The sequence below is a fragment of the Haliotis rubra genome, unplaced genomic scaffold (assembly GCF_003918875.1).
Source record: "Haliotis rubra isolate DU_JTF1 unplaced genomic scaffold, ASM391887v1 Scf45, whole genome shotgun sequence".
NCBI classification, from domain to species: Eukaryota; Metazoa; Mollusca; class Gastropoda; order Lepetellida; family Haliotidae; genus Haliotis; species Haliotis rubra.
The window spans coordinates 198,254-254,016 of record NW_025767135.1 but is presented as its reverse complement, the minus strand read 5'-3'; the positions used below and the strand labels follow the sequence as shown (position 1 = coordinate 254,016).

The window sequence follows — 55,763 nt, the reverse complement described above, 5'->3', positions numbered from 1 at the left end:
TCTCACATAGATATGCTCTGTGTTCTGCGATTGTGTGTGTGTGTCTACATGTGTGTGTGTGTCTACATGTGTGTGGGCGTATGTGCTCATTTACGCCGCACTCCTCAGTATCACAGCTTTAAGATGGCACCTGTCCTTGATCGAGTCTGGAGCAGGCAATCGAGTGGCTCATATTTTGAGCAACGATTCACCCCTATCGAGGTACGTTAACAAGCCACCAAGTCGACGACCCTGACCATCCAATCCACCGAGTCACCTCTAACCATAAGTACTGGCTAAGGACCAGGAATACCCACGATTTTACCTTTTGAGTGATTAAGAGAGCATTCGGCATTATGCCAGCCATATCATGACGGACCCTTCACACAGAATCGAACCCGGGTTGTCGATGCGAGTAACCACCGCTTACACTACTAAGCTAACCCGACGCCCCATTCATGCCTATATATGGGCACATATATGCGCAAGATTCAAAGATGCATATATAACTAAGAGTTACCGTCTTTGTGTTTTTTTGTTTTTGTTTTTTTTTCTTTGGGTAATAGGTTTTTTTAAATTACTCGCCTGTTTTTAACTTAAAAGTGTTTATTCACGTTTTCGTTTGTTTTCAAAAGGTTATTATGGTCCCATGTGCTGTAAACTGCTGACATGTTTTTCATTTTCATGTTACACTTATGTTCAGCCAGCAATTGTACATAAGGAACGGTTTGTTAAAAAAAAAGTTAAAGGAAAAACAAAATACCTTTCAACAGTGTAATTTTTGTAGTAGGCATTTCTGTTTTCTCAACAGTGCGAATGAGGGACAAGTGTTTTTTCGAGTATTTTCAGGGCTTAGTTGTTATTTTTTACTAAATCCCACGCCCCAAGGATTAGAAATGGTCTTTTCCTAAGCGATTTAGGACAATATAAAAAATGGGCAGTTGGACGAGGTTTGATCACATTCTCACTTGCAGGATACCGTGAAGCGCCTAACTGAGAGGACAAGTATGGAAGCCATTAAGCATGTCATACCCCTGCACTGCTGTCAGAGTGTAGTTTGACATCTACTATGGCCTCGCGATGACCGGACAAGATTGACGCGTCGGAAGAAACAGCAGCGAAAATGAATTATTAAAAGTTTATTCTCACGCCAAATGCATTTTAATAGCCCCATTTCAGAATCCCGTGAGCAAGGACAACGTCATCCGTCCCTTGACGCTGTAGGGGAGGTTCAACACAAATATACATTCGCTGTGGCAAGGAAAGCGATCCGAGGTAGTAGGCAACCCTGCCGCACCCCTGCCGAACACCTTACCAAGCATATCATATCGCCATTGCGGCCTTCTTCACACTTGGAACAAAATGCCTGATATGTTTTGACAAGTTGCTTGTAACTCTAGACCTAGCGGATTAGGCTACCACTCGGGGCCTTTTTGTGGAAGGAATCTTTCTCAAATACGGTCTGCTGGTCTGTGCAACTTTTAACAGGATTAACCTGTCAACGGCATCCGTGGAAAACACGTCCCCGTTACCCCCACGCTCCCGTCTCCGAGATATGGTTTCCTGTTGGGGTGGATCAGAGCATATATGATTTCTAAGACCCCGCTCTATTTCACAAATTAACACTCTTCATTTTACTTTTCACTAATTCGCTGCGCCGTGGGTTTGAAACTCAAGAGCCTGTAAAAACATATAAGCCCCCAATCTCATACCGGTCGAACTGTTTTGCCGTCTCGGCTTTCACGTGTAGTATGTTATGGCTAGGATTATGGGGGCCTATGATTAATGTTCAGCCATCAAACATTCAGTTGAAACGTTCACGTGAATTTCATACGAGGAGGAGTACGGATGATCTATGGGCTGCTGAACTGAACAAAATGAACTCTTGTTTTGAAATAAAGTAAATCAATGCTACACGTGACAAATTCCAAATTATACATCTATATAATTCTACATCATTCAAAAAAAGCAGGGAATATTCCATTTTTCGAGCATGCCACTAGCCAATGCCAATGCATATGAGAAAAAGTAATATATATCCATACAGATGAAACATTTCCAAAGGAATGGGATAAATTGTCACATTTTCCCTTAATTTCTCTTCATCATCTGTTTCCTCCTTGGCTTCATCATTTGCATTTTATCAATCTTGTAAATCCAATATCCCCTACTTTTTTTTTAATGGTATATATGATTGTACAACGTACTGGTCTTTTGACACGCAATATTTTATCATTTTTGGCCAGAAAAGAATAGAATATATTGTCCAGGCCATTCGTTAGGATCCACGCAGGGAGTCTATTAAACTAATACTAATATCTAGTCTCTGAAAATAACACATTTTTACAGAAGAAGTCGGTTCTTAAATTATATTCATGAAATATAATAAAAAGGAGCCCAGATACTTTCATCATCTTCTGAAATGGTTGTAATCTAGACTTGCACATATTCTAGACTTGCACGGGCTGCATTCGGTATTTTGTTTCTGTGTCTTTATGACAGACTAGGACTCTATAGTCTGTATGTTTTCAGTTTTAATCTAGAGTAAATGAGCAGGGAAGCCCCGCGGGGACCTACTTATCGTGTTTATACATTCCATTCTGCTCTTACCATCCATGTCAAGTAGACATATTGCATTATCAAGATCAAGATAGTTTATTGTCGTCCGGCCCGTATACATAATATCACGATGACAGTCAAAGTATGGGCGATGCAAACAGTTAAAAGCATCATAACATTTGGATTTTATCATTTATATCGTAGACATATGAAGAACACCTTTTCATATCTTGTAGTAAATATTCAGATGTACGACATTCCTTATTTAACTGCCTTTCTCCTCAAACTGATTACTTGCAAAGCCATACCACCACAGAAACATTTAGCCTCCTGTTTACAAATAATGAACCAGATAGAATAGAAACAATCTGCTATACATATATACATTTTGAAACAAATCTAGAAGATCTCTAGATAATCCTAGGCCATTATACACATTTGTATTAGTATATGTGAATTTGTTACTCTGACGTATTATATATCTCGTCTATGTAGTTCATAGAATATTGTCACTGTTTCTACATAGAACGTTTGCACAATAAAATATCTTGTATCTTGTATCATTGAGTAATTTAATTACTCAATTACTCTATTGCATTATCGACAAGAGCAAGTTATATGTTAACCAGTTCCTCGGAGCAATTTGTCATCACAGTAATTATCTAACCCTGGCATACGAGGAATTCCGCCAGGTGGAGCTGTAGCAGCAGGGAGGGGTCGCAGGGTTGCTGAAGTTGACGTGCATGTTTCAGGTAATGAAGCAAATTCCTCCTCCCTCCACTCGCCTGGTATTCTACTTTCCTGATGGGGTGAGCGACAGAGGAGGCGAGACAGCTCCCCGTCCTGTCACAGCCACGCCATAACTCAACGGGGCTGTCAAAACGTTGAAAGATAGGAAAGCGAGGCTGCATCCGGGAGGGGTCACGGCCGTCCGGAGGGAGAGATCGGGGGTTCGGAAAAGGGCAGTCTTGGAGGTCTGTCTCCCTCACCCAGGACAATATATTGAAAATAGGAGTTCACCTACTCAAACAGTGTTTGCTCTTAACCCCGAAAAGCTGCAGGCCCTAATTAATAAGAACCCAGAACCATGAAAAGATGTGCAGAATATGTAGGCCCTATATTTTAGCTACAATATAAGTAATTCCCAGCAAACAAACATGTGACAACAAACAAACTGAGTTAAAGAGTTTACTTCTATTCTAGTGACTGACTAGTCTTCATTTACTACAAGGGACGGTGGGGTAGCCTAGTGGTTAAAGCGTTGGCTCGTCACGCTGAAGACCCGTGTTCGAATCCCCACATGGGCACAATGTGTGAAGCCCATTTCTGGTGTCCCCCGCCGTGATGTTGCTGGAATATTGCTAAAAGCGGCGTAAAACCAAACTCAGTCAGTCAGTCATTTACTACAAAATAACAGAAACCCCAGAAATTACTGTAACATATATTATGATTAGGTGCCTGACTCAGAGGGTGTGGGTTCGAATCCAGAATGGGATGTGTATTCATAGAAATTACTGAATGGTATTTTCTGAAAAATAATACTTCTGCAGAAAACAAAAGCTGTGGGTCCGAATGGTTTTCAGTCGGCTTCGGGCCTAAGGACCGACGTTAATTTCGAACGCTGTACTCAAGTCAAGAAGGATTGGACTAGAATGATTTGGCTCTGTAATTATATTTTCAAACAAGATAACGTATTCATAGTTTGCAGTAATATCAGTCTGGTGTCTTGGAACAGAGACCATATAATAGATATTGTCTATTATATGGTCTCTGCTTGAAAGGAGCGGCAGAGGGGTTAGATCGGTCTGTCTCCCAGACCCTGAAGAATATAGTATTAATACATCCAGCTTAAGTCTAGAATGATTATTCAAGTCCAACATTCCTCTGCCTGGGCTCCATTTGGGGGTTATTTTCTATTAGGTAGAAATATATTTTTACTGTATTTCTGGGAATAAATTTCAGTCATTTAAATTGAAAAAGAGACCCAGTGAGTAGGTAGATTCAGGGAAAATCTAGACTTGCTTCATTTAGGGCTTTAGCATTGCAGGGAGGGCTAGGCAGAAGGGAAAATAATGTGGTTCAGGGACTGTGAGACAGACTAGTGTTCTGGAGGTTGAAGGGCCTGCAAGTGAGTGCTCGTGAACAGGGATTATGACAGTCGTGAGGATGTCTGTAGAATTGACTGAGGGATTGCCCACCTGTGTTGTGTGTGACTGTGCTGGATGGCAGCAGACGCGGCCAGTATTCCATTAGGTTCTGCTAGCAAAATGTTCTGCAGATGGAGAACGCGCAGGTGATGGGGGTGGTCACTCTCGCTATTCCAGTTCTGGGGATGGTTTAGTCTGATGATGGTCGGCCTCATCACATTCTGGTATTATGGCTGTTCGAACCCCCATCTGCGACATTCCAGTGGCTCGTTCTCGCTCCGCAGCTTATAAGCTGGGCATTTTCATGGGTGCCATGGGCGACTGTGTTTTATACTGTTGGCGCATAACATGCTCGTGGGAGTCAACAAAATCACGGTTTTCATAATATTCGACCCACAGCATTGTAAAGGATATCTGTGAGGGTTTTTTTCAACATATACACAATGTTCGTGACTTGTAAGTCACAATCATAAACCCTCTCAAAATATTCACTGCGGGTCCTTTTTTTTAATTTTTAAAATGATCCTAAAGCACAGGGTGTATACTTTCTTTTGTACGTCAGTTTAGTTTAGGAAATAAGGCTAATTACATTTGTTGAAAATGAAGTAATCATCATTGACCCTTGCATCCATCGAGGATGTACCAACCAACCAAATTCAAATATTTACTCATTCGAGGACTTGTCTTCGGTCTCAGTGGGTACATGAGTCAATCATGTTTTTTTCACTTGAAAAGAAAACTAAACTGAAACATTTTTACCCATGTATACTTTGAGGCCTACATACATGGATCAGTCATTTCTAACTATTTATTTTGTTGTATTTTCGGTTCAGCTCCACATTCATGTAATTGAGCCAAGCAGTCTCCCTTTACCTAGCTAGTATGTGTAAAGTAGACGAGGGGAACATATGTAGGCATTGTAAATGCTCGCCATTGTAGGCATTGTTTCTGTAACGAGAACGCACACATGATGCAGTTGGCAGCGCACCGCTGTGAAATACGAGGGCAGTTGGTCATATTTCCCTGTGTGAGATGGCTATACAACTAGTAAATCATCAACTACCGCACTATTTTGACTAATCACTGACTTGTATGTGAATACATACCACGGCTGCATGCCGGGCCGCAAACTCATGGAGAGGGTGTGATAATGACGATACAATGAACACGCTTAGCGCTATAGGGCTATGTAGATATGCTTGTTCCTCGCACAATATCAGTCGTTTTTGTCCTACGTGCATGCACGTGTGATCTATGCATGTCAACGCGCTCCTTCGTCCTGTATGCATGCACGTGTGGACAAGAACATGTCCGGACACTGTTGTATTTTACATGTGCGTTACAAGCATATTATTAGGATCGTTCGACCTACGTTAACAAATAAATACGTTCGTTCGTATTTGCAGATCATTAGTACAAACGACGTACAGAATGCCTTATACAGAGCAGGTCATGGCGTCCCACATGCGGAATGTCCTAAAACAGAACAGGGATGTGTTATCTTGCGTGTTGAATAATCTCAGCGGGGAACGGATTATGTCCTACATGTAGAATGTCCCACCACAGAACATATTGTGGTGTCCTACATGGAGAATGTCCTACCACAGAACAGCTCATGTCGTCCTATATGCAGAATGTCCTACCACAGAACGGGTCACTTCTACATGTAGAATGGCCTACCACAGAACTGGTCATGTCGTCCTATATGTAGAATTAATGTCCTACTACAGAATGGGCCATGTGCTACATGGAGAATGTCCTACTACAGAACGGGTCACTTCTACATGTAGAATGTCCTACTACAGAACGGGTCACTTCTACATGTAGAATGTCCTTCAACAGAACGGGCCATGTGCTACATGTAGAATGTCCTACCACAGAACATATTATGGTGTCCTACATGTAGAATGTCCTACTACAGAACGGGTCATGTCATACATGTAGAATGCCCTACTATACCGAACGGGTCACTTCTACATGTAGAATGTCCTACCACAGAACGAGTAATGTGCTACATGGAGAATGTCCTACCACAGAACAGCTCATGTCGTCCTATATGTAGAATGCCCTACCACAGAACGGGTCATGTCGTCCTATATATGTAGAATGTCCTACTACAGAACAGCTCATGTCCTACATGTAGAATGTCGTTCATACATGTAGAATGTCCTACCACAGAACAGCTCATGTCGTCCTATATGTAGAATGTCCTACTACAGAACGGGTCATGTAATACATGTAGAATGCCCTACTATACCGAACGGGTCACTTCTACATGTAGAATGTCCTACCACAGAACAGTATGTGTGCTACATGTAGAATGTCCTACCACAGAACAGGGGTCATGTGCTACATGTAGAATGTCCTACCACAGAACAGCTCATGTCGTCCTATATATGTAGAATGTCCTACTACAGAACGGGTCATGTGCTACATGTAGAATGTCCTTCTACAGAACGGTCACTTCTCATGTCATGTCCTACATGTAGAATACTACCGAACGGGTCACTTCTACATGTAGAATGTCCTACCACAGAACGGGTCATGTGCTACATGTAGAATGTCCTACCACAGAACAGCTCATGTCGTCCTATATGTAGAATGTCCTACTACAGAACGGGTCATGTCGTCCTACATGTAGAATGTCCTACCACAGAACAGCTCATGTCGTCCTACATGTAGAATGTCCTACCACAGAACATGTCGGGTCATGTCCTACATGTAGAATGTCCCACAGAACGGGTCATGTGTGCTACATGAAGAATGTCCTACCACAGAACAGAACATGTCGTCCTATATGTAGAATGTCCTACATGTAGAGAATGTCCTACCACAGAACAGCTCATGTCGTCCTATATATGTAGAATGTCCTACCACAGAACAGCTCATGTCGTCCTATACATGTAGAATGTCCTACCACAGAACGGGTCATGTCGTCCTACATGTAGAATGTCCTACCACAGAACGTGGTACATGTAGAATGTCCTGCACAGAACATACATGTAGAAATGTCCTACCACAGAACAGCTCATGTCGTCCTACATGTAGAATGTCCTACCACAGAACAGCTCATGGGTACATGTAGAATGTCCTACTACAGAACGGGTCATGTGCTACATGTAGAATGTCCTACAACAGAACGGGTACAGCTACATGTAGAATGTCCTGTCCACAGAACATATGTGGTGTCCTACATGTAATGTCCTACACCACAGAATGTCCTACCATGGAACAGCTCATGTCGTCCTATATGTAGAATGTCCTACCACAGAACGGGTCACTGTCTACATGGAGAATGTCAACAGAACGGGTCATGTCGTCCATGTAGAATGTACAGAATGTCCTACATGTAGAATGTCCTACACAGAACACATCCTTCAACAGAACAGCTCATGTTGTCCTATATATGTAGAATGTCCTACCACAGAACAGCTCATGTCGTCCCTACATGTAGAATGTCCTACCACAGAACGGGTCTTCTACCAACAGAACGGGTCATGTCGTCCTACTACATGTAGAATGTCCTACTACAGAACAGGAAGAATGTCAGGGTCACTTCTACATGTAGAATGTCCTACCACAGAACGGGTCATGTGCTACATGTAGAATGTCCTACCACAGAACTCATGTCATTGACAGAACATGTGTAATGTCCTACCACAGGAACAGCTCATGTCGTCCTATATGTAGAATGTCCTACCACAGAACGGGTCACTGTGCTACATGTAGAATGTCCTACCACAGAACAGCTCATGGTCATGAATGTCCTATACATGTAGAATGTCCTACCACAGAACAGCTCATGTCGTCCTACATGTAGAATGTCCTACCACAGAACGGGTCATGTTCTACATGTAGAATGTCCTACCACAGAACAGCTCATGTCGTCCTATATATAGAATGTCCTACTACAGAATGTCCTACCACAGAACAGCTCATGTTGTCTATATGTAGAATGTCACTACGGGTCATCTATGTAGAATGTCCTACCACAGAACAGCTCATGTCGTCATGTGTCCTACATGTAGAATGTCCTACCACAGAACAGCTCATGTCGTCCTACATGTAGAATGTCCTACCACAGAACAGCTCATGTGTCCTACATGTAGAATGTCCCTATACATACATGTAGAATGTCCTACCACAGAACAGCTCATGTCGTCTCCTATATGTAGAATGTCCTACTACAGAACGGGTCACTTCTACATGTAGAATGTCCTACCACAGAACAGCTCATGTCGTCCTACATGTAGAATGTCCTACCACAGAACAGCTCATTGTACATGTAGAATGTGCTACATGTAGAATGTCCTACCACAGAACAGCTCATGTCGTCCTATATATGTAGAATGTCCTACCACAGAACGGGTCATCTGCTACATGTAGAATGTCCTACCACAGAACAGCTCATGTCGTCCTACATGTAGAATGTCCTACCACAGAACGGGTATGTGCTACATATACATGTGGGAAATGTCACTTCAACATGTAGAATGTCCTACCACAGAACGAGTAATGTGCTACATGTAGAATGTCCTACCACAGAACAGCTCATGTCGTCCTATATGTAGAATGTCCTACTACAGAACGGGTCACTTCTACATGTAGAATGTCCTACCACAGAACGAGTAATGTGCTACATGGGAATGTCCTACCACAGAACAGCTCATGTCGTCCTATATATGTAGAGTGTCCTACAGAACGGGGCACTTCTACATGTAGTATGTCCTACTACAAAACTGGTCGTGTGCTACATGTAGAATGTCTTACTATACCGAACGGGGTCACTTCTACATGTAGAATGTCCTACTAAAGCCCATTTCTGGTGTCCCCCGCCGTGATGTTGCTGGAATATTGCTATAAGCGGCGTAAAACCAAACTCATGCAGTCAGTCAGTCCTACTACAGAACGGGTCACTTCTACATGTAGAATGTTCTACCAAAGAACGGGTTTTTTCCTCCATGTAGAAAGTCCTACCAAAGAACGGGTCGTGCCCATATGTAGAATGTCCGAGAACAGACGAGGCAATGCTTGCCCATAGAAAGTCCATGCACGACAGGCTCTATCGTTCTATGGGAGAATGTCCATGTACATAACTAAATACGTATTAAGTGTACTTCCTGCATTTTCCCTCCCATTGCATTTGTCGACCATGCAAGCCTTCGTCGGATGGAGAGATCGAAGCACAGAAGGAAGGATATATGGATGAATGAATAAGATATATGACGGTGCCTTGATATGGCTTACAAACTCCCCGTTTCTTTCCCTTTGCGCGCATGTGCTAGAATAACATTTCACGCTACATATATCAAACAGATTTTACGTTAAATCAATGGTTATCGTCCGAGTCATGGAGAAAAATGAAGTAGATAATCTTGAAACTGTATACTAGGAAAGAGGAAACATTCCCACTTTTACAGAAAAAACAAACGCTCTTAACAAATTGTGAGCCATTTCTTCCTCCGAACTCGTAACTTTAGACTATAGTGCTCTCTGGAGACGTGTAACACTAGAGACGCTGCGTGGAGCTTTTTCACTTCCTCGGGATTGTAGAAAATTGAAGACGTATGTTTTTCCGAACGGCAGCTTCCAAATCTTTGAACTTTCAAAGCCAGTGCTCCGTCTTACGTACCTGTGGCGGACCGTGAAATTTGTTTTTAAACATCACTTATTTTCTGAGGCTTGCATTCTGAATTACACAGTATAATTTATTATCACACATATGTGTTGCTTTGTAGTTGATAGTCCTGTTTTCGGTATATCTGTTCATATTTTCCTTGTGCCAAAATATAATCTATGTAGATGTGAAGGGCTTTGACGTGGTAAAGCTGACATTTGCTGGTTTATATTTTCCAGGTTTTGGTATTTGCTATTGTTTTTGAAAAGCTTCCCGTGTATGAATCCCTGGTAGGCAGGATGGTGTTAATGAGTGAGTGAGTGAGTTGGGTTTTACGCAGTTTTAGCAATATACCAGTAATATCACGGCGGGGGACACCAGAAATGGGTTTCACACATTGTACCCATGTTGGGAATCGAACCCGGGTCTTCGGCGTGACAAGCTTGTACTGTTAACCATGGCATATAACGGTACACAGCTACGTCCGTTGGAAATATTACGATGAACTGATGTTAGGCGCGATACCTGAGATTAAACCTTTAATCTTGTTACGTAATTTCCCAACAGCAATAATCATGGACAACGCATCGTTCCCAATTATTCTACTTGCGGGGAGAGAAGGTTTTCACGTTATCCTCTGCACACTGCAACCTCGTGTATCCGGACAATGCCCTGATCGATAAAACCGTACGAATCAGTTAATGTCTGGTCTAATGAATCTTGGATGCAATACCTTTTTATTAACCCTTTAATCATTTAATGCTGTAATCATCGACATGGTGACAGGATTAACGAGGTGAAATGGGGCTTAACGTCGTATAATATTTCGCTCATATGACGACGTGCATGCGTGTGTATGTGTATGTGTGGCTGCTTGTACTGGCCCAGACTTAAGCTGGTTTTATAGTGCTAGCCCACTGAGATACCATGCCGCAGTTAAGCATGAATACCCCACTCAGACACATTATACTGACTCCAAGCCGACCAGTCCTTGTTGTACCCATGTAATGCCAAGCGCCAGGCAGGGAACAACAAGTACCATATTTTAACGTCTTTTGGTATGACGCGGCCGGTGATCGAACCCGCGACCTTCCGCTCTCCGGGCGGAATAGGATTAACGAAAGGTTTTCTGTATTTGCCGGAACTCGATTCTCATCATATTTGTGAATGCATAAATATTTCCACTTCACCTCATGTTCGAGATAACGACTTACACCTGTCTCTCATAGCAACAGTTGGGGGAAATGTATATTTTCGACAAACGAGACCGACAGTTGTTTGCAAACAATAAGATGCACTCATTTTTTTATACAGTAATTGAAACAAGAAGCTATCCTACATCCATGACAACTGCTGTTGCAGTTCTTTACGCTGTCGCGCATGTCGCTGTCACAAGAATATGTCAGAGAATGATACAAGGAGCATGTGTAGAGCATTGCGGGGTCTCTAGCTGCTGTAACCGTGACCGTATAATATTCACGCGTTCGGTTTTAAATTAAATTTAGAGCTATTATAATTCCGTTTTACTACCTCTAATTTCCAAACACGGTAAGTTTATCTCCTAACTATGTAACCCTTATGTAGCGTCCGGTAATGACGATTTCATTCCAAAGTGGAGTGAACACACAGGGACATTATGGCTGATGTTGAGCATTTTACCTTACCCATCCTATCTTGTGCACTATATATGTTATCTTGATAAACCCAATATCATAATAAAATGAGTAATGATGTTTTGGAGGGTGTCATTTTCTGAAAGCAGTGGGAAACGTAAATACCTCATTAGACCAGTATCTGGTCACTGAAATAAATGTTAAATCAAAATGGTGTGTTTTTATTCTTTTTCTTTCCTTTTCTTTCTTTTCTTGGAAAGGCGCTTTTGCGGTTTCTTTCCCCGAATCTATGCGAAGATACGGGACTCAATTGGCCTTCAGCAACCCATCCATCAGAGACGATTAACACGGTGTCAGGTCAGGCTCTATGACATGCTTAATGCACATCATCGCATCCCAACTGCATCTGTCGATGCTCATGGTGGTTATCACTGGATTGTCTGGTCAGGAGACGATTATTTACAGACCGCCGTCACAGATCTGTTAAAAATTGCTGTGTGGGCGGTTCATCAGCGAAAACCAAAGATGTCTAGCTATTAGGCTGTCACTCGGATTATGTAATCTTTCAGACCCTCGAGCATATTTTCAATAAAGTATGTCCCCAACCCCATTTCATCCCCTTCCCCTTATTGGCACAGGCAGCCTACGCTTATCCCCTTTCAGATCTTGGAATCTGAGAGACTTGAGGATTCCATTAAGGCAAGCTGAGTGATTTTTACTTCATCTTATAGACAACCTTATTTCAGGAACTATACCCGTTAGTCAAGGTATATTTTTAATTTCATGCTCTGAATGATAAACATCATTATTTCTGCCATATATTTAAACATTCCCCATAGTTATTTCCATTAGTGTATGCATCAGACAGGTCCGAACATCAAAGAAGGGCTCCTCGGGGCTGTGGTATCGCGGCAACCATGGTGCCAGTACGCCCGTACGCCCCTCTCAGTACACCTGCGCCATTACGTCATCGGAAGTATTCAATGGTAGTACAACGACCATGTCGGTGGAGGCTGTAGCATCGCTCACCCCGCCCCCAATGAGGCGAGACGAAAGATGCTGCTACAGCACTCGACTCCGACAAGAAATCTACAAAGAAGAGGTGTGTGATGGTAATCTATGACTTGACACAACAGGAAGAAGCAAACTAGAGCCGGCAGGGGGCGCGCATCACAGCCGCGCTGGCAAGAAACAATATACAAAAGGCAGGTTAGTCCTTTCTTGATGGACCTGAAAACGTTGCACACCCACGTCAATGTGATTTGTGACGGGGGCTGTCGAATCGTGCGAAAAGGAATGAAATGTTTACAGTACATGGGAGGAATCTGTACAGTTATAACGAATTTTGAAGAATTTTTAAAAATCGCAACCGTAAGATCGTCTTTGTTCACTGTGATAAAGACACCTACACCCTGAAATAAAATGTTACAGGTAAAAAGTTGTCAGGTTGTTTTTTTTAAATATGAAAAGGAACCCAGACTCTTTTTTCACAGTAACCTAGACTAACAACTAATCTCTGAAAATTAACATATTTTACAGATAAAAGAGTTCATAATAAAAAATAATAAGATATAATGAAAAGGAGCCCTAAGACTTTCTTCATTTTTAGAAACTGTGGAAATCTAGACTTGCCACATAATCTAGACTTGCCACATAATCTAGACTTGCAACATAATCAAGACTTGCATGGGCTTTCTTGGATATATTTGTTTCAGGGTCTGTATGACAGACTATCAGTAACCTAGACTTGCCAACTGTTATAGACTTGCATGGGCTGTATGGAAGATTATCAGTAATGAAATAGCCACGTGAATGCCACGTGAATGCCAGCATGTTATGCATTCATTTTACAACTTCTATTTTGTTTTGTTTTTTTTTATTTTTTAAATTAATCTGCAATTCGTGTATCAGATGAACTAACACTCTGCATTATCATGTACTGTGAACCCTACTTTACTAAAATTGCATTTGAACTATCGAATACACCGTGACACCCGTTTGATTCGAACCCGATAGCCCAGAAACTCTGCTTCCCGAACGATGACTGGTTGGTGCATAGGCATGTGAACAAGGGGACATAACTATGTGTCCATGATCCGTTAATCCGGACATTTGATAACCTAGGCGATTTTGAGGTACGATGCGGATAAACGGGTCTCCAATAAAAAAAACTGAGACGTGAAGTATACTGTATGTGAGGTTTTTCAGTTATAAAGAGACAACATAGCGTTATGACGTATCATCCCTATAGATGAAGTACAGTACACATTGACGTATCCGATATGTTGACTTATCCAACTAAAATGATATGCAAGAGCATATACAAGTAAAGGGATTTCAATGTACAGGGTGTGTGAAATAACAGAGTAGTATAAACCACACATCTTAATAACAAACATATATACGCTATACAGTAAACTACGGTTTTAACGAACTCGAAGAGACGACTAATGTTTGTTCGCTATAACAGGTATTTCGACTAAAGTGGCAAGTGGCCGAGTCCGAAAATGACGTGCCTTATATCCGTCAGTTCATTGTAAGAAAGTTCGTCATAAAGGTGGTTTACTGTATGTGTTTGTGTCCAGAAAGTTACCAGAAAGTAACGCTCAAAAAATATTTTCTGTCCGAAAGTGGACTTCAAGTAGGTACAGAAACGCCCTTGTACATTTCTTCTGCAATTTTTATGCCTGGTTTTGCAAACGTATAATGTCGGGTGGGTGGGATGCGAATGCAAGACCACCTTCGTAGAGGCGATTACATACTGTCTGAGTAGAAACGTTCATGGACATTGCAATTCCGTATGTCATTGCTGAATGCGGCGCAAGCCACGACGTGATGACGTCAGGAGGAACAAGTCTTCTCGCTGTGTGGTTGAACGCTATCGACCACCTGCATGTTGGTAGGTAGCTGATGCGAACGTATTTTATCGATTCCATGTCTTGCTGGTCACATTTTGTCTGACATCAGAGACGTTTGCAACGTGAAATGTTTTGTTGACACAATTACAAATCTGGTTATGCATCTGCCTAATTCTTCGGTCGGCAAGCAAGGGTTTTGACGCTTAGGGGGCATAGTCCATTCACTTGTTGCAATCCTCAGATGCAAATATTGACAGCAGCTGTCTCACAAGTATGTGTAACGATACATCCAAACTCCACCTCTGATCCTTACCAAATTTTGAGTACCGGAAGTATATTTCAGTCATATCACAGTGTGTCAGATGTGGGGAGAAAGTGATGGTCTTTTAATACGTGTCAAATGTTTTCTATTTGAGTACGGGTATAGCTGTCTAACCAAGAATCTAAATCACAGTAAATGTGGACTCAGATCATAGGAAAATAACTAGGTATACCTCGTTGTATGAGCCGACCGGGCCATCCGCGCCCCTGGCTTTCCTATGAGAATAACCCGTGAAGATCCGAGTTAGAATTGATCTTCAGTAACCCATTCTTGTTGTAAGAGTCGACTAACGGGATCGGGTTGTCAGGCTCGCTGACTTGGTTGACACATATCATCGTATCACGATTGCGTAGATCGATGCCTATGCTGTTGATCAGTGGATTGTCTGATCCAGACTCGATTGTTTACAGACCGCCGCCATATAGCTGGAATATTGCTGAGTGTGGCGTAAAACTAAATTCACTCACTCCTATGAACGTATCGACAGCAAGCGTGTAATTACTAAGTTTTCAATGTTGAGTCCCGCTAAATACGTAAAAGTAACTACAGGCGGTTACCTAGCCTTGCTCCAAGGCTCTAGTCAATGCTAAGCCCATGGATGTATAGTAATTCTATCCTTTAAAGAGGCAAGTCTAGATAAGCGGACAGTAAAGACGCCAGCCTGTTAGAGGGACATTTATATTTTTAGACATGATCATTTAAACTATTAATTTTTACCTTAGAGACTTGTGCAAGTCTAGTGGTTACCTTAATTTGAAATTAGTATTTGTTTATGTAACAAATACGACTTCTTATTTGATTTGTATTTTATAAGTTGATGGGTGACAATAAAGGTACGACATCTTCTTAGACTAACGCTTAGTCCCTGAATATATATAATTTTGATATAAACAAACAATTCCTTATTAATTGAAACGGAGTCCCAATGAGAAGAGAGATTCCGAACCCGAGGAAATGTACACTTGCTTCGTTTAGGGTTTTACCACTGCAGAAAGGGCAAGGCGGAAGGGGACATAATGCGGTTCGGGAAGACTAACAACTCCAGTCTGTTTGCAGTGAAAACGTACCGATGAATTTCACGTTATACAAAAACGTAAATAAAAAAAAGTGAAATTAGAAGTACGAATCATCATGATATTACCTTGCCAATTGAACATTTAAATCTCAGAATTTTATTCAACTTAGGATAAAAAGTTGTTTAACAAACGATCATAGTTTCAAATCGCTATTGTTGGTTTGTATTACAAGGGGGTATGCACATTAAATGAAACACCGAGAAGAAGTAGGGTTGGTCTAAGTTAACGCTCATCACGTACTGCACGTGCATTTGTATCACTGTTCCAATTACTGCGTTTACTCCCTTGTAATACAAACCAATAATAGCGATTTGAATCTATGATCGTCTGTTAAACAACTTGTATCCTATGTTGAATAAAATTCTGAAATTTATATGTTTAATTGGCAAGGTAAAATTATGAGGATTCGCAATCTTAATTTCACTTTATTTGATTTACTTTTTTTGTTTAAAGTGAAATTCATCGGTACGTTTTCACTGCAAACAGACTATACGTATACTTCTCTTATATTATGTTGTGATGTGACAATTGTCAAGCGTTAGAGTACTTCATAAGTGTGTTTGCGTTTTTGAGTGACACTTCGACCACCTCCGTGGTGTAGTGGTTAGAGCGTCCGCCCGGAGAGCGGAAGGTCGCGGGTTCGATCCCCGATCGCGTCATACCAAAAGACGTTAAAATATGGTACTTGTTGGTCCCTGCCTGGCGCTCGGCATTAATGGGTACAACAAGGACTGGTCGGCTCGGAGTCAGTATAATGTGTCTGAGTGGGGTATTCCTGCTTCACTGGGCATGGTATCTCAGTGGGCTAGCACTATAAAACCAGCTTAAGTCTGGGCTAGTACAAGCAGCCGCACATACACACGCATGCACGTCGTCATATGAGCGAAATATTCTCAAGTACGACGTAAAACCCAATTTCACCTCACCTCACCTTGAGTGACACTTCAATGCGCTACTGTTATGATTCTGTTAACTTGAATCACAACAAAGCGAATATCCACAACAAATATCGCAGTCTCGCAGGTAATCGCGAAGGGTAACGTTGATTTGCAAAATGCGTGTAAGATTCGATATTTTACTGCCGCTTGATTCACATTCGAAAGTCTGAATTATAACTTCGAAAATTAACTTGAACGGGTATCAGCGTTATACAATGAGTTAAGTGGCCTACTATTGATGTAATAAACTGTTGTTGATGACCGCATATGTATTTATGCAAAAGGAGCATTTTCAAAATGCTTTTCCACTTCATACACAAGTTAGCGCGCGCAAAGGAGCTGAGAACTTATGTACTTTTAAGTGATCTCCCTTTGAAAAATCAAGTAAACTGGTTCCATTGTTGGTTCGCGCCGCACATTTAGCGACCAACAGGATCTCAGTCAAAGCACCAAGCTCCCTTACAGAGCCTGACAGCTTCCATGCAAACTTGGTACCCTTCTCTTAATACTACTAGATGACGTCGCGCACAGAAAGTCGGAAACCAGCTTACGGACTATCGCTGTGAGGAGCTTAGAAAAAGCATGGTGGACTTGGCATAGAACAAGGTGTTCATTTTATCTTTTAAAGTCGTACTGTAGAAAAGCATGCCTTCTGAAATTGCATGAGCAAATATGTATGGCTTTTTTTAGATCCCCAACATATTTCCAGGCTGATCTTCGAAACATGTTAAGCGTGTGTTGACAGTAAACATTTGACTTTGAGAGTTGCAAATACCAATGACAACAACAAAGTACAAAATGCTGAAGATAGATCTGCTGGTAGATAATGTTTTGCGGAGTATTTATTGATCACCTGGTGATTATTATGTCCTATCGTGGTATGAGATTTTGAGTATTTGCTTTTTCATTTAGTAGGATAGATCTGTGGTAAACAAATGTCATATGTATCATATATCCCATGATCGAATGTTATGCTATAATCTATACTGAGTTGACCAACAAGTTTTCCGCTTTCATTTGGATTGTGATACTCTGAGAATAAAGTTCTAGTACCAGATTTGTTTAGACAAAGCGCTTGACTATATGCATGTAAATATTCTTGGGCTGTTTATTGCAAGTATAATACGTATTTTCAAAATAATTACCATTGCAAAAGTATCTTCCTACACTGTAGATTTCCTGTCATTTTATAGCCTAACTTATTGAGTACATTTTAAGGGAACTTATGTAGGGTATGTTAATGTGAAGTTTGTGATTATAAGCATAAGTGTGATATCATTTCATTAGTAATGTCTCTGTTGATACTCTGGATAGTGTACAGGGCTCATTTGTCACAACTTGATCATTGTATTGACATTAGTTTGATCCATCTTTACAACCCTATCTCCACCTGGTGCTCAGCATTAACAAAACTCCTAAATTGGTAGGCCCAGTCTATTCTTTGTCTTGGGTATAAATGTTGAACTTGCGCCACAAAACTGTCATTAGTCCAGACTAGTTCAAGCAGAAACACACACATGCTAGGTAAGAGCAATATGTTTTTAAAGATACACCCCATTTCATCACATTTCAATGTTGTGTTTCAGTAAACATGTCCAGTGTGTTACAACGGGTGTTGCAGCAGGTGGCTGTCCAGGCTACCGTACCATCCGGAAGTCTTGCTTTCAGGTGGGTAGGACGAACCATCACTTGACATAACTATAATTTATGTTTAATAATTAGTGCATTTATGATGCGCTAAACTCCATTCACTCGGTGAATGCTCATAGCGCTACCATTAGTACCAATCAAGTGCAGCACATTATTACCCTGGATAACACAAGCTGCCTGTGAGGTGCTAGAGGGTTAATAGTCACATCACTTATCCCACCGGGTACACATTTTCTGCTGAGTGAAGAGGTAGTTTTGAACAAACTCACTTGCCTAAGGTGAGACCACATGTATCACATGTGCTCCCTAAGGACCCTTGAAATAGTATTTTGGGGTCCCCTAGTTCTGTTAATCAAGGTAAACTCAGATAAATTATTAGATTTTCACACTGACTGTTCAAAGCATCTGTTACTGTTGACAATGTGATTTACAAGAAGAATGAATATCTTGTGGGACTTTATGGCATATTTGTTCATTAGGACTTAAGTAGGGCAACACAAATATCTGTTTTTGAGGACAAGAATAGTATGTGAGGTGGTGTATTAGGTACTGAAGTGGACTGAAATGAAAACCTCATGATCGTAAGAGTGAGGATGTTTGAAGACTTCTTTCTTTCAAGTATTGAGTGATGACTGATATTAATTGTGGAGCCTGTTCCAAAATGATACGTCCTAAGAAGCCTTGGCTTGTTGTAAAAGGCAACAACCTCATAGGTATTCCAGGTTAAAAGTGGTTCTCAGCAACTCATGCTGGTCATGGGGCGGTGGGGTAGCCTAGTCGTTAAAGCGTTCGCTCGTCACACCGAAGACCTGGGTTTGATTCCCCACATGGGTACAATATGTGAAGGCCATTTCTGGTGTCCCCGGCCGTGATATTGCTGGAATATTGCTAAAAGCAACGTTAAACTAACACCATACCCGCTCACTTATGCTGGTCATCATGAATTGGGTGGTCAGACTTGGTTGATCACGTCATTTGATCCCAATATTGTGGATTGATGCTTGTGTTTAATATCTGTGTCACAATCTGTGGTACAACAAATGTGCTATAGTGTATTTTGATAAACTTTTGTCGCTTAGAACATAAAAAAGACAGTCTACTGTTGATTATTCGTTATATGGGTTAATTCCTTTGTGCACTGTCTAACTTAGAAGTTTAGAATAGGACCTGTGACGAAAAAGCAGGGCAGATGGTTTGCTTCAAATTGTGTGTAACTGGAAGTGGAAGTCATGGGAAAATGTGTTTTTAATGAAAGAAAGACAATTTGTGCAAAGACCTTAAAAAGTGTTAATCAGTGTAGTATTCTGTTGATGTCATACTATCAAAATCACGAAAATAATGGTCACTTCCTAACAGTTCGCACCAGTGAAGGTCCAGGTTAGAATATTGATCTTCAGTAACCAATGCTTGTTCTAAGAGGCGACTAGCAGGATTGGGTGGTCAGACTTGCTGACTTGGTTGACACATGTCATCGGTTCCCAATTGCGCAGATCAATGCTCATGTTGTTGATCACTGGATTGTCTGGTCCAGACTTGATTATTTACAGACCGCTGCCATATAGCTGGAATATTCCTGAGTGCGGCGTAAAACTAAACTCACTCACTCACTACCAACAGTTCGAGGCACCATATATGTTTCTATGGAAACACCTGATATTTGCATGTATGTGGAAGATACTGACTGCAATATGTATGTGTTACAGCACTACAGCCTGTCTGCATGAGATTCGGAAGATGGCTCGGATGAGAGTAGTAGACAACAGCACTCTGGGCAAGGCGGCACTGGCCTCGGGGAAACCACCCCGTGTCATTCACGTGTACAACAAAAAGGAGGTTGCAACCCTTGGAGACAAAGTTCTTCTGGCCATCAAAGGACAAAAGAGACGTGCTTATGTTGTGGGTGTTAAACAGAAACAGAGAGCTAACGTTCCCAGATTTGACACTAATAATGTTGTGCTTATAGAGGACAATGGTGCCCCAATTGGAACCAGGATAGCGGTACCAGTCCCCTCTATGTTGAGGGGGAAGTCGGGGGATTTTACAAAGATCCTCTCCATAGCTACAAGATTTGTTTAGATTCATGTCAGTAATGATGATAGTGTAGCATGCGTGAGTGAATGATAATAAAGATGACAGATGAATTAGAATATTTTGTTCTTTAACATATTTTCTATATTAACGTTTCTTATCAACATTACACCAAATGAAAACCTTATTTACTTGGGCTTGTTCTAGAAGGGTAAGTAATTCAGTTAAAGCAAAGCAAGGAGAGCTAAACAGGATTTTATGCAACAGATTTTTGTTTAATGAGAAAAACAACACAAGAACACAGTGAATGACAATGAATGTATTTCCTGATATAGTGATAAGGGTACATTAGCACCGAACAGCTGGAGCATTCTGGTAGTGTCGTCTTAAAGCAACATTGCAGTATATAATTACACCCCTAATTTAAATTGAATAGATCATGACATTATATTGACACTTTATAGATTTAACATTTTTAAAAATCGTATCATGTTTTCTAGTTTTCAGTCATTAAAATAATTATTAAAATTGTAAATTATGTTTTCTAGTCTTGAGAAATAAAAGTGTCTACAGTACCAGTAATATTTTTTCACAGCAATGACCATGATGACAAGTAAACAAACATAAGAGAATTCCATATTGCTGAAGTCCCTCCAGGTCCATAGTGTGAGCACAATCATGAGTAACAACACCTGTACAAGGTGTATTCAGCTGTCCAGTAATGTCTGCACACGGCTAATGCTTTTCATGAGGAACTCGGGTCCACATATCGTCTCTTTTATCACATCAGCAACACTCTCTTTTCTGAAAGTAACAGTAGAGTTGGTTTAGGAACAGAATGGTGCATTATTTCATCCACAGATTGCTGAACTAACGTTATTGTTCCTATGACAACATCTACAGATTCCTGAACTCACGTTGACAACATTTACAGATGTCTGAACTCACGTTACCGTTCTGATGACAACATCCACATATTCCTGAAGACACGTTACCGTTCTGATGACAACATTTACAGATTTCTGAACTCACGTTATCGTTCTGATGACAACATTTACACATTTCTGAACTCACGATACCGTTCTGATGACAACATCCACATATTCCTGAACACACGTTATCGTTCTGATGACAACATCTACAGATTTCTTAACTCACGTTATTGTTTCTATGACAACATTTACAGATTTCTGAACTCTTGTTATCTTTTCCTATGACAACATCTACAGATTTCTGAACACACGTTATTGTCCTGATGACAACATCTACAGATTTCTGAACTCACGTTATTGTTCCTATGACAACATTCACAGAACTGTCCACTGCCTTACAGGTGCTTGGCTCCACAACGAAGGTGATCACCACCTTCCGTACCTCCCGCCGCGTGTTCAGGAGCGACACACTCACACTGAAAGGAGGAGGATGCAGTATCAACCAGTGACATATAGTAACAAGCACAATTATAACCATATTGTACATTAACCCAACATGAATTAACACAAGCATTCTGTGTGAAAAAATCAATGGACAAGTCTAACCTTTGTGTTTTATCATTTTATTTTAGTGTTACCTCATGGTAGGGTTAAAGAGAATGCATTTGAATCAAGGGGTCCTTTTAATGTTGAAAAATTCCAATGATTCAAATACTACTATTATCAGCAGATGTAATGGAAACTGTCATAATGGATCCAGGGTTGGTGTAGGTTCACAGAGAGCCTTGCAGTTTACTGAACAGAAATTTAGCTACATACTAGGGTTAAAGACTATTGGCCTAAGTGTGAATACTGAAGACATTCTTAGCTTTGTCATACTGCCTGCTTTGTACGGTAGAGGTAATACTATGGGGCTAGATTTACTGCCAGCTGTTCCTGCACCTGTTCCTGCCAGCTGTGACCACCAACAGAGTATCAGCATCATGAACATACCAGTAGTCATGAACGGCCACTTTGTGCTTCAGGTCAGCATAACTGATCTGGGATGCTAGGTTTCTGGCCTCTGCTGTCAGTCTTGAGATCTCATTCAGCATCTGTAGGCAGAAAGGTCACATTACAGCACAAGGTTATTGAAGGTGCATATGCATATAATCACTGAACTTTCTAGTTTGTTCCACACCAGCTTGACCCACCTGTGGTAGTTGGTCCCTGTTGGAGTAGCGGTCCCGGAGTCTCACACAGTCCACACCACCTACGACCAGACGACTTGCAAGATGGGACCATGGTGGTGAAGCATCTGTAGTGACAATTGTGGAGAAGGAGCGTCATTGTATAGCATGCTATTGACGTACTGATGTACTAAATTATAAATTCACAACCACAAAAATTGGAAATTTGTTTTACCAAGGTTTAAACAGAAAAAACAGCAGAAATTACAAATTCAAACATTTCATGAATCAGTGTAGCAATATTTAGTTGATACATGGCAGGGTAAGATAAGGGACCGTCCATAATTTATGGCTAGGTGGAGTAATGATGGTTTTTAAACAGTCCCTAAGAAAGTTTTTTTAAAGTCACGCACAGACTAACTAGTTAGGATTTTAAAAAAACAATGAGTTATGTGTATTATTTTGAGTAACTAAAGCCAAGTGTTTTGATGAGTGGTGGTACCAGCTAGATGTGTCTTGAGGACGACAGAGTCAACTGTCTTGTGTTGCACCAGGTCATAGGTGACAGACATTTCTACTCCACCATACAGGAACAGGAACACATCTCGGGCAGGACTAAGCTCCTTCACCCTCCACTCCAGCACCCTGCAACATTGGAGGAATACCAGCTACTCTAGACCCTTTGTAAAGATAAACAAGAAGACATGGTCATCAATATCACCCGCCACACTGTTCTGTTCCTATTTTGTTCATGTTTTTTTCCACTACGACATTCATGTCCTAAAAACACATACCACATTTGGTTTCCCTAGCTATAATGGTTACTGAGAAAATCTGTTCCAAGTGGGGATAACGTGCACTATGCCAAGAAACGCATGACAAGGGCCATAACTCTGTAAAGAATCGTAACACGATTTCCGTTTTCAACCTCCATCAAAGCATTTGTGAAAATACATACCACATTTGGTTTCATTCTCTATAACAGGTTCTGAGAAAATGTGTCCCTATTGGGATAATGTACGCTAAGTCAAGAAACGCATGACAAGGGCCATAACTCTGTAACAAATTGTAACATTGTTTCCGTTTTCGAACTCCATCAAGGCATTCATGACCTTAAAACACTTACCAAATTTGGTTTCCCTATCTACAACAGTCTCTGACAAAATCTGTCCCCATTGGGGATACTGTGCACTAAGTCAAGAAACGCATGATAAGGGCCATAACATATCTAGAAAATCTGTCCCCATCAACTCAGACAGATCGACGGACAGAGCTCAAACCAATATTCCCCTTTTTGGGAACAAGTATGTGAAGCTTCAGTTTCATGTCTAGTGTATTTTTTAAGAAAGGGGCATCTTACTTTCAGTCAGGTGAGCTAAAAGTATGAAAAGTGAAACTGAAAGCACATAAATTTGTGAAATTTTGCTATAAATTTTAAATTCAGGTGAAACAGTTTCATTAATGTTTTACTGTTTAGCAAACTTTCCATGGAAGCTAAGCTAATATACTGAGGGAAACAAATAAGGGAACACCACTTCATGGCAGAGTTCCTTTACTTATTCTCAGATTTCCTCCCACAGCGCTATTCGGAGCTGGTGATGAAAACTGGAAAATATTAAAAGAATGCTTGAATTTTCCTGTGTTCCCTTATTTGTTTCTCTCTGTATACTATGAGACTGACCTGTGGAGTGCACCGAGCCTGTTCTGCAGCACTTCCACTTCTCCCAGTCCGTCACCAGTGTGTGTGCCCTCCAGCATCTGCAGCTCCTGTCTCTGACCCTCTGCCTCCAGGTCCGACTGTCTCTGCATCAACTCACTACGCTGCCTGCGATACATGACACACAACACTGTTTCACTGGCTGAGAAACACACATCTTTGAGTGGGTGAGTTTAGTTCTACGCCACACTCAGCAATATTCCAGCTTTATTACCCACGTGGTCAACGATGGGTAGTTGCATATTAATCTCAGACGTCACACGAGTGTCGTATCATCGCTGACCTGTGTGGTAACGACTTGACCTGAAATTTAACGATTTGATTGATAACCGATGACCTCTCAATTAGGTCACATTCTGACGTAACTATTTTTTTCATTCATAACAAACACGTGAATTCATTCATTCTACAACTTAAATGCATTGTGGGAATGTAAACATTGCTAACGCTGCCCGTGTCGCTGTTTAATTGTGAGTCGAACTGAGACATTATATCCGCCGAAATAACATAAACGCAATGTTTCCACCAGTGATGTTAGCCGTAATGAAGCAACTGGAAACCAAGAAACGAGGTGCAACGGAGTAGTTTACTGTAGGAGGCTGTAACGAGGCGCATGACAACTGACATGCATCGTGACGCCGGTTACCATGGCAGTGACGCCATTAGTGTGACGCCATGCAAATATTGTACTACAGTACAAAACTCTTCCCGCGAACCTCTTTATGAAACCCGGTTTCGGTTTGAAACCAAAACATAACAAAAATACGCTTATTTTGTCAATTTAAATGCATGTAAGACGTGGGTAATAAATAAAATATTATTACTCGGTTCATTATACCGAATTATACGAGCTTGCGGACCTTCCTATGTTATCTGAGATACCATAGGAAGGACACTCGCTTCAGATAATTCGTATGTAATGAGACCTCGCGGTAGTATTCTCTATATATGGCACTGGTCTCTAAATAATTTAGTCTTGACCCAGACAGTCCGGTGATCAACAGCATGAGCATCGATCTACACAAATGGGATACAACAACATGTGTCAACCAAGTCAGCGAGCCTGACCACCCAATCCCGTTAGTCGCCTCTTACGGCACACATGGGTTACTGAAGATCAATTCTAACCCAGATTTTCACGGGCACACACAACTTTGAAATCATAACTCAAATACTTTATCAAAGAGTTATTACAGTTGTGGCTCAAAGATCCCATCATGAAACAGGCACCAGGAACATTTTCGGTTTCCTCTTTCATCAGACAAGCCAATTCTTGTCAGGTCATTTGTATGCTGCCCCTCCCTCTAAACTCAAAGCCTGAACAATTTCACCTCTTCCATTGTCCATAAAGTTTACATCTGTGGCAACACAGTAACATAGTTTTAAATCAGGTAGTTATAACCAGAAAATACAGCAAATCTCTACCTCAATGCTTGTGCCTTCTCCTCTTCGCTCTTCCTTAACTCTGAAAATAACAAGTATATGTATACTGCTGTCTAATTGCCACAATAACAACCAATATCTTTGGAAACTGAAACAAGATCCAAGATTGTTTATACCAGAGTCTTACAAGGACTTTACCAAATATTTGAAAAATCAGATGTCTTATCATACTGAAGGTGAAGGTATATTGTATCACCTTGTGTCTTGATGAGCAGGTGCTCCTTGAGGCGGGCCACTTCCTCAGCCTCTGCCTCTGTGACAGTAGGCTCCTCCCCCAGGTCTTCCAGCTGACTGTCTATGTCAGCCAGCACTGCAACATGCAATGTGAAACATACAATGTGAAACAGCACCTGAATCCTACAATGTGAAACATACCATGTAAATCCTACCAAGTGAAACATACCACCTATATCCCACAATGTGAAACATGCCATGTAAATCCTACCATGTGAAACATACCAACTAAGTCCCACAATGTGAAACATACCATGTAAATCCTACCATGTGAAACATACCATGTGAAACATACCATGTAAATCCTACCATGTGAAACATACTTTTAGAAGCCAACAATGTAAAATGTACTATGTAATTCCCTAAAAGTGAAACACTGTGTACATCCCATACCATGTGAATCCCACAATGTGAAACACACCATGTGAATCCCACAATGTGAAACATACCATGTGATCCTACATAGTGATACACACTATGAGATGCTCACAATATGAATTCTAAAAGAACTGTACTTGAACTATATTAGTTCAGGGCAAAACTTTATCACACTACACATGGGGGTAGAGCAACTTTAATTCTTAAACACGAGAGGTACATAATATAATTAAAAGAGCACATTACACAATGAATACTAAAGAAGTAAAATATCACACTAACTGCAGAAATACAAATTCAAAACCTTTCACATTTAATTTATCAGTAATAAAGGCAACTCTAAACAAGAGTCATCAGAAGATGACATATCCCCCCAGCCCCCACATCTTTGAAAGAACAAATCATCTGACAGTTACTTAAAGTCCAGCTTGATTTTAATCTTTGAAGTGCAAATCGTTTCCATGGAAATCATGAAAACATAAATGAAAAATTCTGCAAATAGCAAAAGGCACCACTTCAAGATCTGCCTCACATATCTGCCAAGTTTTACTGAAAGATATTAAGAAGTTTTGAGTTGTGTGCCCGAAACTAAACCTACCCTCCCTTTGAGACTAAGTCCAAATCGTTTCCATGGGAACTGAAAATAACAATGACAAAAATCTGCAAATAACAAAATGCACCACTTTGGGATCTGCCTCACATATCTGCCAAGTTTTGCTGAAAGATATTAAGAAGTTTTCTGTGCTCGGAAACAAAGCCCACCCCTCCCTTTAAGACTAAGTCCAAAACGTTTCCATGGAAACCGAGAAAAATATAAAATGACAAAAATCTGTAAATAGCAAAAGGTACCACCTTAAGTTCTGTTTGATTTACCTACAAATTTTTGTTGAAAAATATCAAACGGTCTTGGAGTTATGCTCGAAACAAAATGATTACGGAGCGGACAGGACGAGGTAACGATTATATCCCCGCATTACATGCGGGGATAAAAATATTGACATTGATCATCAATGTGTCAGGCTCTGTAAACGTAAACATTCAAAAATAGCAAGCTTCTTTCCAGTGTCATTGGTAGCAGCTACTTCAGTAAATCTAAAACTGCCAAGCAAATTCCAACATACAATGCATTTATATCATCTCCAGGGAGCGTGACAACCATAACTAAGACAATCAACACATCCGATGTTTTATGTCAAAAGCATCACTGAGTCAATGCACTGTGTAATCATGAAATATACATGTGTTGAATCAGAACAAAGACACAAACAGTGGTAAGTACTCACGGTTGTCTATTGATGATAGGTCGGAGATGACTCTCTCTGCCCGAGTCACCACCTCATTTACCCCAATACAAAGTCTCTCCTTCTCCTCCTGCAACAACACGTAACAGACCCATGAAGACCCTTGAAGATCTTCAGTAACCCATGCTTGTCGTAAGAGGTGACTAACGGGATCGGGTAGTCAGGCTCACTGACTTGGTTGACACATGTCATCGGTTCCCAATTGCGCAGGTCGATGCTCATGCTGTTGATCACTGGATTGTCTGGTCCAGACTCAATTAGTTACAGACCGGTCATACAGCTGGAATACTGCTGAGTGCGCCGTAAAACTCACTCACTCATTCATAACAATCAACACACAACAAAAGTGCCTATGTATCTTGTTTGGTTGTATATCTATCATTTATGACAGTGGTTTATCCCAGACAATCCATTGAGCAGTGATCCATGCAAATGGGACACAATGACATACAAATCTGACCACCCAATCCCCTTGCTTCTCATGACAAGCATGGTTTGCTGAAGACAAATTCGGGTCCCGATCTTCAAAGGGAAAAGAATCTCTGGTTAAAGATATGAGTGTTTTGACCAGCCATTGAAATCATCCATCATGACATATATAGATATGACATATTTTCTTGAGAGTCTCAGGCACAAGCTTAAGAGACATGCTTGAGCATAACTCTTAGTCAATGAGATATTGAAAACAAAGCATAACATCTTCTGACTGAAGTATATCATCATGAAGGGAATGAACCCTGAGGTGATACAGACACTGTTCAGAGATGTCAACACCCCTACCTAGAGGCAATGCTCTTACCTTGAGGTTGTGCAGACACTGTTCAGAGATGTCAACACCCCTACCTAGAGGCAATGCTCTTACCTTGAGGTTGTGCAGACACTGTTCAGAGATGTCAACACCCCTACCTAGAGGCAATGCTCTTACCTTGAGGTTGTGCAGACACTGTTCAGAGATGTCAACACCCCTACCTAGAGGCAATACTCTTACCTTGAGGTTGTGCAGACACTGTTCAGAGATGTCAACACCCCTACCTAGAGGCAATGCTCTTACCTTGAGGTTGTGCAGACACTGTTTTGAGATGGCAACACCCCTACCTAGAGGCAATGCTCTTACCTTGAGGTTGTGCAGACACTGTTTTGAGATGGCAACACCCCTACCTAGAGGCAATGCTCTTACCTTGAGGTTGTGCAGACACTGTTCAGAGATGTCAACACCCCTACCTAGAGGCAATGCTCTTACCTTGAGGTTGTGCAGACACTGTTCAGAGATGGCAACACCCCTACCTAGAGGCAATGCTCTTACCTTGAGGTTGTGCAGACACTGTTCAGAGATGTCAACACCCCTACCTAGAGGCAATGCTCTTACCTTGAGGTTGTGCAGACACTGTTTGAGATGGCAACACCCCTACCTAGAGGAATGCTCTTACCTTGAGGTTGTGCAGACACTGTTTTGAGATGGCAACACCCCTACCTAGAGGCAATGCTCTTACCTTGAGGTTGTGCAGACACTGTTCAGAGATGTCAACACCCCTACCTAGAGGCAATGCTCTTACCTTGAGGTGATACAGACACTGTTCAGAGATGGCAACACCCCTACCTAGAGGCAATACTCTTACCTTGAGGTTGTGCAGACACTGTTTTGAGATGGCAACACCCCTACCTAGAGGCAATGCTCTTACCTTGAGGTGATACAGACACTGTTTTGAGATGGCAACACCCCTACCTAGAGGCAATGCTCTTACCTTGAGGTTGTGCAGACACTGTTTTGAGATGTCAACACCCCTACCTAGAGGCAATGCTCTTACCTTGAGGTGGTGCAGACACTGTTTTGAGATGGCAACACCCCTACCTAGAGGCAATGCTCTTACCTTGAGGTGATACAGACACTGTTTTGAGATGGCAACACGCTCCTTCTTCATCTTGGCCTTAGCTGAGCGCTGACATGCCTTGTAGCAGGAGTGGACCTCTTCCTATAACAGGGACCAACATTTCAAGTCTACAATCAGTCATATAACACAGGCATCAAGGCAGACACCAAGGGCTTTACCAATTGTACTCCTGAAAGAAACAGATTTGATAAAGAGATACAGAATGGATATTGATCTTAAGTGAATCACATTTTAATTCACAAGGCTTATAATCAAACAGAACTAAACCATTACCTTAGTTATCTGTGAGTTTCTCAGCTGACTGAAGAGCGTTGGTTCCTTCTCGGACACAATACACTGTTGTTCTTCAACCTCTTCTTCATCCCTGTTACAGAAATTCTGATATCAGTGAAACAGTGCTCAGTCGGTAGAAATTCACTATCAGTAGTGAGTAAGTGAGTTGGGTTTTACACCGCTTTTAGCAATATCACAGCAGGGCACACCAGAAATGGGCTTCACACATTGTACCCATGGGGAATCGAACCCGGGCCTTTGGCGTGACAAGCAAATGCTCTAACCACTTGGCTACCCCTACCAGCCCATATCCCAATCAGAAAGGTCACACTCTGTGCAGAACTGAAGCATTACTATTCTTTTCCAGAATTTTCTGTGACAATTTATTGCAAGGCTACCCCTGTCTCCACTCCATTCTCTCTGAATGGTTGGTCACTCAGTGCCCTGTGTCATCAGCATGGGGTACATCCTCAATAATATCCAGGGTATACGTTCTGATAAATCTCCACTAGTACCCTGGATACATCTGCAGCCGGTTTGATAATTGTATTACCTACCTTTGCTGGCTCTGCCTTCTCACAGTAGCCAATCAGATAAGCCGTTACAACCGAGCTTGCCGGTGGCAACATGGATAGCGGCCGCAGCCGCGAAGGTTTGTTTGTGGTGCGACTCAGATATAGGGACAAATCCTACAGACAAATTGACAGGTCTGAAACCAAATATATGCAAGAACTCCTTCTTCTTTCAGGGTACCTCTGCAACAATCATTGTGTTGTCAAAATCAACAGACTCCGAATTGCAAGGCAAGAAATGAAAGAAGCCTTGTGAATGGTATGCTCAACTTCTCAGCGTAGACATCTGGATAAATAGCCAGCAAAGGGAGGTAATAATATTATTGGGCTGAGCAGTAGATGCATCTAAGGTATAGTGGAGATTTATCGGGAACGTATACTCTGGATATTATCGAGGATGCAAGGGGTACTGTATTTACTCTTATCCCCTGAATGCAGATGCTGACCTTTCAATCTGTTGCTGAAGCCTCTCGTACATGTCGTCCTTCACCTGTGTCTCGGTGGCGGTCAGTGTCTGGAGACAAAGCACCTCCTGCAGACTGTCAGCTTGCAGTGCCTACAGGGAGACACACATAAGATTAGATAATCAGGGTGTTTGATGTGCTGATGTCACAAAAAGTGTCCAAATGTCTGTTTCGCCTAAATTAGAGCAAGAGAAATATATGAATTTGGAGATCTCCTCAATTCCGAAGTATACACATATGAATATAATATCTTTATCATCTTTGATACACATTCATAAAATAGCTTGCTGTGTAGATGAAGTATTGTATTTTCTACACAAAGTGCTGAGCAGTTAGTTGGTTCAACATGGTGTCTCAGCAAACCGAGATTCAAAGCAAACGTTTCTTGCATGCCCAAGGGTGAGTGAGTGGGTGAATTTAGTTTTACGCTGCTTTTAACAATATTCCAGCAATATCACGGCAGGGGACACCAGAAATGGGCTTCACACATTGTACCCATGTGGGATCGAACCTAGGTCTTCGGCGAGATGAGGCAAAACTTTAACCACTAGGCTACCCCGCCACCCCAATGCCCAAGGGACACAACTCCACACAGTGAATCGCGGTGTCTTACATCTGTGCCCTCAGTACTTCTGTTATTATTTGTTGTCAAACAAAGTTAAACAATTTTGCTGTTTGAACTTTTATTATATCTTTAACTCCCTCATCCTTAACCCTATAGATGACAAATACACTAAAATGTCTACTTGATATGCTGGATTAAAAAAGAAAAACTATAGATATTTCGTAAAATCCATATTCTTATTAAACCATTAAATTTTTAACCACTTAGATAAGCAATCTATATTTGAAACACTTTCTTTAGCATTCAAACAACACTTTCACAATAAAGTAAACGTTAACAAATGTACCACGTACATCCTGCATGTAACTTCCCCACCAGATACATACCGGTAATATATTGATGCTGCTCCTTCTGCTACACTTAGGCTTGAACTGGGATATCCCAGTCCTCTCACAGAAGGTTCCAAAGTCCCAGGGCCCATCATTCTCATCATACTGCAAAAGACAAACAAAAGACTAATGTGATGGAACCATCACCACAGGGTACTATCTTGTGGTTGGTTGGTTGGTTGACGCCACACTCAGCAACTGCCAATATTCCAGCTATACGACAGCAGTCTGTAAATAATCAAGTCTAGACCAGACAATCCAGAGATCAACAGCATGAGCATCGATCTACGCAATTGGGAACCGATGGCATGTGTCAACCAAGTCAGCAAACCTGACCACCTGATCCCGTTAGTCGACCCTAACGACAAGCACGTGTTACTGAAGATCAATTCTAACCCGGATCTTGAGCAAAGTACACTTACTCTGTGGATTCTACTCTATAACACTGGGAATACCATTCAATAAGGAACCACTGCACTGCAATCTTCAATTCATCTGCTACAAACACGACAGGATGCATATATCCCGATACAGGTGTTGACAAATTGCTGCACATCATAAGGTTTCTGATTTGACAGTTTGGATGTATCACTCATCATTCAGTTTATGCATAGCTGTTGACCAAATATTTTGAAAATACAATGAACCCACAATTAGAGCTAGCATTGGGATCCAAGATCTTGACCCTGCATTACGTAATTGTTTGTAGTGAATGAATTGTAATCATGACAACGGGACAAGTAATGTTTTGTTATGAATAGTAGCTTATATCGTAGGAACCATGGAAAACAAAGCTATTTTTTCCAAACTTTGTTCTCATTGGTTTCATAAAACTTAGACAACATTATATTATGGTGCACATCACAACCTTGACTACAGAGTGTTGTCTGTGTCCACATATCCATTCTTGATTATCTAGTACATTTCTTGTCCATCCACCACAATAGTTTCAGTCAGAAAGTGACCTCTTCACATAAAGCTCTCTTACTGCCATACAACCAGAATTTCTCAATCTAATTCCAAACTTGTCTGAAAGAGCACTAAAAAAGCTTAATGTATCAGAAGACTCTCATAAATGATCTTTCATTATTGTCAGTCTGAAAAGATGCTTTCCTGTGAATTAAGGCCAGAGGGAAGTGCTTCTGCCGCAAGAAATCTTCAGTTGTATTTGAGTCAGTTTGCAACAAGGCGAATCAGTGACGGATCATGTCACTGCTTGTTTTAGTCATGTAAGAAAAGGGTAATATGATTGGTGGCTGTTTTTAGTGCTGTTTCATTCACACTTGACTCAATGGTGATGAGTAGATTCAGGTATTTATCAAGATAGATCTGAGTTATGATAAGATGGATGATCAATGAAGCATAAGGACAGGGAGTGTTTTGGAAATTAAAAATATAAGTTGGTATCCAACAGACTACTTCACCTTCTTGTCCAGTAAACTGAATGACAGCAATGACTGGGAAAGAGATATGGCAGACTGGGAGTGGTGTCCCCTGGTGTGCTCCTCACTGCTCTCGGAGTTGGCAGAATCAAGGGAGGTAACTGTGTCATTGTCACCTTCTGGAACCTTATCTTTGGGCTGTGAATCTGAAAGTAAAAGGCGAGGCAATATTGAAATAGATGACTTAATTATATTATAAACAGAAACAAAGCATAGCATGATAAAAACATTAAAGTCTTGTCCTGCAATTTACAATCAGAGTTTTAATGTCACATTCCTCGGAAGAAATATTGTGGTGAAAGCAAAGTCACAACTCTAATACAGTGGAAGCTGTATAAACCGGCACTCGTCGGGACTGAAGAAATAATCTGGTTTAGACAGCATGCCGGATTGTAGAGATGACACGGTTACCCCCAACTAGAAGTGAACCAGTTTTGTCACGCTCATATACATTGTTGTATCACAATAAAACATGTCAACTCACTAGTTACATGTACAAGTATACCCATGCTGAACTAAGATTAAATTGTCTTTGTCGGCAGCCATGTAGTTTCAAAGCAGGATTCATTGGTGACAATACACATCCGGCTGACTCCTCGCCATGCCGGGTTAGACAGTGCTGATTACTGTATAAACACATATTCAGGCGCTCATTTCATGTCGAGATCCAGAATTGACAGCTGTCAGATTGCAGAGCTTTTAAATGATGATAAATGTACTAGCCATGGACGGGACTGAGATTTTATGCCAGTACTGACAACTTGCCGGATTGGAAAGCTGCCGGTTTTGACAACTTCCACTGTAATTCAAGAAACAAAAAACAACGTCACTTTGCCACTTGATCACTTACCAGCTAATGTCTCCACAGGAGGGTCTACAAGTTTCGGCTTCTTTATGTCAGCTGAGGAGATGGGTTCCGGACTGCCATGTTTGCCAATGGCAACTGCACCTCCTGACATCCTCCCTTTACCTGGTGTCTTCCCTTCCAAACCCTTTGACTTGTTCATCTTGTCCAGTATCAATGCCAGTCCAGTGACTGTATTATGTTGAGTGTGGTTCATGTCTTCATCAAGAAGTAAGGTTGGTGGTTCCTCAGAGTCAATGGTCTGAGATTTGGTATCTTCTTCTTCTTCCAAAATTGTTTTCTCAGCTAAGCCATGACCATCATCAGCCTGACCCTTCTGTGAGAGTGAGTCAGTATTTGCCTTGTGTTTAGTGTCCTTGGCCATCATGTGTAGCTCAAGCAGCTTGGTGTCGTCTAGCATGTCTGTGTCCTCCTCCAAGGCAGCCATCTTCAGCATCTCCAGTGCACTCAGCTCGCCCTCAGGAACTCCCAGCTTCAGGATATCTGTAGCTGTGTGAGTCAAGTCAGCATGGTCCGGAGACGGTTTAGGAACATCCTTTCCTGATATGTCGCCTGGTTTCGTTGAAGCCTGTTCTGAATCTGCAGATGAGATTTGAGATTCTTTTTGAGGACTTTGGTCAACTTTCGTGTTACTGTCTGAACATACTTCTGTATCCTTGTCACCACAGCTTTCTGCCTTATTTAATTTGGCTACTTTAACTGTCTTGGCCTTTGCTCCAGCCATCATCATGTCGAAGCTGTAGAGCTTCCTCTTGAGACTCTGAGTGCTGAAGCCATCCACCTGTGGAGGAGCAGGGTTTATGGACCCACTGCACAGACTCCTCCTCTGCTGCAGACTTTTGTCGGCTGGCACCGAGTCAGTGCAGACTCCTGGTAAGGAACGGCCACGTTCTCCGCTTCTACCCATTGTTCCATCTTCAGTTACTTCAGCCTTCTTGGATTCTTGAAGATCACCCTGCTCTGCTGCTGCTGTGGAGACTCTGCTGGGTTGACACTCAGTCATATCCATGGCTGCTGTCACATCTGTGGCACCAAACACTCGGGTTCTCTCAGACTGACCTTCACCCTGACCGTCTGACACGATGCCTGGCTGGCATGATGTAAGTTCCATAGAACCTCCTCGTTGCTCAAAGTGAATAGTCTTATCACCTGTTTTACCTTCTGATGATGCTCTCTTAATGTTAGCAGTGACACACTCAGTAAACTCCATCGCTGCAGTCACATCTGCTGCACCAAACACCCTGGTTGTCTCAGACTGACCTTCACCCTGAGCTGCCAAAACCAAACCAGGCTGGCATGATGTAAGTTCCATAGATCCTCCTTGTCGCTCGAAGTGTACAGTTTTATTATCTGATTTACCTTCTGAGGATTCCCTCTTTACCTTAGCACTGACACACTCAGTCAGCTCCATGGCTGCAGTCACATCTCCTGCGTCAAAGACCCTGGTTTTCTCTTTTGAACACGTACTATTAGGCTGCGGCTGCTTGACAGTCAGCATCCCCTGGCATCCTGTCAACTCCATGGCAGCTGTCATGTCATCCTTACCAAAAACTCTTGTCACATCTTCACCACTGGAACTCGGAACAGCCTTCCCTGTTCTATCAGGCTGAGGTACTTTCTGCTTAAACGATACAGTGTCATCAATATGAGTGGTAACATTCTGTACTGTATTCCTGGTTACAAGGCAAGCTGTCATCTCCATATTTCCAACATCGTCTGAGGCCCCAAAAATCTGTGTCTTCTCAAGAGCAACACTGGTGGTGGTGCATTCCCGAGACACAACACCCTTGTTGTTTTGTCCCTCCACCTGGGTCGTCAGACATGACGTGAAGTCCATCTCACCCTGTGTGTCTGCCATCTTGAAATGCACAGTGATGTTTTCTTTATCCATGTCCACGGGTGAGATACTTGGAATTCTTCGCCTCCCTTCATCCCTTCGAGCCTTGAGTCCATCTGCCCCAAAATCGGCCGTGACATCTGTCAAGGCTCTGTTATGAGATCTGGAAGACTGGTCCGGAGCCTTCTTCACCATGGTGGTTCCCCCACCACTGCTGCTGATAATAAGCGTCGGGTCCAGAGCTTCAGTCATCTCCATGTCGGCATCGATCTCCTGATGACCAAAGCGTATGGTCACTTCAGACGGAGAAGTAGTCTTCCCCACAACTGCTGTTGCTGAAGAATAATGACAATAGAACATGATGGAATCAAATCTCAGGCGAGTGTCATGAAAACTTGTGACTAGATGAAATGTGGTCAATGAAAATGTCATACTTTATTTATTTAACAATCACCTAAATGGGTTACCATCATAAAACTACGCTCAATATGAAGGAAGAGACAGAGTTCTTATTGCAAGGCAAACATACTACAGGAACAGGAAACAATAAGTTCATCAGAATATAACTATGATAACATGTCTGTGAATCAGTAAAAAAATTACTCATCTAACTGACCCTTTGAGATCTGTTTTGTTTTGATCAAGTTAAAATTCATTTAAAAAAATATTTTTCAAATACATAAAAGTCACAATTTAAATAAACCTAAAAATATATTATGGTCTTTTCATAGCATTCTTCATTTTAATAACACAAAGACACAATACCCCATAAAGTAGCAATATCAGTTTCATGAAAAGGACCACAATCAATAAGAGGTATGGACTATTTGTCTTGAAGGCATGAACCCAAGAATGTAACTCACCATGTTTGGGCATGGCAGTGCCCTGCGGACAACTCCCTGTCCTGTCCCCTCCCTCAGGGAGTCCGTCTCCCTCTGTCCTAGCAGTTACACTGTGGGCATTGCTCTGTATCCCACCTGTATCAGAGATATGGAATAGTGAGCAAGTGAGCTGGTTTAATGCCACTTGAAACAATTTCACAGCGAGTCAACATAAAGTGACAAAGAAAGCACAAAGCAGAGTGAGTGAGTTTAGCTTTTACACTGCACTCAGCAATATTCTAGCTATATGGCGGCGGTCTGTAAATAATCGAGTCTTGAGCAGACAATACAGTGATCAACAGCATGAGCATTGATCTGCGTAATTGGGAACCGATGACATGTGTCAACCAATTCAGCGAGCCTGACCACCTGATCCCGTTAGTCGCCTCTTACGACAAGCATGGGTTACTGAAGATCAATTCTAACCAGGATCTTCACGGGTTGCACAAAGCAGAGGCATATCCACAATTTCATAAAGGATAAGATCACGTTGAAATGTTAACTTCAGTGGGATGGTGTGTTCAAATCCAGCAACCAGACAAGTATGGCTGGAATTACTGATGCAATAATTTAAAGTGTTATTTGTGATTCATGTCATTTGGGGTGATTTTGCCCATTGATCCAAAACCTTAGTCTCATAAAATTATTTTTGGTCCAATGCAAAGGGCCAATTTTGAGCAAATAGTTTGTTGAGACAGCACATGGTTTTTAAAAACAAAGCATATCTAGAAATATGATTAGAGTAGAATTCACTGAATTCTAAAAACCCTTAAGGGATTTCATTCGTCAGGTTTCACTGAACACTCTCACTATAACTTATATCCATCAGACCAGATACAACTGTTGATTTAAGGAAAAACTGAATCACTCATAGAAGGTGGTATCAGCTTCTTAATCACATGTTTTGTATGTGATGAAAGTTTTTGTCATTTCTGATTGACTCCCTTACCCTGGCAGTTTTGTGAAACCTAACAACATCCTGCACTAAATGCAGACATTGCTGCGAAAATGTGAATAAATAGGTCACAAAATATTGACAATTTGAATAAGGAAAAAAACCAAACATACATATGCTTCACACCTTTTACCCATGGGAACAATTACAGTCTTGCCTTCTCCTCCCTCAAGTTTTAACTGTTTATAAAATCTCCCAGTGAAACTTGCGAGCACTTCGACTCACCTCCTGCAACTGTGAAATCCATGTGCGTGGTTGGATCTTCATAATCTGTGAATACTCTCGTCTGTTCAAGACCAGGATTAGTGCTCCTCCCCATCAATGTGCTTGTTCCGAGTTCCGAACGACCAATCTGACTGACTTGACCTTTGGATGCATTTAGCTCAGATATTGGCAGATTGCTTTTCACCACCTCCAGGTTGCAGGTCAAGTTGGTTGTCATTTCCATGCCATCATCATTCTCTGCAAATATACGCGTTGACTCCAGTACGTTCCCCACGCTCTTCCTCTTCTTGATGCTCTGCAACACACCGGTGAAATTACCCGTTACTTCCATCTCGCCATCCAAGCCATCGAATATAACTGTGTGATTCTCTTTCTCTTTTCTCTTCTCTTCTTCCTGAGCAAACTGCTTGGACATGGTAGTGATGCTTTTTAGTTTAGAGAGGAAAGCTTTGCTGTCGATCTTGCCCACGGGTTCCTCCTCATCGTCAGAATCGACATCGATTGCTGAAGAATCCTCCTTTGCCGCCTCTGAAGAAGCTGCTAGCCTTGTACTCCTCTTCATCAGAGTCTTCCATGGACTTGATAAGCGGCTCATCATCACATCTGTAAACATGTGTCCAGTTAATCATGTGGTGTAAATCTATGGAGCAATCTGTGTAACAATATAATCTCACTCAAACAATGAATCTAAAAAACCCTCACCCCACCCCTACCCCACCCCACTCACTCACTCTCACAGGATGAATTGTTTTGTTCTCCCCTTATCTCTGTCAGTTGTATGTCACCTCACATCATACTCAGCAATATGTCAGAAATATGATGGCAGTCAGTAAATAATTGACTAAAACTCCAGTGATTGGCATCCTCAGCATCAATCCATATAATTCGAATACAGTTACATATTATCAGCCAGGTTACCAAAGCTGACAACATGGTCCATTTAGTCCCCTGTTACAAGCAAAGGTTGCTGGGAACCTATAGTCTTCCATATCACTACTACTACATATACTGAAAGGCAAAAGAAACGTAATATTGGAAATGACATTTAAGTATCAATGGAGTATTTGAACCTATTTTGTTTAAAATTTACACCTTAAGTCAAGTTTGAGGAAATCATGAACCGTGGTCATATAGCCTGTATTGCCCAATAAAGTATTGTTTGAGATTCAGGTTTGAAATGTTTTTGTTTGTGGAAAGGGAAGAGTTCACACAAACACATGGGTTGGAAGCTAAATATTTGGAGGTTCTAGTCCTGCAATTGCTTTGTCAGAAATCTTAATTTCACTTTTATTTGATTTCACATCCAGACTATAAAATGATATTGTCGCCTTTGAAAGATTTTATGAGGTTTCGAGTTACTTGCAATTGTTTTTGTAAAATTATTCAAAATATAGTTACTGACATAAAAATGCTTATAAAAGGGGATTGAGAAAAAGATGTAGGCTTATCCTGACTCATGCTTTATTTGCTTCCTCTTCCTTTTCTTGAATCCTTTGTAGTTGCCTTGTTTTATCTTTTGAAGATATATCTTCAGGGCTCTGACAGGACACAAGGATAAGTCCTGGGTGTCCTCTCTTGATCTGAGGATCATAGATTATGATAGATAGCACCCTTAGCGCTGGATGTGGAACTGTCCTGTCCGGTTGGCCAGCAACTGATTCTTTGCAATGAAGTCCCATCTAAGTCCTAGAGTGTGGACGCCATACTGCAGCACGGTTAGTCTTCTGAAGATAATCTGTCCGTCCAGGTTACCCGTGTCGTCATTCTGGTTTGTCCAAAGTCCAGCGAATATATCTCTGACCTCTGAGCTGCCGAGGCTAAGGCGAGGAGGAACAGAGTTTTCTGTGTATGTGTAGCTCGAAGGTAGTCTGCGCTAGTGGTTCGCAGACATCACTTGTGAGATGTTGTAGAACCAGGTTCAGATCCCAGACTGGTGCTCTGAATTTCTTCCGCTGGTCTTCTAGCTTGAAGGAGCATAGTAGAGCAAGTAGTTCTGGCACTTTCGTCAGCTTGATGCTTATCTTCATTGTGACGACTGTACTGATAGCTGCCAGGTATGTAGATAGTGTCAAACCTTTCAATCGTCTCGTATATCTAAGGTGACATAGATATTCCGCCACTTGAGGATGAGTCACTTTCATTGCTGTGAAGTCTTTCCACACTGCAAACTGTTCAACTCTCTGCCACTTGTCGTCGTACAAGTTGCGAGTTGATCTGCATAGTATTAGGGTTACTACTTTCGCTGCTCTGGTGGAGTATCCTCTTTTCTTCAAGCAAGTCTAGACACGATCCATAGGTGTAGCAGGAACATCCACAGGTTCCCCATGAGCTTGCTTGGCGTGTGCGGATGTACGAACAGGTTCGGTCACTCTGGTAGTTTCATGGTTGGACTTCCGAGTTCATCTATTAGATCTGGGAACCAGTCTCTCACTGGACAGTAGGGTGCGACCAAAGTCAATTGTAGCACTTGGGTCTGCATGATCTTCAATAGTACTTGAAGTAGTAGAACCAGAGGCGGGAACACGTATGCGTTTAGTCCTTCCCCTGACAAATTCAGTGCGTCTGTTGCCCTGGCTTGAGGATCTGGTACTGGTGAGACCAATGTCTAGTTGTTTGTTGAACCTTGTGGCGAACAGTTCTATGAAGGGAGAACCTCTTTCCATTATGATGAGCCGGAACGTCTCTAGCATCCATTCTGTGAGTGACGGATGAAGTGGGCAAGATAGAACGTCAGCTAGCATGTTGATCGCAGCTTTCATCTCCAACTGGTTGATGTGAAGATGTTGTTCTTGTTTCAACCACTTCCCTGATGCCACTTCATTGTCGAAATGCGCTCCCCATCCTTGTAGTAAAGCATCTACATAGAGGTGCGTGTCGAAGACCGGCTTGTGAGTCTTCTAAATAGGTCCTCCGCAGTCCATTTGCCAGGAACTTGTTGAGTCCACCATAACAGGTGAGTAGACCGGAATCTAGACAATATGCAGCAATCATGGCTTGAATCTTGCCGGAATCTCGATATGCAGCAATCACCTTCAGATCGCCAACGATCTATGTTGAAAGCAAGCTGACATCGATGTTAAGTCTATTTATAGTAGACTGGTTGCCGCGGGCAGAAACCATCTATCACTTGTTACTGCAAGCCCCCAGATAAACAAAGTTTAATCTGCTGTCAGGAGAAGACCTCTATGCATCCCATGAAGACAATGGAACCGCTATCTAGACTGTAGATAAAGTCTTTCCACGTTGGAAGGGTTGTTTACAATTGTAGATGACTTCCTGGTACGTGAACTGCGACCGCCTTCTGCGCAGGGCGTTGTCTCTCATGGACCAATCAGATTTCAGATATGTGACGTCACTGGTGTTGCAGCAAATTGATCATCATGGAATCTTGTGCAGTCGGTTCCTTTGTCATCACTCAGTCTTGTCCGTAATCTCGCTATTCGGCTTGTCCCGGAATAACAAGAGTGAACACGGGTGTAGTTGGTTGAGTAAAAGCGTGCGAAAATATTTGCCGTTTGTTGAACTTTGTTGCAAACAGGTCTATTAGTGGGGATCCTATAGTCTGTATGATGAACTGGAATGCTTCTGGATGCAACATCCATTCCGTCGGGGATGGTTGTAGTGGACGAGATAGGGCGTCTGCTATGATATTCTTTGCTCCCGAATGTGACATGCCATCATGTAGATGTTCAGGTCGTCGACTATGCTGAACAGGAGAAAGCTGAGTTGTAGCAGACTTGTTGATCTTGTTGACCCTTGTTTGTGGAGTTGTCCATGTGTACCATGAGTCGTGCATTCTTTAGTACGCTGCACCAATGTTGTAAAGCGTTGATTACTGCTTTCATCTCCAACAGATTGATGTGTGACTTCTGATCCAGACTCGACCACTTTCCTGCTGCCACTTCGTTGTTGAAGTGCGCACCCCCATCCTTGTAGGGAGGCATGCACGTAGAGATGAGTGTTGCAAACCGGCTCTGTCAAAAAGGTTCCTCTGCAAACATTCGACTTCCGAGTCCACCATAGGACATATGGTTTCAGGCTGTCCGGTAGTATTAACGGATCTAGGCTGTCTAGGTGGGCGTTCACAAATACTTGTAGTGTCTGCAACTGTAGTCTCCCTCTGCGAGTCATGTCTTGAGCTGAGGTGAGTAGACCGAGCATGCTTTGCCAAGCACGTAGTGTCAACGGAGAGAGCATTGCTTGAGATATCATCTGTTGTATCTTGACCCAACGATCCTCTGGAACGACTATGCGATTCACTGGTGTGATGAGTCGAATTCCTAGAAATTGCAGATCTTGTTTCGGCTCCAGTTCCAACTTGAGGAGATTTACCAGCCATCCTAGTTGAGGGAACAGCCTGAAGGTGAAGTCTAGTTGCAGTCTGAGTTGACTGGTATCTTGATGAGCTTGAATCCCATCGTCCAGGTAGAACGCACTGCGTAGACGATGTAAATATGTGACGATGGACTTGGCCACTTGAGTAAACAACCAGGGGGCCGACAATATTCCAAATGGTAGAAGTGATGTCCGTTGAACAGGAATCGTGGGTATTTCCTTGAGTCTGGATGTATAGGGATGTGGAGGTACGCATCTTGCAGATCTATGCTGGCGAGGTAGTCTGCTTGACGAACGAGATGTCGGAGCTGAGGAAGATGTATCATCTTAAATTTTGCTGGTCTGCGTAGATACTCCCGGTTGAACTTCCTCATGTTGTAGATGAGCCGAAATTTTTCTCCTTGGAATTCTTCTTCGGTACCAGGAAAATTGGGGAGTAGAACCCGGGCGTGATGAGATCTTGATCTACCTCTTCTACTGCCTCTTTGTCGAGCAGGGTCTTGATAGCGTCGTCCAGTTTCTCAACCTGGTCGGCTGCATAGTTGAAGGCCATCGGGTTGCTTGTGAGCGGCAGGGTGGCTTCCAACTGTATCTTGTACCCTCTGCGTAGTATCTGGGACACATAGTCGTCTTGTAGAATTCCCCAATTTTCCCAGTATCGTTGAAGACGTCCACCCACTGTCGAAGGTTGTATAGGAACAGATGGGGGTGGAAGACTCCAGTCTTTCGAACCTGGCCTTCAGCGCTTGATTCCTCTTGCACCCCTAGGTGCTCGGCCTCTTCCGAGGTTACCTCTAGGAGATCCGGTTGGGAGACGAAAGGAGCCTCTTCCTCCTTTCATGCTGGAATACTTCTTTTTCTGGACTCCTGGACTCCTGCAAACTTAGATTTGTTGGAGTAGCGTTGGGATGTCTGACGAATCACATTAGCCAAGGTGTCGATGGATTTAATCATCATAACCTCCCTCGAGTTGTGAGAGACTTCTCTGGCGACTTCTTCAATTCCTCCTCCAAAGATGTAAGATGCTGACCATGGGGCTCTGTATAAGGACTTGGTGAAGCGTTCACTCCAAGTGCATGCTGACAATATCCCTTGTCTTCTCAGGAGAGTCAGGCCCGCTGATGTGGATGCTAAGTTCTCCGACATAAACTGATGATCCCTCTTCTGCATTAGTAGAGCGGAGTATATCATCAAGTCTTCTTTGGCGGGGGTGTTCTTGAACTTCGAGACGAGTTTTTTCGTTGATAGCCCTCGATCTGGCTAATCCGAAGAAGGTACATCTGGTGGTTGTATCCAGCTGCACTAACTTCTTACCCTCAATCTTGTAAGTTCTCTGACGGAGGAGTCGGATATTCCAATCTTGTACCTTCATCATCCACCTCAGGAAGCCTTCAGGATGTGTAGGTTCCATGCAGATCTATGTAGAGTCTGGAATTTCCTGGAGCCTTGAAGGGTTCCATACGCTGAATTTCCTGATGCTGCCAGGACTGCTGACTGAGACTTGGTGGTTTTATAAAAAGCTGCACTGAGGTTGTCTGATACTTGAGAGATCGGGTCGATCGGTGGAAAGGTGAGCGTGTCGAAATCATCGTTAGACATCTTGTAGGTAAACGCCTTATCTGTGTCCTTAGAAGATGATGCTAAGTCCAAGCCATTGGCGATGCAGGAGTTAACTTCCGTATCAGAGAATATGCCTTTACCTTCTTCCTCTAATTTGGACATCTCTCGCTCTATGGATCCACGACGACTTGAGTCTCTATGAGATGATCTGTTTAAGGAGCTTCGCGCAGGCGAACGATCCTGATGCGATCGTGTATCCTTTCTGGAGTCTTGAGATGATTCTCTAGGTCTTCGTGAAGGTGGGTTTCTGGACGTAGCTTCCCCTCTGTAGGAGTGCCTTCAAGCAGGTTCTCGATGGGCGTCAGAGTCCGATGGAGATGAAGACTCATATCTGCGACTATGCGTCTCTGGGGTTCAGGAGAACGCCTCGATTTCTTCCTGCGTGGAGTCTTCTTAGCAGCAATCTCTGGAGCGTCTACGGCTGAACTGACGTTGTAGCAGTGTCCAGACTCCTCACTTCAGATGGGGAAGATCGTAGTGTCCGTGAGCCTTCACGCAGGCTTCCTCTTCATCCAGATGCGGTGGAGAGAGTGTAGAACCTTCACTCAGTCTAGTAGTCGTTGTAAAGGTCTTCATAGCAGCCTTCTCCTGAACGAAGTGACGTTCCATCATCGACATCATCTGGTCTGTAAACTGTTGCATAAACAGTCCTGGGTTGAAGTTCTGCGTTGTCTTAAGAGACGATGCAGGGATGATGCATCTGATACTGAAGAGACGTCATCTAAGGCTTGCTGCACTCGTGAAGAGTTGACGCTGCTGCTATCTCTGGTACCCGATGTCTGCGTTGATAGAAGGTCTTCTGTCAATGTCTGCACTGATAACAATGCCGATGTAACTGTAGAAGCAGGCTTCGTCTTCTTACTGACGATGGCGACTTCAGGTATGAGGATGGGTGGATCATCATAAACGTCTGCTTCTTCCGGGAGGAACAATCTCAGCTGAGAAAGACCTCGTCTTCTGTGTAGAGCTGAGCATAGACTTCGATGAAGTCTCAAGGTAGTAGCCTATCATTCTGCATAGAAGATGATTTAGCCTTCTTCATCTGCGACGAGGTCAGCTCAGTAGACGATGATCTCTTATGGCCTCCGGCGTTCACCACTGGTACATCGACCTGCTCCCGAGAAACGTTCGGCAATTCACTGGAATTATGAATGTCTGCAGCAGTGGTTAACACACGGTTATCAGTGCAATCACTCGATTTAGACATGACTTGTGAATACCTACATACCCAGTCCTTAGTACGTCTATGGATGGAAAAAAGGTAATTAGTAAATTCAACAGAGGTTAAATTTACACAAAACTTACAGCGAGAGCTAAAAGAACATGAAATAAAGCAATTAGGACATAATAAATGAGGGTCAGCCGCAGACACTCGGTATCTACAACGAATACAGGTTTTCATCAAATGTAAACACTATGAAAACACAAGTCAAACAACGAAAAATTTAGATCAAATTTCAAACCATAATGTAGAATATAATCTTAAAAACCGTATACAGCAATAATTTTGATGTAAGGTCCGAAAATATAAAAGGATATGTGCCATATAGGGACCCAGGTGCTCTCACAACCGTCCTCAAGGGCAAAAAAAGGAGAGAGTGACAAGGCATGGTCGGTCAGGTGACCAAAAGGGCGCCAAAGGGAGGAAAGGGACACTACTCTGGGTGAGTGATTTTACGTCCGCTTTTTTAAAGGGAACTTCAAGAGATTTCAAGTGTTCCACTATCATTCGCAAGAGGAAGCAGACAAGCATAATTAGCATGAGTCAGGATAAGGAAAAATAATAATTAATAGAAATATGGATCATTTGAAAACTGTATCTCCTTACCTTTTGGGAGCTTTCATTAGTTTGGATATGAAGGAAAGAGTATCCACTTTCTTATCCTCGATGTCTGAATCGTCAATGTCCGAATCCTCGTCATACTGTGGGTGGGTGAGGGTGGTGTTCTGTGCGATGGTCGTGTTGGTACACATCGTCTCCTCCATGTCGGCACTGTCCATGACAGTCTTGTTGAGGCCCTAGTTGACACACAACACAGCACGCACGGGTAAGAATGAGTGAGTGGGTGGGTGGGGGTGAATGAGTGAGTGAGTGAGTGAGTCTAAGTCACCAAACCTGACTATCTGATCCTGTTATAAGTGAGTGAGCAGGGCTCCAGATAAGGGCCGTATCGGCGTATGTATGTATATAAAATAAACATGATACGGTAGGAAATAATTTAGAAAACGTAGCAGATACGTACCACAGCAGTGGTGTACGGTCTTAGAATCATTTACGGACGTATTTATCTGAAAAAGTATTGTTTTATTGTTTCTTGGCCTGTTTACACAAGACTAGCAATGTTGTGGTGGATATATGAAACGAAACACAAGATTACTGATACTCCATTAAATTCCATTCAGTACTCTAAATGTACTTTTATTGTTTTCCAGTACTCCTAAGTCCTATATTGAAAAAAAAAGCATACGTACTCCTGATCATGAAAATTATCTGGAGCCCTGAGTGAGTGAGTTTAGTTTTACGCCACACTCAGCAATATTCCAGCTACACGGCGGAGGTCTGTAAATAATCGAGTCTGGACCAGACAATCCAGTGATCAACATCATGAGCATCGATCTACACAGCTGGGATACGATGACATGTGTCAACCAAGTCAGCAAGCCTGACCACCTGATCCCGTTAGTCGCCTCTTACGACAAGCAAGGGTTACTGAAGATCAATTCTATCTTCATAGGTGACACACAACACAGCACACAGGGGTAAGAAACATGAGCGTACAGTAGGCCTCAAAGATCCTGTAAGTTAATGTTCTGAACACCAATATTCCACCTATATGACAGTTACATGTAAATAATCAACTCACACCCGAATAAACCAGTGAGTAATTTTATGAGCACAGGGACTTGTTGATTCGTTTCAGATAGGTAAGTCTGCCTTTAACTTCAATTCTCTGTGCGTACGAAACCTTATGTTATTTGTGGTCGAATACTGTTTTCAATTTTTACATTTCTCAAGGACCCCAAATTTGGTAGCTGTTTAAATTCTCGCCTTTTTGAGTTCCTTGGATTTAAACAATAAATAACCAAGGTCATTCCCTTAATCTGACTTTGGATCAATCTTAGACAAGCAATACTTACTCGAACATCCTCTTCCTGTCCCTGTGTCTGTATCTGGCCATTGAGGAGCTGCTCCAGCCCTATAACCAGACATGATCAAACATACTGAATCTCCAAATGCACATACATATCTAAACAATACATAGACATGAAAGGGAGTACTGCCTCCAGCAACACAGCCACACAGATAATATAATGATACTGTTACCATGGCATCTCAATACGTGTACATCAAAGGACTGGGACACCTGTGTCCCCATATAATACTGTGACCCTGGCATCTCAATACGTGTACATCAAAGGACTGGGACACCTGTGTCCCCATATACTATTGTGACCCTGGCATCTCAATACTTGTACATCAAAGGACTGGGACACCTGTGTCCCCATTTAATACTGTTACCCTGGCATCTCAATACTTGTACATCAAAGGACTGGGACACCTGTGTCCCCATTTAATACTGTTACCATGGCATCTCAATACTTGTACATCAAAGGACTGGGACACCTGTGTCCCCATTTAATACTGTGACCCTGGTACCTCAATACTTGTACATCAAAGGACTGGGACACCTGTGTCCCCATTTAATACTGTTACCATGGCATCTCAATACTTGTACATCAAAGGACTGGGACACCTGTGCACCTCAATACTTGTGCATCAAAGGACTGGGACACCCCATTTATGGCATACTGTTACCATGGCATCTCAATACTTGTACATCAAAGGACTGGGACACCTGTGTCCCCATTTAATACTGTTACCATGGCATCTCAATACTTGTACATCAAAGGACTGGGACACCTGTGTCCCCATTTAATACTGTTACCATGGCATCTCAATACTTGTACATCAAAGGACTGGGACACCTGTGTCCCCATTTAATACTGTTACCATGGCATCTCAATACTTGTACATCAAAGGACTGGGACACCTGTGTCCCCCATTTAATACTGTTACCATGGCATCTCAATACTTGTACATCAAAGGACTGGGACACCTGTGTCCCCATTTAATACTGTTACCATGGCATCTCAATACTTGTACATCAAAAAGGACTGGGACACTCAATACTTGTGTGTGGGACACCTGTGTCCCCATTTAATACTGTTACCATGGCATCTCAATACTTGTACATCAAAGGACTGGGACACCTGTGTCCCCATTTAATACTGTACATACACCTGTGTACATCTCAATACTTGTACATCAAAGGACTGGGACACCTGTGTTCCCCATTTAATACTGTTACTATGGCATCACAATACTTCTACATCGAAGGACCCAATGTCACACATTAATGCAAGTGAAAGAAATCCTTTTCATAGCTCACCTAGAATCTCATGTCCAGTAGGTGTCTGGCCATTGTCTGAACTGTAATATAGAAAGAATTCCTGGGTCAATTTCATTGAAATCATTGTATGAATATCTAATTACCATTTTTACAACACATACAATCACTGATTATCGCTGTAATTAAGATCAACCAAATTACAACTCATCACACTAATCGGTTACATTGTTGATATTTAATAGTCTTTTAAATATTAGACCCTTGTAATCGAGTGCTGATAAATAGCTAAAAAGAAACTATAAACATGAAGCACAAACCTCTTATCCTCTGCGGTGCCCTCGTTGCCTGAAACAGTGATTTCATGTCCTGATTATGGGAACCATCTCAAAACATGCTAATTACTGATATCATTAAAGATATACCATCCAGGGTTTTTTCTAGCTGAATTGGTAACATATATAACTAAAAAAGCCCCTGTGAAATCAGGATAGAATCAGTATTCAGCAACTCATACTTGCCATAGGATCTGGGTTAGAATTGATCTTTAGCAACCCATGCTTGTCATAAGAGGCGACTAACGGGATAGGGTGGTCAGGCTGGCTGACTTGGTTGACACATGTCATCGTATCCCAATTGCATAGATCAATGCTCATGCTGTTGAAAACTGGATCCTCTAGTCCAGACTTGACTATTTACTGACCGCCGCCATGTAGCTGGAATATTGCTGAGTGTGGCGTAAAACTAAACACACCCACTCATAACAGGATCAGATAGTCAGATTTTGTGACCCAGTATAGCATGTCATCGTATCCTGTTTGTGTAGATTGAAAATCAGTTCAAGCATTGAATCGTCTGCTCCAGATACATACCATTTGCCTCTAACAAGCATATGTGGGAAGGTCATGTAAAAATAAGGTGATTTGGAGGAGGAGTGAGTTTAGTTTTACCGCGACTCAGCAATATTCCAGCTATATGGCGGTGGTCTGTAAATAATCGAGTCTGGACCAGACAATCCAGAGATCAACAGCATGAGCATCGATCTGCGCAATTGGGAACCGATGACATGTATCAACCAAGTCAGCGAGCCTGACCACCCGATCCCGCTAGTCGCCTCTTACGACAAGCATGGGTTACTGAAGCTCAATATTCTAACCCGGACCTTCACGGGTGATTTGGAGGATGGTTAGATATTGGTACATTATCAAGAACAGAACAGACATCAACACTTTCCAACAACCTGAGCTTATGTCATTCTGAAGATCTCGGAGCCATCGCTGGGGAGAATCCTTTGGAAATTCTCTGGAACACATCAATATAAAATACTAAATAAACATGTACTTTGCAACATCAAACTGTCACAAACAATCAAACATCAAGGCCAAAATATGCTTCATTAAAACAAATCTATACATAACAGGGATTTATCTAATTCAATATTCAGTCTGCAGCCAATGTCAGAAACAATTCCTAAACAGGGACTACAAATTTCTGAACTCATGTTATATATATTGTTATGACCAGTCCTATCTCTTAGTGCAGGCCACTTGTATTTCACTGACCAAACTTCATATTGTCATTTTAAAACTGACTGTGAAGTGCATGTAGTTTGGAACCTTTGACTGACTGACTGACTGACTGACTGAGTTTAGTTTTATGCCGCTTTTAGCAATATTCCAGCAATATCACGGCGGGGGACACCAGAAATGGGCTTCACACATTGTGCCCATGGAACCCTTGATAAATCCCTCCATGAGCTTCTTCACTGAAAATACTACACTGACGGACTGTCAAACATGTTGAGGTACATTCTAAGCTTAATTAACCTAGCACCAAGTCACTGTACAGAGGCCTGTTTTTCTAGGTAGCCTACTTACTTTACTTGATATGTCTCAGCAAAACTGACTCTTTTTGAAGATCTCTTTGAAAGTTTAGTCTCTGTCTGGAATAGCATAATCAGAAAACAGCATTTATCACATTCAGATAGTGAGTGAGCAAAAGAGTTGGGTTTTACACCACTTTTAGCAATATTCCAGCAATATCATGGTGGGGGACACCAGAAATTGGTTTCACACATTGTACCCATGTAGAGAATCAAACCTTGGTCTTCAACGTGACGAGCAGACGCTTTAACCACTGGGTTACCCCACCACCCCTTATCGCCAAGAATGGTTAAACTAATTTCATGAGAAAGTGTGATCTCAAATATAACATTACAAGAGAAAAAACAAAATGGACATTTTGAAAAAATAAAAAAAAATAAAAAATAGACTGAATTAAGATCACCAAAGCACTTATATGTTCTCAGTTACAATTTGACAGAAATGACACTAGATATTTAGGTAAGCATGCCAAAAGTCGATATTTTAAGGAATGGATATTGTAACTCACCTTCTTGTTCACATCCAGGTCTGCTAATGTTGGACGGTCAAGTTTCAAAATCTAGAAATGATATGTTAATAAGCTGTTATAGCTATGGGGCTTTTTATCACATGTTGGTCAACAGATATTTCTTTCAAGATCTATGTTAATGGCCGACATAACAAGAGTCACCAGAAGATGGCAAATCCCCTGTCCCCACAAATTTGAAAGAACAAACCACCTGACACTTACTTAAAGTTTAATTTCATTTTTTTCAGACTAAGTCTAAATCGTTTTACATAGAAATCATAATAAATATAAATGCCACAAATCTGCAAATAGCAAAAGGCATCACTTCAAGATCTGTTTGATATATCTGCCAAGTCTTGTAGAAATATATTGAACAGTTTTCAAGTTGTGCTCCGGAAACGAAGGCACCACTTTGGGATCTGCCTCATATATCTGCCAAGTTTTATTGATAGATATTGAACGATTTTTTAGCTACGCTCCCGAGATGAATGCTAAAAATCTGTAAATAGCAAAAGGCACCACTTTAGGTTCTGTTGTACGCATTATATGAAGGGGGGATAACGAAAAGTTAATCAAAGGACCAGCACATAGGCAAATCTATTAGTCTTGTTCAATCTCTACCCGACACAGTGGTCTTCACATTACCTACGGTACCTTGCATGATAAGAATAACAACAAACAAATCATATTGAAAGGGGTCCCTAATATCCCTCAGTGCAACACCTATGACAATTGATCACTATTTATCAAAAATTGATACTACATCTATTATTATAATTGGTTTTTAAAAAAAGATTTCTTTGTTGCTTAACACCGCACTCAGCAGTATTACAGCTGTTTGAGCAGTCTGTAAATAACTGAGTGGACATTCCAGTGAATGACAGTATAAGCATCCTCCTAATCAGTGCGGATTCAAGGACATGCAAAAGCTCACACAAAACAAAATCAAAGACAAGGGAAATTCTCAGCAATAAGAACCAATATATTAGCATGTTTGGATTACTTAGTTATTTTAAGAGTTAAACTAATATGTGTGGAGGTTTTGCCATGGCTTTCGTGTGACAATAACTCAGATTGTATTATTATCATAATACTTATAATATTGTGGCACAAAACTTATTATTGCTATAAGTTTATCCATTAGTTTTATTATTAACTCACAGATGATCTTCTACTGCTGGATTTCTTTCTCCTGAAAAATAGAATCATAATGGAGTGAGTGAGTGAGTTTAGTTTTACGCCGCACTCAGCAATATTCCAGCTACATGGCAGCTGTAAATAATCGAGTCTGGACTAGACAATACAGTGATCAATGCCATGAGCATTGATCTGCGCAATTGTGATACCATGACATGTGTTAACCAAATCATCGAGCCTGACCACCTGATCCCGTTAGTCGCCTCTTACAAGCATGGGTTACTGAAGATCAATTCTAACCCAGATCTTCATAGGTGAATCATATTTTAAGAAGTCACTGATTGAAATACAAAAAACTGCTAACATCATCATCGGTATCAAGTAATAAAATCTACAAGCGTATAATCACTGCAATGACAAATCTAACAAGGTAACATATACTTGTCAAGACAGAAAGAATTTGAAAGGGACGTTAACATTTGTCAAAACAATTTTCCACATCAAATTCAATGATTTAATAATAACAAAGACAGATAACACTCTTGCATGTCAAAATAATCATTGTGTGCAATGTGATGAAAACTTACCAAACATTTTCAGTATTCTCTGGAGCAGTGTCCATTGTACTCTGCAGGTATGGGATTGATTACTGAAAAACACATACAAACTCATTAATCAAAACTTGAATTATTCAAAATTAATTGTTAGGACCCATGAGTGAATAAATAAAGAAATTTCAGTTGCTAAATAAATAGAACAATTCAACTCATTTTGAACAGCATGAAGAGAAATGCAAGATTGAAAATGATTCTGATCAGTCTTAATCATTCTTTATCTAAACAGAACAAATTGGTTTCTTCAGTAGTCTGCTGACCAAGTGAATTTATAACAGAAGAATATGACCTCATCAGGGATTTATCTAGACCTGCTTAGAAGAATGTGTTCTGCACTAATCTGAAGTAGATGTCACTTACATTCATGTTTACTGTATAATTATAGCTATTGGCTTTGAACGGGTGGCAATTTTTCCTAGTTTTTTCCCCAATTTGCCTGACAAAGGCTCTTAATTTGGAAGGACAAACAAATCCTGAGTTATCCTCTGTATCTTACATGACATTCATGCATTCTTAGTGCTGCCATGCCTATGAAAGTTCAGCCAAAATTATTGATAACCATTGAATTGTAAAACATTGATATACAAGCGAGTCCGGTAATTCCGCGCGTCTGGTAATTCTGCACATCTGCAATAGCGTACTTCCGCATCGAAGGTAAACATTGTCTGCTACCACATTTATGCTTGAAATCGGGACATTTCTACAAGGGACTGGCTTTTAATCACTAAAGGTAAGTAAATAACAGTAATTGACAGATAAATTGACAGTTTTATGAAATTTCGTTTTCTTCAGACTTTTAAACCTTTTTCTTCATTATTCATAATTGGATTTAATACGAAACACTCTTCCTTACATTGATGAAATGATTTTTGAAAATAATCTGGCCCTAATACGCTTCTATACTTCGGATCTCCAGCTGGATGTTATGCGCATCAGTTGCTGCCGCAGAATTACCGGACAGCAAGCGATGTCGTCAGAAAGCGGTAAGGTCAACCGTATAGCATAATGCAACGTTAGAATCTTATAGTCGTCAATAAAACTTATATTTCTAGGTAAATATGATGCATACCAGCATGTTTAGTCACGTAAACCACAAAAAATAAGAGACGTTAGTTGCCGTGTTGCGATCGATGTGCTTAGGTGCGCAGAATTACCGGACGGCATTGTATGTTATGTCATTTCAATGACCAGAAGTTTCATTTGGAACTGACACTGACAGTGTTATGGTTTCACATAGTGAGATTTCTAGGGACTGCACATAATATATATATCATCTGTATTAAGCCCAACATTTTGAGGTGCAACCAGGGACATCTACAAGAGTGTATGTTGCTGACAATCCTAGAAACACAATCAGAGCAAACCTGTCATTTAACCCTTCAACTGTTGGTTTCTTGCACACATAAGCCATGATAAGGGGCACCACCATGCAGACGTGACACCTTCATTTGTAAATGTGGATATCTAATAATCAGGACTCACTAGTCTGTTATTCAGATGCTAGTATATATCGAAAGGGTCCAGCAGTTTCCCTCAAGTATTTAGGACACACCTAGATAATATTAGATCGCCGTCATCACTTTACCCCGATTTCTAGGATATTTTTGTTATGGGGTTACCGAAGCATTAGGAAGAAAAACTGAATATCTGTGCGTTGTGTAACGATGGTGAGCAAAGAGCAAAACAACCAACGAAGGTTGGTCTGAGTGCTGGAACAGGAGTGCCAAAAAAAGATTCGAAAGTTATTCAACTTCCCAACTTTCAAATGTCAACAAAGATCGGTTAAACTTGAACCTGAAATTAGTATGTGATTTATTGCGTTTGTAACTGAAAGAGAAGAGTTTTTTTACTACCGTAAACTTTGCATTCATTGTGCCACAGATCCTATTTGTTTACTCACTTATCAAGGATCAGTTATTAAGTATTTATTGCTTGCCAAACTCTCTCTGACAATTCGAAGATTCCGCCATTGACGTGCACATGCGCAGTAAGTATTTCCGGACATACGCCCTTAGGTAAAAACATTTGTGTATTAACCAAGTGCAATAAAGGTGATCACGCAATTCATGCGATGCGTATTATATGAAAGCACCAAATCCGCAACCATTATATTTCTTTGCCTTTTAAAGTGCTGATTTCTGCTGTTTTGGCGAAGTTTATACCTGCATTCGGTCTTGACCTTTGATATAGAATACTATTAGAGAAAGAACTTATTCAACTGTGACCCTACAAATTGAGACCGTCCTTCGACAGAAAATAATACCGACGCTGAGTGTGTGTTAGCCGTCAGGAAATGAATGGTTATATATCTAAACACGCCAAGATATGATAGAAAACGTACAAAAATATTAAAATGTTGAAGGATACATGCATGATCTTTTTCGTAGCACCAATTTAAAACCTAAAACACATGTGTGGACACAAATTAGAGCCATAGGTGAAGGAACAGTCTGAGGGGGTTTTTTTTGTGTGTGTGTGTGGATTCAAACATTTGAACCTGAGGATGATGGGAGTAAGTGTGTATATTTGCTAAATAAGCCATGAAGTACGAGTGATAACGAAAAATATATCACGTGCTTGTGGCATTATAAGTAACCCGAAGACCTGGGTTCGATTCCCCACATGAGTACCATGTGTGATGCCCATTTAAGATAAGATAAGATAATTCTTTATTGTCCCAAGGGAAATTTGTTTTGCATCATACGTTCTCCAGTTTTTCTTTCGTAAAGCAGCCATACATAACATTGCAATTGGTAATCATGAAACTATTGTTTAAAATAATCAGGATATAAATACATCAATTTAGTACACAAACATAGATATTGAATAGAATTTGGACAATTAAAAGACAAGTCATTCACAGAATTTGTTGTTAATGCACCTAATACTAGCTGGAACAAATGAGTGGCGAACCCTGTTTGTTCTAAAAGTCGGCATAC

General features: G+C 41.5%; 2 protein-coding genes across 3 annotated transcripts; one reads left to right on the top strand and one right to left on the bottom strand.

Annotated features, from left to right (window-relative positions):
* Window positions 1–17,612: 17,612 nt before the first annotated feature.
* LOC124289846 (39S ribosomal protein L14, mitochondrial-like) lies at window positions 17,613–20,906 on the top strand. Of its 2 annotated transcripts, none has more exons than XM_046726522.1 (3): window positions 17,613–17,715; window positions 18,696–18,777; window positions 20,463–20,906. In XM_046726522.1, exons 2-3 carry the CDS (start codon window positions 18,701–18,703, stop codon window positions 20,833–20,835), a joined length of 450 nt encoding a protein of 149 aa, XP_046582478.1. In that variant the 5' UTR covers window positions 17,613–17,715; window positions 18,696–18,700; the 3' UTR covers window positions 20,836–20,906. The 2 variants fall into 2 exon arrangements, with proteins under 2 accessions (XP_046582478.1, XP_046582479.1); XM_046726523.1 differs by having other exon boundaries at window positions 17,618–17,710; window positions 18,694–18,777.
* Window positions 20,907–21,091: 185 nt separating this feature from the next.
* LOC124289845 lies at window positions 21,092–46,292 on the bottom strand. The gene is made up of 18 exons (XM_046726521.1): window positions 46,102–46,292; window positions 38,319–38,921; window positions 37,121–37,234; window positions 34,406–36,592; window positions 33,538–33,701; window positions 32,111–32,218; window positions 31,142–31,251; window positions 30,124–30,214; window positions 29,830–29,931; window positions 27,944–28,031; window positions 26,245–26,358; window positions 26,031–26,070; window positions 24,570–24,713; window positions 23,391–23,533; window positions 22,913–23,016; window positions 22,713–22,813; window positions 22,073–22,195; window positions 21,092–21,591 (listed from the first exon to the last, which is right to left on the bottom strand). Exons 2-18 carry the CDS (start codon window positions 38,914–38,916, stop codon window positions 21,495–21,497), a joined length of 4,428 nt encoding a protein of 1,475 aa, XP_046582477.1. The 5' UTR covers window positions 38,917–38,921; window positions 46,102–46,292; the 3' UTR covers window positions 21,092–21,494.
* Between the last annotated feature and the right edge of the window lie 9,471 nt (window positions 46,293–55,763).

Coding starts and splice junctions, on each gene's coding strand:
- LOC124289846 (XM_046726522.1), top strand. CDS start 18,701: ATGTCCAGTGTGTTACAACGGGTGTTGCAGCAGGTGGCTGTCCAGGCT. Junction 18,778..20,462: donor TCCGGAAGTCTTGCTTTCAG/GTGGGTAGGACG, acceptor TATGTGTTACAG/CACTACAGCCTGTCTGCATG.
- LOC124289845 (XM_046726521.1), bottom strand. CDS start 38,916: ATGATGAGCCGCTTATCAAGTCCATGGAAGACTCTGATGAAGAGGAGT. Junction 26,359..27,943: donor CCTATCATCAATAGACAACC/GTGAGTACTTAC, acceptor TGCATGTTGCAG/TGCTGGCTGACATAGACAGT. Junction 22,814..22,912: donor ACAGGGACCAACTACCACAG/GTGGGTCAAGCT, acceptor TTCTGCCTACAG/ATGCTGAATGAGATCTCAAG.